General features: G+C 42.0%; 2 protein-coding genes across 5 annotated transcripts in view; one reads left to right on the top strand and one right to left on the bottom strand.

Annotated features, from left to right (window-relative positions):
• Positions 1-7,373, top strand: part of LOC133351663 (large ribosomal subunit protein eL20-like) — a 12,622-nt gene extending 5,249 nt beyond the window's left edge. For all 4 annotated transcript variants that reach the window (XM_061567041.1, XM_061567040.1, XM_061567039.1 and 1 more), the window contains 4 exons: positions 2,347-2,476; positions 4,266-4,375; positions 5,475-5,600; positions 7,186-7,373. In XM_061567041.1, the coding sequence (XP_061423025.1) occupies positions 2,347-2,476; positions 4,266-4,375; positions 5,475-5,567 (333 nt within the window). In that variant the 3' untranslated portion in view covers positions 5,568-5,600; positions 7,186-7,373. The remainder of the gene's footprint in view (positions 1-2,346; positions 2,477-4,265; positions 4,376-5,474; positions 5,601-7,185) is intronic.
• Positions 7,374-14,649: 7,276 nt separating this feature from the next.
• LOC133351721 (actin nucleation-promoting factor WASL-like) lies at positions 14,650-55,082 on the bottom strand. Its single transcript, XM_061567149.1, is given in 12 exon segments — positions 14,650-16,593; positions 17,035-17,125; positions 18,151-18,492; positions 18,494-18,843; positions 21,896-22,049; positions 22,613-22,655; positions 23,541-23,751; positions 28,025-28,075; positions 29,155-29,251; positions 31,625-31,714; positions 40,816-40,947; positions 54,874-55,082. Coding segments are annotated over 12 exon segments (1,746 nt in total). The 5' UTR covers positions 54,997-55,082; the 3' UTR covers positions 14,650-16,531.
• Positions 55,083-55,405: the final 323 nt, after the last annotated feature.

Genomic DNA, 55,405 nt, shown 5'->3' on the forward strand with positions numbered 1-55,405 from the left:
TATCTTTATCCCAATAGATGTTTAAACTATGTCCACTTGTATAAACGTGGTGGCACAGGGTCACCACATTGACATGTTGTGCCCATCCAAAAATCCAATTCGAAGCACCAATAACTTTAGAGAAATAACTGTTAAAAGTTTTCAAGCAAAATTATCTACAAAATCATCTGGAAAAATCTGGCGGTTTATAAATTGTGATCTACCGTGCTTGTGCTTGAGTTTGCATCTGCTGTGCAAACTATAATGATGAATCATCTTACTGTACTCTTTGGTTCTTTCGGTATAGTCACGTAGACAATAAATAAATAATAATAGAATACCGGACGTTTCGATTGCAACACAAGCAACCATCATCAGGTAAGAATGAATTAAACAAACATAGTAAACTTAGAAATATAATGCAATACAATACAGAGAGTCGGCTAACACTACAGTCAACACCCTACCTGGTTGATTACATTCTTCAAAAGATTGCTAAATTTAAGAGAGAGACAAAACACAGACACGGAGACACACAGACAGACACAAGCACAGAGATAGAGAGACACACACATATTACTGTAACCCCTGTCAGTCCCTTCTTTATCTAAAAATACACATTCTTGTGCATTGTCCGGCGGGTTAGCACTGTGGTTTGAGTGCTTGATCCAAGATCGGAACATTGCAAGTTCAAATCCCGGTCAGGGGCTCATCTGAACTGAGGATGTGGCCCTTTCCGCCAGTGGCTTGTTAATATGTAGAACTGCATTCGCAGCGTGTATAGCCAACTGTGATAATTGGAGGTGCGAGGGAAGGATTGGCCCCACAAGCAGGTCATGTGACGTGATTCAGAGATTATCTTCCACGCAGTGATAACAAATACAAAATTTAACCCGTGATGAATATTTTATGTTGTGGATCTGGTTTCTTTTGGAGTTCATGGTTACTTGGCCATGCGGTGAATGCTGTGCTTTTAATGAAAGGGTGACAGTGTGTACCGCACTGTATTTGTTCTTCAATTGACAACTTAAAGACAGAACAAAATGCACACTTTGATTACACAAAAACGGACTGGGATTAAAAGGTACATAGATGGGTCCAGGAAATGTTTTGTTCGTTTATTTTTACCAATACAAATGAGAACAATTAACTTAGTTTTAATTAAAACGGGTCATTCATGGGTTTCCTTGTGATACTCAGTGTCATTGAATCCGATTTTTTTTTCGCGCCATCTAAATGAACCATCAGTTTGAACAGGGCTTCGTTAAATAAAATTAATCAGAAACGCAAAAGCATAAACACGCTAATCAGCACGTAATTGCATTAGCACGCACGTGATATATTTAAATGTCAATCGCATCCAAGCGGTGCAAACCGACATCGCAGCAAGTGTCAACATACTCAGAATTAACGCAGGTAAGCCCCTATTAGTCACTGCTACTACATGACGATTATCTTGAGCCTCGCAATTAAAGCCTCCACCACATGAATTAAATGCGATGCAACATTATAATTGGACGTCCTGTTAAATAAATGATTTGCGTATCTTTATTATGCAGCCAGGCTATCAATTTATAATGAATCCTCGCCATGGTTGACTCAGCCCATCAACCCTCATGGACCTATAAAATACATACCACGTTGTGGGAAGTCAGTAGTCGTCATCCTGTGGAAAGACTGGCCCCGTAACATTCTAGCTCAAGGCCACCATCAGGCAGACACTTTGATCGATTGAATTTATCACAAGCAACAGCCCTTTGGCAATCTACTGCTGGATGAGGGCCTCTCTACAATGTGTGGGTTGTGAAAGTTATTTGACTGAATTCACTGGGCTGCTAAGTATGAGTAGGTTAACGCGGGAAGAATAGATGTGGGGGCATAGAAGTACAGTACAACAATGGATTTTGCTGCACTGATCTTTGCTGCCCACCACGTAGTCCTACAGCCTCTATCAACCTGTTATGCATGGTGGTTGCACACCCAAGCACCGTACAGGTTTTGCTCTGCTTAACTATCGTGACATGACGAGATCAGGAATATTCCATGGGGATGGGATTTGGTCATAGGACATAGCAATGTCGTTAGAGCAATATGTTCATAATCTGTGAAGTACTCGACATTAATGAACAAATAAATGGGCAAATGCGACGAGTTTTCTGGCGCTAATGCATGCTGTTCATCATGTCTGGCATTTCGCCCAAGGCGGTTGGGAGCTTCTTCAGAAACGGTGGACCTTGTGCCAAACAACTCCGGTTACAACTCGAAAACACATAGTGAGAGCTGTGCAGCCCAACCACAAACATCCACGCGAATCGACAAATGCTTGACCTCAGTCTCTGCCTCTTCCGCTTCCGTACCCCGAGCCAGGTCTCCGAGAAGTTCCCACAGAGGATCAAGAACTTTGGCATCTGGCTGCGTTACGAGTCCCGCAGCGGAACCCACAACATGTACCGCGAGTACAGAGACCTCACCACCGCTGGCGCCGTCACCGCTTGCTGTATGTACCACCCTCGCTTCTCATGACCACCAGTGCCCACTCCCTGGTCCAGTAGAAATAAACTCCCCACAATTCCCACACTTATGCTCCACTTTCCCAACTCCACTGGATTGCCATTTACTATCACCGCATGTTTACATTTCTCACTCTCGTCTGTAATTCCCTCCATGGTCTTGCTTCTCTCATCTCTTAGTACTCTGTCCCACCCCGTCTGCTACACTCCTAGTCTCTACCGTCCCTCTCTGTACCTCCCTCGCCCTACGGCCTAGTCATGCTCTCCTTCCTGCTCCCTTGTCGCTCTGCTCCACTGGAACCAATTCCCACTACACACAAAATAATCATCTTCACCAACCTGCTTCCGTTCCTCCAATAAAAAACCCCATCTCTTTTCCCGAGCCTATCATCCTGCTGCTGCTACTCCCTGCCCCCCAGCGATGACCAGGCCTACCCCAACCCCTATCACTACCCCAACCCCAATCAAGACCCAAACTCCTATCACTACCACCACCTCAATCAAGACCCCAACTCCTATCACTACCACCACCCCAATCAAGACCCCAACCCCTATCACTACCCCAACCCCTATCACTACCCCAACCCCAATCACTACCCCAACCCCTCTGTAACCACTTCCACCGGTCCTCCTAAATGTCAACATAACTACGCCTCCACTTTTAATAACTCCACTCTTTATTTTGACCACTATTATCTTATGTACAATTTATTGTTGTTGTAAATCGCCTTGGATTAATGCACTATATAAATCTATACAACATAAGATAAGACGAAACGAAAACATTTCCTTTTGGAAATCTCACAGCCCTTTTGTCAATCTACTGCTGACTGTGGGCATCCACACACCACGTGGGACATGCGGGGTGTTTGATCATCCTTCACGCAGGTTGGAGCAGGTTAGGGAAGGAGTGAAGCATATATGAACATAGAAGTACAGTACACCAACTGTAATTTTTCCCAAATATTATCTTGATTGTGCTATCGTCATGCAGATGTTTCACAGACCAGTGTATCCCTTTGTGTTGAAGGGCCCGCAGAAGTGGATATCACAGAGCTATTTCTAAGATTTATTCAAGTAACCTCTGGCTCACAGTAGAGCACAACGCTTTTAGGAGAGTAATATTGGTCCATTGCCAGAAAACCGATATTTAATTTGCAGAATTTAGCTAAATTAAGATCAGAAGCATATTTATGGTTCTAGATTTTTGCGTGCAGTCATTGGTATCTGGTCTGAGATCATTCACTATATCAAGCAGTTCCTTAATCAAAATGGTATACTGCTTGGATTCAAACCCCAGGTTCTTTGGGTTGGCAGCTCAGTGACCTCCAAGCCACCCGGTCACCTCAAGTGACTCACCCTTATGAACATTGCCCTTCGAATGGCAATCAAGATGGTTTTTAGCCCACAGATATTAAGTGATGAATAAAGTTTCATATGGTGGGTGTTGTGCAGTCGTTGGTAACTAAGCCCCCGCTCACTCACCGCGGGCTCATAACGCTCTCCTCCATATTGACCGATCTAACTTTTGTTGTACGTCGCATCCACACGTGACTCAACCCGCTCACTGCGTGTGACGTCAGCGGCACGACGCGGCTTCTGCAGTGGAAAAAAACCTGGGCTCCTCTTGATCCGCGCCGGGCTGGCTTGGCATGGCTTGGCTGTGCAGTGGAAGGGAGGTGAGGTACTTTGCCTCCTCTCCGCCGTGAAGTGGGCACGCACGACTGCAAATTCACCAGATCTCGCGTTCTCGCGTTCCCACTTTCTCCGCTTCAGACCGAGACATGGGAGCCCGGCACCGTGCACGGGCCCACTCCATCCAGATCATGAAGGTAGAGGTGATCACAGCCAACAAGTGTCGGCGCCCGGGCGTCAAGCAGTTCCACGTGAGTGCCCTCCACCCTTCCAGCTGCACGCCTCTCCCCAGCAATGCTGTGGTCGCATTCGTGGGTACTTTGTGTGCCGGAAGGTTAATAATGTACAAAACGCTCCAAGTTCAAATACTGACTGGGACTGACAACGGCTTTTCATACCTCCAGGAGTGATGCAATGAGTACCACGTTGTGGAAAGGCAGAAAGAGTTGTTTTGTGGAAAAGTTGGCCTCTGCAAGAGGAACGTGAAATTGTCAATTCTCATTTAGGGCCACCAATGGATACGAGAACCATCCCAAAACTAAATTAAACGTGGAGACACTTTTAAATATACTTGACACGAAAAAGGAAAATGGTACACCGTACCTGTAAACCCCTTATCATTGCCTACCTTATTACAGATCAATTTAAACCTTATTGGTCACCCAGTGCCCTTATAAATCTCAACGTTCATTCTACAAAGTCCCATTACACGGGAGAAACACAAACAAATAGACAAAAACACATTTCCCCCCCGTATTGAAACGGTCGTGTGCGATATGGACCCTGTACAAGAATACGGGTAAACCATATGGGTTAACAGGTATGGTACACTGTGTGCACGGACACAAGAACTTGAGCATCGTGTTCTAAGCAATGCCTTTGTGGGAAATTAGAAGGAAAGAGAGTAAAAGGGAGACAATCACTTGGTGCTGCAGAACATGAATCATTGAGCTCAGATGGCAAGGACGTATCTTTGGCCTCTCCTTTGGTCAAAGTAATGATGCTGTCACCATACTCAAGTACTCTGGCTCCCTTGGTGGCCCTGAGCCAGTGGTGGACATTCTTTCGATCGGGTGGGGGCTGCTGTTGACCAAGCATCCCGATACAGAAGCCTCAGGAAAGAGACTTGATACTGCGTGAGGTTTTCCTGAAGATGTTTTTTTAAAATCACAGACTTCCTAAAACAGTGATCTCTTTTAACACCTCAGGGATGATAGGCTGACTCGATCCTCATCAGAGACTTTAGCTCATGCCTTTGACCACAGTGCCACCTGCTGGGATAACACAGTGCTGTGTTGTGCTGATGGGAGGGATCGTCTCAAGGCCACCCGTGCGTGCGTGCGATTACAGAACTCCAAGATTCGCTTCCCGCTGCCCCACCGCGTCCTGCGCAAGCAGCACAGCCCGCGGTTCTCAACGCGCCGGCCCAACACCCTCTACTGAGCCGCCCTCCTCCTGCATGCTAACGGCACCGTTGTGAGTTCACGATTACCAAATTCTCCGGAATAGAATTCTGTTCCGAAGAGTAAGACGCAACACAAACATGCGCTTGGCGTCAATAAAGTTACACAATTATGGTTACACACACACATCTACCTACCTGCTGGGTTATGGGACGTACCCCCAAAGTCTGCTTCAACAATGCAGGGGAAAAAAAAGTATGTTTTTCGATCTGGAAAACATGGTAGCTCTCCCCTATCCGCACGTGTATCCTAACGGTCAACACGCGTCGTCTGAATTGACATGGGAAACCCTCTAGAAACCTAAAGTCGGTAAAACATTCAGGAAAGTCACAAAAGGGGTTTTCATTTCCATATTTGGCTATTCGATAAAAGAAGTATTGTTTTTACAATTGTGATGATAATAATTTACATGTATTTGTATGGCACCTTCCACAAATGTCTCAAGGCGCCTTGTAAGAATAAGGATAGGCCAAGAGAGAAGGAGAAGCTAAATAGAATAATCTGACTTAAGAAGATGTGTTTTATCCACATAATCGGATAAACGAATTTCCAACGGGAGGGAATTCCACAATATGTGCTTCGAGTCAAGAAACAAAGAACCTGTTCGGATCTCTTGCCGAGCAGTGCAACCCTTCGTGGTTGGGAAAGGGCCAAGAAAGCAGACACCACAGAGCTACCTCTGAGATCTCTTAAAGTGACCTCTGTTCTACACAGAATAGGGCCAAACGTTTCCACCTCCTCTGGCACTTTGAGTAATGTTTGTTGCATGTTGCATGACAGTCAAACTGATATATCTAATTCTCAGAGCTATCATTTAGCCAAATTACGAACCAACTGTCATGTGATTGTTGTTCGTGCTGTTTGCTAACTCGGCTGGGACGATCAACTCTCTGCACTACCAAAACGTCGTTTTAATCGCAGGCGGCTGCCTGAATTTAAACCCAAGATCTCAGCAGTGTCAGATCAGCACCGACCTCTTTTCCACTTGGCTATGGTTTTATTTCAGTGTTTTGCATGTGAGAAAAAATTCCAGTTATCCAGGGAAAAACCATGCTACATTTGCACCACAGGGTCACAGAATCAATTGCTGTACTGCCATCTCTTGATCACATTGCAGCACAGCTGGATTTTGAGGAACAGCGCCTGATGGATGAATCTGTGTAATCCATCAACTCCACATTCGAAGTGCTTGAATGCAGGCAATGTGTCACCACTCCAGGACTATTTATGGTGCATCACAGCACAATGTGGCCATGGACACATTGTGTATGTAGAACTTCTTTCACACCTGTACATAGCCTAAAATGGATTGATACCAATCCATTCTGATGCCAATCCATTCTGATGTCAATCCATTTTACAGAATGTTCCTGCTTGTTTACTGTTACAGCTTCTTGTTCGGTGCTTTCTGTATATTACAGCTCTTGAAAGAAGTGAGGCAGTCCTCCTGTGGTAGATCGGTTACTGTGTGGTCAAGAACGCAGTCGGCAGGAAGCAATCTGTGTAGATGGGAGCACTGAGACTCATTTATGATAAAGAGCGATGAAGCTACTACATCAGCCGTGTGTATACTTTCACCCTCCCATTTATCTTTGCAGAATGAACGCCACATCAAACACGGCCTCGAGGTTAATGTTGTGTTGTGGGCTCCGGTCCACATTTTATGAAACACATTGTGACTACAACTCTTGCACTCCCTGTTTAGTCGATTATCTATAACTTTTCCGATACTCGTAGCATTGTGCAATGCATCCTTGTCGTTGCGTAATAAAGTCTATTTAAATCATTCGAGTCAATTTGTTTATAATATAATAATAAAACTTGAATTTATATCTTGCTCATGATGGAACAAAACATCGTGGAGCGAACGTTTTTTGGTCGACGGGACTCCCGAATGGCAGCTGTCCCTGCTCAGCACGAGGCATTCACAGCACCGACCCACACTTGGGGGTTGGTTCACCAGTCGGGGTTACGTCGCTTTTGGTTATTCCAATTAAGTGATTTGCGAGTTCAAAGACTAACGCGGGTCATTAATCCTGATAAGCCTCAATGAGTCTGAAGACTTGATTTCCACCAGGGACCTGTATTGCAGTGTTCTTTTTATGCAGGAAGAGACAAGAATGTAAGGAGAAAATCCACACATACGAGGGGTAACACTTCAACGGCAGGTTCACGGACAAATTGTATATCATCGGTATCATCGCAGGACGCCCATGTAATAGAGCCGAACAGCTCATTGGGCCCTTCCTGTTGAAATGAATACTGCCATCTCATCGCCACACTGCAGAGCCCGGCATGGGTTACACCAACCCTTGCTGGCTTCCAGATACGAACCAAGCCCAAAGGGTTACACTGGGCGCTTAGGCTCCCAGCGCACGCGACCGTGGGACCGTGTGTAATTGGGAGCCATGATCAAACTAAAGCATATATTTAAAACCAATCTGTAATGATTAAACTCTTCAGAACAAATGGTGATCGTATTTACCTCGGCACCGGTTAGAGAGCTTAATTTGTAAATCAGAAAGTTAAAATCCTGGTTGGATGTCAACTCAGCCTATCATCCATTGAGGATAGTATATTATCTTATTTTATATATATAAAAGCAGGGGTATACAAGGGCCGAGGAATGAGTGACCGCGACAGAGGGCACGTGGGGTCAATGCAAGGGCTAGAGGGGAAGAACGGGATGGGACGCAGTGGAGGGGCGAGGGGAGGGAAGGGAATGGGCGACAGAGAAGAGGTGAGGCTTTAAGAGAGGGACGGAAGGAGGTCAAGGAGGGGGACTGCTTCATATTCCGAGGAAGTTTATTCCAGTGGAGGGGTGTGAGGGGGAGGATAGACAACGGGATTGGGCACGGGCAGGAGGAGGGGCAGACAGAGAGGATGGGGAACCAAGGGCACGAGGAGGGACAGAGAGATGAGAGAGGCGAGATATTCACTACCCCACTGGGAACGTCAGCAGTGGTGATTGTGTAGAAAGACTGCCCCCCCCCCCCCATAGGAACGTGGGATTTCTACCACCGACTCTGGGCCGCACACTTGTTTGAGTGTTGACACAATTATATTTTTGCAATTTCACGTAGAATAAATAACATAAACTAAAACAACAATAACAAAACGAATAGACGACTGTACACATCCGAAAGAAGTGCACATTAACCTTAAATGTAAACAATGCATAAATCAAGCAGCAACCTTGTTAAAATGCAGCGTTTTTTCTATGAGAACTGCCATTGCAACCAATTAATCTACACTAAACTATGGACATATGTAACGGTAAAGTACTGTATACATACCCGTAGTAGTAATATTCTTCAACTGTGATTGTGTAGCTTATTTGGTCTTGTTCTGACCACTCGGAGCTACCATTGGTAAACCAACACCGGCAGCTGCTGCTCTTCACACAATGTGAGCGTGCAGAACGCCTCTCCAATATCTTATCAGCTTCCATCTCAACTTGTGTATTCGGTCTGCTGGTCGGGGAAGGTCGTGGCGCTGCGATCCCATGATCTCATGGTCTGCCCTTCTCGCTTAATATTCCACCCAGCCCCTCCCGATGACGTGAATGACTCATTGCGGCTGGCCCAGTGAACCTGTTTTTGCGCCAATACATATTAAGCCAACTAAGGGGCACCGCAATGTGACCTGACCTGCGAGGGTCGGCCAATCCCCTGGCACAGGGAAACCGTGGGACTTTCCTCCTGGGGACCCTTGGGATTAAAACCCGTTGTGCCAGGCGATCCCCCGCCAGGACACTCCGTGCGTGTGCTCAGTGTGGGGGCCTGGGGGGGGGGGGTCGCGGCGCTTGTAGAGTTGCTGCGAGGCCGTTGACACCACAGGTACTCATATTATTGGGCCTGGAGGGATAAAATGCAGAGTTGAACCCCGATCATGGTGTGAGCTTCCATCTTTCTGATTGCGAATTGCGCCTTAACCACAGCAGCACTCGAAACTGAATTTGCTGGGTAGATCGTGAACACTCATTTTTAAGTGACAACACTTTTGATAACGTGCTCAAAGATGTCAATACAGCTCTAAAGCCAAATACTGTGAATGTTTTCCCTACTAACCACACGCCTCGGCGACAGATATAAGAGAATAATTAAGACTTCGAGCAGTGATGTTGGAGATATCCCAAATCATTTACGTGACGGTTAAGATATTATGTTGACAATTAGCATAAGATTATGCGAAACTAATCTCTAATTAGCTGTGCAAATACACCTCCGTTAGCCTAATTAGATAGCATAGTATTAAACTGAGAACTGAATTATCACGAGTCACACACAATGTCAAGACGCATCCCCGTGGTAAATTAGTGTGAATGAGAGGTCTCTTTGCCATGTTAATTGCGACCCTTGGGACCGAGCGCGGTGTGGATATCATCTCTCTATGGTAATATTCAGATGCAGGGAGTGGTGGCCAACACCTGTACAGCAGCCACGCAGGTATCACGCCCCACTGCATGGCATTGAGTGACACCTGTGGAGGGCAGTAGATGCCTGATTAGGTTCCGGTCCGATGCATTTGGGTCTTCTCGTGGAATAAAATGTCCTCCCACAGTAATGACACGATCCCAAACCATACACTGTATCTCAAATGTCGATACCACCTGAAGGCGAATTACTTTAGTGGTTCAAATTGTGACCAATAAAAAGGAATTGTGAAAATTTGAAACGAGTGGGTTTTATATTACCCGATACATGTAAAACATTGCTTTATAGATCATCAGATTCCTCCAGTATAAATATTCAGATTCTGAAATGCATCCACATGCCTGACAACTGCAAGCAAAGGTGGCACCAATTTCTATGCTGGCTCATGGACTATACGGAAAACTGCATACAGATCAAACAGGTTGCAGATTCTCGCAGCTCCAATGAATATATATCAGTGACGCTCACCTTTGTTGGTCGCCCCGAGCCAGATGTGGAACTTCCACTCGCCTATGGCGGGACAGTCTCTCCGTAGGAAAACCGATCTCGAGCAGGACTTCCAAAAATGAAATTGTATACCTAGGGAAGCGGTTACAATACATTCCTGCACATTTTCAAGTTTCTAATCAGCATTTTATTTCACGTTTAGCCACCAGCTGTCACTGCAGTGAAGAATTCCTGGGCAATGTGTGACAAGTTGGGATTGTGGTTTGGAATGGGGCTTCCTTTCTCTGTTGTGATAACTTTTTTGTTCGTGCCTTTTCTCTTGGTGAAATTTATTTGTTTGTCATTGAGGGTGTTCATTTTCTTGGTAGTCGCTATAAATTGAATTTGGCCCTCATATATAATTGATATACAGCGTCGTGGGAAGCAATTACCATGAATGACGCGATATAAAATGAAAGCTGACGACGGTGCAAAGGCAACTGAACACACGCGGCATGTAAGGAAATGAGGTTTATTATGTACTTATTAGCGATGTTATGTACTGTGCAGTGAGACTGGTGACAAGCTAAGGCACATTCGGGGGGGGGCAGGGAGGATTGCAGGGACCAGAATATAATTCCCTGGTTTAAGAATTTGCAATGCTTTCTGTGTGGACGCAACCATAGTGCAAACGTAACCACCAACACAAAGCACAAAGTTCACACGCCTATGAGATTGTGAGAATTCACACGGGAGTATAGTACACATACTTTTACATACATGGAGAGTATACTTGCATATGATGCCGATAAATCCCTAAATGCGTCATTATATTTAATCAGTTTACAAAGCGCACCTTGTTAATAGTTAAAGATTTGCACAATTCCTTTTTTGTGAGTTTTTTTAATATATATTTTAATATACAGTATTCTGTTCTACACCTTAATTAAATATATCTTATTGGGCAAACTGTAGCGCATTCATTTACAACAGTTCTTGTTATAAAAACAACAACCGTTAGGGATGTACGTTTATTGGAGTAGATTTTTTTTCCTGTATATTATTAAATTCATGGCTAGTCAAAAGTTTACTAGACATTACCCTTCACCTAAATAAGTTTGTGTACACCGTTTACAAATTAAGAAACCTAAAATTGATTATTGCAGTAAGTTATACAAAATCAGAGCAATAACAAACACCTAGAAACCAGCAGAAATTGCAACAGACAAAAAACTCCCAAAACCATTTTGATTCAAAAAGCCAATGCACACCTCTTCACATTTCATGCGAAACAGATTCTATGACATTGGTCTCGCCTGGCTCTCATTCTGGTGGTACAACTAACATCACACACAGCATCTTCCCTCGACATTTGTGTGGACGCTTGCAGTCACGATGCGGACGTTTTCATTTACGCTTTGGAAATCTCACCATTAGTCGGTAAAACGTGAAACCAAATTGGCGCAAGTTGGACACGATCATACCCAGGACTCCAGCATGAATATGAATGATTTCTCTCACACAGCACGAATGCATTTAAAAACGTTACATTCCCAGCACTTGTTACATTATACATAGTTTGCCGTTATAGGCCAAGGTCATATATATATTTTTTTAAACACATTAATTAAAAAAACACGTTATCAAAAACTTCACATGCATTGGTTTCACTAAAATTAAGCTCAATTAGATATTCGTGATCAAAATAAGCAGCTTAAGTTGATCTTAAAATACCCTTTGGTTTTCTCGGTAAAGTCACGACGTCTCGATCACAAGCAATCGTTCTCTCCCACCTGAGGACGATTGCTTGTGGCGATAGAAACGTCGTGATCTAATATTTTTTTACCTGCGTGACTTTACCGAAATAACCAGAGTATGGATTCCTGCAGTCACGAAAGCTTCAAATCAAGATTTTATCTTACAATGTATGTACTTATTTTGCACCCTATACCCATGAACCGATATTTCTCAAAGTCCCCTTGTCTACTTGAACAGAAACGGGGTTTTCCCCGATATTTGGTAGTGGCCAGAATGGTGCCACTTTATTCCCACTTGCCAGTTTATATGCCAGAAATTAATGACAAAACATGTTTTGCTATCACAATAATCTGACCACTTCTCTCAATGGGCTCTAAATCAAAATCTTCCTGCATACCAAAAAATGAAGTTTCCTTATCACCATGAATCGAACATTTTAATATATTAATAACAATCCACATCACGGGGTGGGGGGCTTTTTTCAACGTGTGTTGCATTTGGCAGACCTAAATAATGGATAAAAAGTGGCCAAGGGCTGATTGCAAATAATTAGTGTATGTCAAAGCCCCCATGCCTCTGTACCATGCTATCAGTCAAGGTATGTCTAATCAATCGCATAAGGAATACTTGCGGTGGCCATTTACCGTTAAGCCCTGAATGTCACCTGGTTGGTGGGGTGGCTGAGAATGACCTTAGTGGTGACTCAAAGGTTTAACAAAGACGCTGCACATCCATAAGTTCACAGCACTCATACCAAGCAGCCTTGCAATAAAAGCACTGCTGTACATAAGTATATATAATTACCTATGCTAGAGATTACACATTTGCCACACCCCCCTTGCCAAAGACAATCTCAAAGGGCTACCACACCTGGCTATATAAAGGGCACTGTAGTTTAAAAACTCGGCCAAATTTATCGGTTAAAATTTAGAACGCGTTTCTGTAGTTCCGAATGATTGTGTGTATATATGACGTGCCCACTTGGCCTTTTTGACAAGTGAAGCTGGATTTCCTGGAATCAGACGAAAACTATAAATTACATTACAATCCCGAATGTACACACGCGAGCATAACAATTAGTTCAGACAATCACATATTACGCCCGAATGCAGTTTCACAAGCGATAAAAAAAAGTTTGAGGAAAAAGTTGGGTTTCATTTTCCATTACATTGCAGTGATGATGTAGTGTCGTACTTGTCAAAATGAGAACGTTTTTGTCAAATGAGAAGAGTTGGCAGCAGCTAAGGTGGTGCAGACTCCATCCAATGCGACGATTGCTAAAGTTAAACACAACTCAAAGTGAAACCGGTTGAAGCGATTACCTTGCTTGTCATGCGAGGAGTGGAACGACTGTGGCTCAGGCGACGCCACGGTAAAAATTAGAACGCAACTTTAATCTCACGGGGCCCGGCGCGACAACTGCAGCGCGTTGCGCGTTAAAAGTGGCACGTGCTCATTTTGCGCAATTAAAATCTATTTACATACGACTCTTTAGGCTCAAATTGAACGCCACTATGGGAGATAAAATGCATAATTGCAAAACGTGCAGTCCTAATTAAATTGACCAACTTGGGAATTTTACCACCATTTCCATAGGTGGTATTTGTATTTGCAAGACTGGCCCAGCTCGGCCCATTTCAGGTCAACATCGCATACGAGTTTTAGGGGCTGAACTGACAGTGGTGCAGAAACACAAAAGCTGAAAATACTTTATAGACGTCATACTGCATTTTGACTATGCTTCATTCCAACCACAATGCTGACACGGTCCTGTGGTTGGAGCCTAAAGCTTACATTTGGGTGGGCTTCAGACTCAAACCTACACGACCACACCTTCAGGGTTAATGAAATGAGTACCACATTCTAGGTAGTCAGAGGTTGTTCTGTATAATAACCCCCCTTCCCCACCACAGGGATGTTGACGGTGGTTGAGGGCTGCCCAGAGCGACAAGCACTGCTCAACGCTCGCCAGAGCAGGCAGACCGTCTTTAGAACCCCGAGACGGGGGTCTCTGCATGTGCGTATTTACATCACGTGTAGGCTTTACATTTGGTCGTGAAACAACGAGTGTCATGAAACCAGCGAGACCAACAGTGCTGGGTCACAAGCAACACTTGCAAAACACAAAGTAATGAACCTATGAGAACCAGGTGAATATTGACACAAAAACAGCGAACTGCTTGTTGTTTAAAAATGTGCACTTGTAACTCGCATTCACAACCACTGACGTCTGCTTCTGCAAGACTCGTGCAAAGTTGCTGAGCTATAATCGCAAGGCTTTCTGTTCCTTTTCCAAGAGACAATGCATCTGATTAACGGTACAATGTAGTGTCAATGGGGGCGAGGGGTAAACCAATGAAAACTAGGTGGGGCATTAATCTTTGGTACAAGCGCGAGTGGAGCCGATGTGAATATATAAACTGCAAATGTGTAGGTGCTTTTATTCTGGTACAGAAGCATTAGTCATATCTCTGGGCATGGGTTTGATTTAATTTTAAATATTACATGCAGACCAGTGTCAAAAATAAACTCTCAAAAGTTTATGTCAATTACCCATCACCTGTTAATGGCTACAATATAACACATTTTTATCACGAATCTCCTGACCGCTCCGAGGTCATCTTTTCTGTGTTACCGTTGCATATGAACAACGTTCTACATCACGCGTGACTCGACAATGGAAAAACTTTTAGATAGTGATGCAATTGAAACAAAAAATATTAACCAATGCTATTCCTAACTCACCAAAGTATATTTCATTCAATATGTCAATCAGTTTTATTTTTTATCCAAATAGTTTTGTTTCCCCACTGTATTTCATAGTTAACATTGTGAGTGTCCATTCTGGGGAGGTGGTGAGGGGTGCAGCATGCAGAATACTCTCATGTTGGGGAAGGCTGCCACTATTACACATCAGTTTGTTGATTTTACCAACTGCTTAGTTTTAAGGCGAGTGGAAATTACTTTTTCCAATGAGTTATTCAGTTTTGTGGATGACCAGCACCTATCGATCAATGATTAAATCGGCTAATTCATCAGCCCTTTGCCAAACCAATGAACTTCAACCGTGGCTATTATCAAATGGTAAACTGCCATCCTCTCTTCACCAACCGGCACCATTTAGCATGAAGTATGTGTCAAACAACCCCCTATGAGGCCTTCATTTCCTGGTGGATTGTTAAAGGTCTATAATGCAGGTAACAATTTTTTTCACCACTCACGCTGTCATAATAATTATATGTTCATGATTGAGGGATAGAAACTATAGATTGATTAGTCGTAGATTTTTATGAAGTTATTGGTGATGAAAACGTCAGTGGTGAGATATATTGAATAGAGCGCGTGTAGTGTTGGCTGCAATAATGAGCAACGTGCAGTGGGACCAACACAACACCCGACTCCACCATATCTGGGCACCTCAAGACTCGGAACATTTCTATCTAAATACTGTAGTAGAACGGTATGAATGAACAACTGCCACAAACAAATATACCGTCCACGTGTGTATATTTGTGCAGAGAATTGCATGGTTAATAGAGATGCCCTGAGTGAATGACACGGTAGCACTGCGGTAAGAGATGGAGCCAGCATTGCCATGCTGTACAACCTTTTGGTAAAAACAGAGCCAAACAAATCAACATGGAGAGAAATGCAATGAAAAGAACAAGTTGAAAGAGCAGGTAACAGACACGTATGTAAGTAATATCTGCCTGGATAATGCGACAACAGATGTGTGTTGGTTAACATTACTTTGTCTTTCGCTACCGTGAACGACGAGCATGAAAGATTTTCATGAAGCACCCGGCAAATTCCTCCGACGCACAGCAGATCGAGGTGACAATGTCCTAGTTTTTGTGCAAGAGTGGGAGTTTCTTTTTACCCAATTGATGGTCAGCATTTACCTGAATAAGCATCTTTTGATAAAGAACCCCTCAACGAAAAACAGTTTTAAACACTTCAAAAGAAAACACAATGCTCATGTAGTGTGCGCAGCTGAAGGCTAAACCACACGTTGCGCTAAAACGCTTAACTTTGTAAAAACGTTGATCGATATTTTTCTCTCTCTCTCTCGGATTAGGGGGTCTGCAGTGGGCAAGTTTCTGATGCAGGTCTACAGGCCGTAGTGCTCGCGCCAATGGTGGCACACTCACGATGCCCATGCTGGTGTCACACGTGGAGGCGTGAGGGAAAAGAAAGGGTGAGCCGGTGAGAGACGAAGGCTGGTTTGAAGGTGAGAGGGGCACGGATAATATTGCACAATATCCTGGAACGTGGCGAGGTGGAGGGGTCCGGAGAGACATGGGAAGGTAGCAGCCTCGCCAGCTCAATCTTCCCACTCGTCCTCCTCATCAAAATCATCGTCGTCGTCGTCATCATCATCCTCGTCTGTTGGGACACAAGTTAACAGCAGTTGTAAGAGGCAGCCTCATCATGTCAAGGAATGGCCCCAAAGATTACATTTCATTGTCCTCACTTTAGCAGTGCTAGATGGCAACCGTTTATGCACGGTAAGCAGTGGTTTTTAATATCCAAACTTTTATAAATATTCAGTATATTTTGCATCTTATAGATTGCCTTGCTCACACTGACAAAAACGTATTCTTAATTTTACTGTTGCTAGTTACTGCAATGAAATTACCAATTGGTGTCACCGCAGGTGTTTTCTTGCATTTACAGTTGTAATTGTATCATTGATTACGAATTGAAATCACAACGCAATTGTCATTTTAACGTCGGCGAACAATGCTGCTGTAATTGTAGATAATCGACCACAGGCCCTGCTTTCGAGATATTTACCACCTCGGCAATGACTGTGATGTATCTCACCGGAGGAGTGGATGGCTTTGCTCCTCTTCTGCATGGCCTCCATAAGAGCTCCTACGATCCCCACTGTTGGGGTTGATGAGGCAGCTCCATCCTGATTCCGTCACCTGGCGAAACAAAGGCAATCGACAGGATAACCTTTGTTACATTTAATCAACTGACCTGTGGGACTACCAGACAAACTATTTAAATTATTTTTTTATTTTACCAGGTAAAGCCGACTGAGCTATATACATATTATTCAGAAGCGACCTGGTCACATATGATAGCTCAACAAAGTAACTTATCACGTGGAAATTTATAGCAGCTAAATACCCTAAACACAAGTTTCTAAATGTGGAGGGAAAATCTAGAGGACCTGGATAAAAATCCACGCGACCACGGGGAGAACATACAAACTCCACATATAGAGGAGTCAGGATCGAACTGACGACCTCCTGTATACCAGGCAAGGTAGTTAACATTGCAACAATGTAAAAGCGCCACGATTATATAAGCAGTGCGCATATTATATTTTTTCAGTAGCTTTAAACCCCAGATACGTGATAGAAGTTGTCGATAGGGCAACCAATGCCTATTACACCATGAAGTGAGATGTTCATTTTACTCCCCCCAGAGGAATGATGGGCTGTACGAACCCCTGTGCAGGATTTTAACGCAAGGGTACACAAAATGTAAAAACTTTATTTGTTTAGTGTTCAACAAGAGCGTATAATGATTAAATTAATATTAGAAATGTTAGTAATCATAGACGGAGCATGATTGAAAAAAGTGCTCTTTATCTATAAAAGCATCGTTGAGTCTGAAGAGTAATTTCACAAGGGGTTGTTTTGGGAAAATTTGCTAGTTTATATTATAGCAATCACATTCAAATCCTACTACCAACTAGCATGCACATTTCATAGGACAGCAAGTTGCTTACCAGGATATCCGAGTGCGGTTTTAGTGTCATCCCTTTTGCATGCGTTTGCGGCACACGTGAATTTTTTGATCCCAAATGCAAATAAATGTCTGACAACCCAACGCAGGACCTTCTTATTGGAAGTCCTGAGACATTCCGATGCTTCCCCATATGCGAAAAGCATAGACTCCTCCATTCCCTGTAACTCGGCCATCAGCACTCACCGTCTTGAGCGCGATGCCCTGGCGGATCTGGTCGAGCAGCGCGTCACGTCCCGACGTGGATACCGGCCTCGCCGCCGCCCCACCTCCCGCCGCCGCCGCCTCGTCCACCTTGCGCAGCTGTGCGCCCCCTCGGATCTGGTCCAGCAGGGCCCCCCGCGAGCCGGAGACGGGGCCAGGGCCGGAGCCAGGTCCTAGAGAGAGCGGTGGCGGCGGCGGCACCATGGGGCTCGGTGGAGGCGGTGGACCGGGGGGTGGGGGCGGCGGCGGAGGCGGCGGAGGTGGCGGAGGGCCGCATTGCGGGATTCCGCCGCCGCTGCCGCCGCCGTAGCTGTTGCTTGCTGTAACCGTGGGACTGCGGGGGCGGCGGAGGAGGCGGGGGGGGCGCGTGAGAAACCAGGGGTGGGGGAGGGGGCGGCCCCTCCGGGATGGAAGGAGGCGGCACGGGCGGTGGCGGCTGCCGTCCCATTGCAGACATGGGGGGCATGGTGGGCATTGGCGGTGGGTGGGGTCCGGAGGTCCCTCGGAAAGGCAGCTGGGGCGGCGGTGCGGGCCCCGCCGGGTGGGCAGGTCCTCGGCTGGGGGGTGGAGGGGGTGGGGCGCTCCGCCCGCGCACCGGAGGAGGGGGGGGAGCCGAGGACGGCGTCTGAGGGAAATTGCCGCGGCTCGGGGGAGGGGGTGGAGGGGGAGCTGTACACGCATGCACACACACAGGAGACAAAGCACACATTTAGGCGACATTTAAGATATTGCTTTATTATTTGGAGTGGAGTGTGCAATCTGTAGCTGGCTGTGCTCAACATGAACTAATGTAAAGCAGTGAGGTTGATTCATGATCCACCCCTCACCGATTCACGCCATGTCATTCGCTTACTGGCAGTCAGGTGACTCTTATCACGACTACCCTGTTATCTTTCGATTTAAAGCTTTCGGGACTGCAGGGATTGATCTTCTTGGTTCTTTTGGCAAAGTCACGTAGAAGGGAAATAATAAAATAAAATAAAATACACATGTTTTATTTTTATTATTTTATTATTTCCCTTCTACCCTGTTATCGTTTCCAAACTTCACTCCTTGATACCTTCAACTATGTGGATGAGATGAACGAGAATGACTCGTTCATCTCATCCACACTGTGTTCACCAACAACCACATTGCAGGTGAACACAAATCTCGGCTTCTTTCCTCACAATTTTCAGCAATGGAATTTCAAACAATTTATTTTCCAAAGCTCTTGTAACCTGGCCAAAGGCTCTCTCACACCATCACGAGATCATCGTTGCTGGCCGCTTGACGTTTTGGGCATGTGCCGAGCAACCGTGATTTTAAAAATAAATAAACAAGAGACACAAAGATCCCACGCGCAGAGTCCTTTAGAGGCTGTTGCGGCAAGTGCTAAGGATGGCACGACACATCACGAGGGTGGGGTGTTGTGGTCAGAGCCACAATCTGGCCACCAGGACAGGTTTTACAGATTTAAACTTTGGTCAGTAATTGTACGATGGTTACTGGAATCGAATGCTGGTCACCGTGAGCCACTAGAGACAAGGCTGCTCAAATGACATCCACACACGTTGGCAGACATTTCAGCTCCTTCTGTAATTTAGTTTATACTGCCATTTAACATCTATTATTTTGAAAGGAACAGAAACTGGCAAAGTAAATTGTATACGGAGTAAATTGTTTTTGAATTTGTTTTAACACGTCCATTTTAATGGCCCTACATTTTTACTACAATTTACGAGTATCTTTGTGTTGAAATATTGGGTAACACTTCATAATGGTTCATAATGCCGGTGTATTTACGATAGAATATGTGCTTTACAAGCAGACAATAAACATACTGTTGTGTAATTCGAAAAGAGTAGGACATTGTGTGCCAGAATCATGGTCCAAATTAGCAAATTTAAAACAAATACCTGAAAATTATTAAATTAGGATTACACAGCAACATCGCCCCCTATTATGAAACTACAACAAATTGTGCAAGTGCTCTCGAGACAGTCCTGCACTAGAAGATTGCCACGAATACCAAATGTTATTCTTTGTGTGGAATGTTAAGTTTGCTGCACAGAACACAGCTTTACGGAGTAAACTTTTAATTCCATTGAATAAACACTTCATGAGCCAGTGGGCTCTTCAAGCAATGCTGCATGCGTCGTCACAGCACACTAAGTAATACGAATCCTTAGGCACGGCAGGCAATGCACAAACGTATACTCACGTGACCACCTCCTCTGCCCTGTCAACAGAGTGTCATCATCACTTTTCGCTCAACACCAATGTGAAGGAATACTGTTTAATTTTACAGATAAAGATGCCTACTACGAAGTATCAAAAAATAACTGGACCAAAGAATAGTATATATGTAAGTCCTTTGATTATTCCACATTAGCCTCAGTGAACCTTGAAGACTATTTCAGGACAGCTCAAATTTTTTGGACCATTTGTAATAAAATATATATTTGCATGTAGGAGAAAACTGGAATGCGCCATGAAAACCCATGCATACATGAAGCACCTATCTATCTTTCTCTGCTTTGGAATTGCCTTCATGGAACTTTGATCTCAATCTTTTTTAACCTCGTATAACCGGACTCAATGAAAGCAGCCTTGTCAGCTCTTTAGTACCATAACTCCAGCTCTGTTGCTGAACACTTCCTTAGAATGGCATTAAATCATCAAGAAAAGCCTCAATGAGTTTCATTAACCTTTTTCAGGAGGATCTTTCTTTGGGAAGTTTTACTTTTTGAGGGAATGTTCTGCATTTTGGAGGAAATCAGAGTACCTGCATAAAACCACAACAAACAAGCAGATAAAATTCTAAGATCTGCAGAGCTAAATTCATGACCCACTGTGCAGCAACGTCATTGGCCACTGTGCAGCCCAGCAGGTTTAGAGGAGTGTCACAACCCTCAGTGAACCACCAAATATCACCACCAAAAAATTAACCCATAAAAACAAAGTTTTTCACTATAAATCCTTTATATGCGTGGCATCGGTTTCATTTTATTATTCATTTCTGTTTTCCTTGAGTAAGCAAGCAAGTGAAGTTAATATAAAGGATTTAAAATGAAAGATCACCTCTTGACATGCCCCGTATATTCCCGAGGGCACTAGCGTTGACCCGTTATACCACTTTCAAGAACCTGGCGGCTTCAATGTAACTGCTCTATAAATAGTCTCCAGTGTACAGCGTGGGGGCAGGGATTTCATGCCATGTGGTTAGTCAACATTTGCGTCATCATGAAACGGGCGACTACAGTCCTCTCGTCCTCTGGCTTGAGATAGCTTGCCACCTATGGGTCAGATGATTGTCTGCCACAATTAAGCAATTGATAATTAAATATTTAAAAAAATTTCCCTAAACAGTGTAAAATTTTGGAAAAAAAATTTCACGAAAATGGTCAAGCACAACGAGTTTGTGTGCAAAATGTCAGCTCGATTGGGTCACGGGAAGTGGGTTAAAAAACGACCGAAATATTTGCACGGTCCCAAGCAAGCAAGCAAGCACGCGAGCACGCGAGCACGCGAGCACGCGAGCACGCGAGCACGCGAGCACGCGAGCACGCGAGCACGCGAGCACGCGAACTTAGTATAAAGGATTTTAAAGAACCACCGCACTACAGGTGGGCACCACCATTCCTGGCTACACTTTACACTCTTAAGTTCTCTGCTCATCAGCTCCGATTTTAATGAATTGATATGTTCACATTTGCGTCCACCTGCTCGAACCACTCACCCTGGCGTCGCATCTCACTCTTGACAGCCTCCACGCCTCCGAAGTTCTCAATGAAGTCGTAGATGGTCTTGGAGGTCTCCTTGTCCTTGAGCTGCGACTCCGTGATGCCCGCCATGTCAAACAGACTCTTCAGCTCTGGGTCCAAGTTGTTCAGCTGCCCACCCCAAAGCAGTGGGTTAAGAGAATGGGATGGAACAACAGAGATATGCATGCACAACACAGCACTCTTTTAAAACGTGTCACTAGGTTCATAAAACCGTTGTCTTTGTTAAAGTAATGTTGCTAAGATATCAGTCTGTCAGTTTGTCTCGAGACCCAACCAAGAATTCAGTCTGTCAGTTAATTGTCTCAAGGCGACATTTCAGACTGGTGTGTCAGTCTGCTGTTTGCCTGAAATGTCAAGATCTTCCTTTCTTTTATGGACAATATAGAAAAAAAAACCTGTAATTATTTAACTTATAATAAATCCCATTAGAGATCAGTTTATCAGTCTAATGCAGACTATAAACGTCTGCTCTGTCAGTCTATTATTCAGACTGCACAAAATAATGGTGTATAGTCTATAACCTAAAGACATCATTAGCGAGTGGTTTATCAATCTACTTTTGAAAGTCAAGATCAGAGAACTGTCCGTATACTCTTTGGGTCTTTCGGTAATTACTACGTTGATAAAAGAACATAGGAGACCGAGTAATATTTACACTGACATATACTTACATCAAACCCAGTGTTGGGATCCCATCCAATATGACCAACATGCCTGGAATAAAAAGATGCATTTTATGAAACAATTTATATCAAAATGAAATAAATTTGCTTTAATATAATGACCATTTGTATGCCAATGATTTTGATCACATCATGTTTAAATGGCATTTCCATCAACATGTACATTAGGTTCCCATATGTACATTCTTTAGATTACATTCAATGATTCAGTAATACTCTATGGGGACCAGATGACGCCTTTTGGCGTCATCTGGTCCAACCCATATGAGACAAGGAAAGCTGTCTCGGGTGTGGACCAATCAACTTCAAGGACAGTGCACATTATCAGAGTTATGTCTTTTGTTTGTATTTATGACTGCAGGTATTGCGGTCTATGCAAACATGACTCCTTGCAAAAAGGTGTCAGTTTTGTTGCCAGATAGAAGGGTAAAGAACCAATTATCAGATTCAGTAATACTTCCAGTCTGTTGTTTTCCAGCCAATGAGCACTGTCGTGCAGAGAGTCTCACAACAGGAAAGTTGCGAGTTGAAAACCCGGTTTGGGATTGACTCAGAACATCATCCATCTAGGATCGATCACAAGAGCATCACTTAGAGGGAAGTCAACCACGGTTGTTCTACTGAGACAACGGTCCCCACCACTGGCTCAGAGCTGACAATGGACATATGCGCAAGCTCCATTTCTCTTCAGGGCATGGCGATACTTTTAACTTGACTCTTTGAGTGCAAATTAAGATGCATTCATTAAAATAACATTACTGGTACCATTACTAGGATTAAAACAGGATGATATATTTCCCTTTCTACGAGTGCAAAATGAAGCATGGTGACAACCGACATTGGTTTGTAAATGCACATCAATACAAAAGATGAATCGCTTCTTAAGACAATTCTTCCAACATTGGGAGGCACCCACTGGAAGTTGCTGGGCGCGCCAATGTCCGCCTTGGTCAGTTTTTTCTTCTTTCCCTTGCCCTTCTTGGTCCTGTCCATGATCATATTAAATGTCGAGTTTGTGCTGGTGCTGGTGGGGGTGGAGGAGGAGGAGTTGATGGGGTAGCGGTTTACGGTGATGTCCGGGTTCTTGATGTCCATTGCCTGCATCTTGAGGTTAGGCAGCATCGGGCCTGCATGCCCCATGTAGCACACCCCACCCCACCGCCACCACAAAGCACACACACACATTGAGTTCAGTCCTTCTTGTGCAACTGCCATAGCAAATGCTGCTGTTGAATGCAGATAATTATCTGTTTAGCATGAAAATAGTAGTTACTTTTAAAAGCAATGTTTTTGGTACAAATTTTGAACCCTCAATAAAGTTTGGGGGAAAAGTGTATTAGTAAAAGTGTGAAATCCTGATTTGTGGTAGAAATGTAATGTCTGCATGGCACAGCGGGTATAACCAACAATTAGAAGATTATGGGTTAAAATCCTTGTCAGAGCTGACATGTCACCTTCTTGGCAGTCAATAAAATGAGTTTTACTTTGTGGGAAGCCAATAATAATGGTTGTCCTTGGGAGAAGTGGTCCCTCGAAATCAGAATGCAGAGGTTGCATCACTGGCTCAGACTGCTGCTTTTACATAAAGGAGCACTGCCTCATGTTAGTTTGAGCAGGAATATATTCAGGTGATGGGGAAAGGCAAAACCAATTTTGGATGCGGTCTAAAGTGAACCAGTCAAGAACTGTTAAAATAAAATAATACCACACATTGCCTTGAATTGGAACCTATCCCAGCCTGGCAGTGAAATCTGTGGAGCCAACTACATGGTAGTAATTACGTGATTAGCAGCTCCAATTACTTGGTGCAATAATATAATGCATGTATCTCTATAGCCATCTATCTACATATTTGGCTATGGCAATCGATTAGAACTGGCTGATACGATAGCATTTAAATTAAACCGATAATAATTAGTTAGCATTTAAATTAAACCGATAATAATTAGTTTAACCGAGTGAGAATTGAAAGAGACCATGATAAGTCATTTGCAGGCGTTACTTGAATATTGCATTATATTCATCAAAGTATCTTGCGAAAAGATATATTTGCAAGACTCAGCGAGGAATAGTCACATTTGTATTCTGTACGAATGTGCATGTGATGGGATCCCTAATTTTAAGTGCTACAGCTGTGATGTTGATGATGGTGTTGGGTCATAACATATGCCCCCACTCACACTATCTCAAAACGAGGCCCATCAATCACCCTGGCAAAGCCAATGCTCTGTCACGTAACCAGATGGTCTCGGGCTGCAATACCTCGCCCCATTAAAGAGGTAGATTGCTGAAATTGGAAAGTGCTGCACAATCCCAGCTTCACCTTGGGGGGCAATGCAACTGTGTTCCACTAGGGGAGGCTACAAAGCAGGTATTATGGATAAAGCCATCGCCCAAATTTCAGTTGTTTGAGTAACAATGCATAACACTCTTCCAGTATTTGAAATTTCCAATTTTAGGACTGCTCTTAATGACCTAAAAACTGCACTTATGATTTAGAATTATGATGTAATAATGAAAGCTAGTGGACCTTTTAGAGTGTAAACTATTGCTGAAGTAAGTGAAATATTGTTCATGAATAGTTAGTATTTTACCAATACAAATTGGAATTACTTTAAATGTTAAACTTTCAAATTGAATATTAAAGGAAATTATTTAAAAAGTGATAAAATATATTTAATGATGTTAACAATGACTATTATTGCTTGTAAATATTACAAGCTCTGGTCAAAATGAACTAGCTTTACAAATAACTATTTACACACCGCAGCATTAGAAGTGTAAATTATTGCCATTCAGTTTTCACATTCTGGATATCATCTGCAAGTTGGCTTAATTGAAGAAAAAAAACCTCTTATAAAAATTGAGTTTCGTTCAAATGAAAAAAATACAAACATTTCAAGAATAAGAAGTACAGCATCCTTAACTTTTAGATTAGAAGACAAATCCATAAAGCCAGTGAAGATGCAACAACTTAAATTCTGTATACATAAAATCGAACAAATGTCCTTCATTTAACCATAACAGCCACGTGATGCAATGGGAACTAGGAAGATACCAACTCTGTGCAAACAAGACCAAGTTAATTCCTGCTCTAACGAGCATGGAGCTGTGCTCATCTCCAATGGTGGGTCGAAGCCACCCGTGAAAATGCCACAAACTGATGGCAAGGACCATGTGACTTTACCGAAAGAACTAAGAGTATGAATCCTTGCAGTCACGAAAGCTTCAAATCTAGAATAGGCAAGGACCAGCTTCTCAAAATGACCTTGTAGGGCAATGAGCCAATTCAACCCAAGACTAAGTAGGAAAAGCCATTGGAAAAAAAGAGTTATTATCATCATCTTGGTAAATATTGTCAATTGGTTGGATGTAATTTCTAAACAGAAGATATGTGCTATCTCAACACTGCACAAACGTCATGAGATCTTAGCCACATAACAGTAGATTGTATGGTTGTGCCAATTTCATGGCTCAAATGTAGATAAACTTCCCTGATAAAAAAAAGGACACGAGACTCGCACATTACACTGTGCACACAAGAAACATAATAACGCGAGTATTACAATTTCGTTGGAAGATTTTTCCCCACTGCACTGCATACTGACGTTGTTAAATAGAACAAGCAGTGAATAATTGCTGAAGGAATGGGTTAAGGCAACAGGACATACTGAGCTTCAGGACAAGAAAACAATAAAGCTTGACTTATAAATGTAATTAGTTCCTGGTTCTCAATTGGTTTCACATTTAGAACCAGCTAAGAAAAAATTAGCACAACAATCTTATTTTTGAATGTTTCAGTTAATTTCCACACGCAAAGTGTGGCCATACCTTAACTATTTGTAGGACACCTTTGCTTAAAATGTCACATCGTCAACAGTTTTAAAACCAAAAAAGCATGAAGGGGCTTGCTTTGATAATTATCAATAGAGCACATCGTGTGTCACTGATGGTACAGAATGCCATCATGTTCAATAATAAGATGTGGTAATGTTTAACATTAACTGGCCACTCGACTTCAAATACATAGTTGACCAAGTTCCACTTCATAGAAGCTCAATTGTGGTTGTGCTATAGACAGGATTGGCCCCACTAAAAGGAATATGGAGTTTCCATCACGAGCTCAGAGGTGCTAACAGAAATAAGGACCATCAAACCCAAATTTGAGCATCTGGGGACGCGTTGAATTTGGCGAAGAATACTCAATCAGCAAGATAACAAAATGTCAAGGGAACACATCAGCAGTTGTGTAGCATATGCCAATAAGTCCTGTTTACAAAACCCACTTGGTTACAGAAATTATAAACTATGTTATGATCCAAAGCAAGACCAAAATTAAGCTATAATGCAGGTGACCTTTTCAATAGCAAGGGAAAGTGTAGCTCTCATTCAGAACGCGGGTATGCTGGAGACATGCAGAAAGCATGCACAGGTGTCCAGTAACGGCAAGGCCTTGGGCAAGGGCACAAAGAGCCAGACTCGGAGCAAACGGCCAAGGAGCAGGGAAAGCCGATACGCTTAGACAATGCCATTTTTTTACGCAGAGATGGTTACAGTAAAAAAAAGTGCAGTTGCTCAATAATTTTTCCACGAGGAAAAAAACTGTTTTACCTTAGACTCCACCCTGATTAGCCAAATGTGTCTGAGCACATTTTTTATGTGCATGTATATTTTTATCTTACTATTTTTCTGGATGCACAACTAATAATGTTCTGAATTGTAATATCGAAGCTAATACACAAGGCAGGGAAATTCTTACTGGCAGCAGAGCAACGTCTTAATTAGGAAAGATGCCAGAAGAAACACCACGAGAATGTCTTCTGGCTTCTCTTCAAAAGGTCACACTTAACCAGCACATTCCTGTGTTCCATTAGAGCAGTTTAATGTGTGTCAGTCATCGGACATGTGCTACTTATATTTCACTCTCAGAGTTGGTCGAATCCAAATTAAGTGAAAAAAAAATTCAAGGTGGCTGTCTGATAGAGGTGGAACAATAATGTCACCATTCGTTCCACCTAGTGATTAGATGAATTACAGCAATTTAAAGCAACAATTAAATCAAATCATCTGTTTTTTATAACATTGTAGTGAATGTTGCAGTGGTCTTGAGCCCATTGCATTCACATTTAAATACATTTATTTAAATTTTATATTCTATTCAATGCATGCTTAATTACATGAGAAATCGATACTGATATCAATGGATCAATCTATCATTCCATTTTACTGTCTGGCATTAAAAACGGTGCTGGCTCATTCTAATGTGGGTATTAGCTACCCAAGTGATACAGCCAACTTCGAGGGATGGATGAGTAAAGAATCCACATGTTTGGCTAATCTTAGCAAAGATCAAGGCAATCGTAGAGAAGACGCACCACTTAAACCCATCACCAGGCTTACCTGTGGAGTCACGCCGTGAAATAGGTGGCGTTGGGTCATTACGTTTTCGTTCTATTTAAAACAATAACATGAAAGTAATATATACTGTACACAAGCAAATGAAAAAAAATCAATGCAAAAAATCTCAGCAATGATTATTTTCATTGTCTTTAGTCACAAAAAACAGTAATTTGATATGCACATTGAGTAATGGAAGGTCATTTAATAATTTGAGCAAGTAATTTTTTTCAACAGAATTTTTTTCATACAGTGAGCTTGCACATTTTTATTTTTAACTCATCTATATTCCCGCATTGTATTTTATTGCATTATTGTTTTGTGCCTTTGATATGGAATGAAGTAGCATTTGATTTACAATCAGGTACAGCACCTCCATTTAAGCTGCACAGGGCTTAGATTGAATAAGTAAGGTTGGCTACTGCGTCTATATTCATGCACTTAATATCAGGGCAATATTAACAAGTGTGAGACCATCATCAGCTCAGAAATATCCACTGCTGAATGAAAGCATTCCCAGGCCAATACCATTCCACATGGTCTTTCGATAATGCTACTACCATCCATCTCATGCCTGCGCATTATCGTTTCACATTACTCCATGTCCATGGTGATAATCCTTGAGGGAGTCATTTCTGCTTTGGCTACTATTCCATCAGCAGCCTTGACCATTGACCATCATCCCTTAAAGCGATGTGTTGTCTTTATTAAGCCCACTTATGTGGTCCATCATAAAAACGACTTTAGGCACGTAAAATGTAATGTACAAATGTGTGATTTTTTCCCCAGCCTCTTTGATCTGTATCTGCAGTTACATCATTGTAATTTTTATCAGTCTCTCATTTCCCCCCCATAGTGCTATTACAGATGCCAGCCATTTCACTCATTTACACCCCGTTACATCATTCAGAACACATTTAGCTTGCACTTGAGTCAACAAGTAGCTCACAAAATAATGAAAAGTGTTTCGCTTATAAAATGTTATATGGCAGCAATGACTATTTTTAAGAAGGCACGGTCTGCAATGTTTTATGTGCCACCTACTCTAATCTGCTCAGACCACGTAAACGTCCACCGCTGACTTGTCAACATGAGCACCTCCATCCCCAACTTGACAACAAAAGTGCACTCACCGCTCTTCTGGTGCCTGAGTCGAAGCTTATCCTCCACGGCATCACGGAAGGTCTTTGCCTCCTTCTCGTTGCAGAAGTTAAGCCCCACCTGGCATTTCTGATTGAGAAAATAGACAAGTGGTTTGGAGGTGTAATACTGCGCGAAATGATTGAGCCAGCACCGCCGAATCCTGGATTCAAACCCAGGCAACCGTGCACAGTTAAACTAGATTTTCAAGTGTATCAAGATGGAGATCTTAGCCGAATCACCAACAAGAGCTCAAACAATTCGTCTTGTAAAAATGCATTTCTGTATTTACATATATGGTAGTTTACCTTTGAGAGATTAAAATTAATTGCTGAAGTATTGAAATGTGGTGAAGAACTGTTTAACACGTAGGCTTTTGCGACCAATATCAACCATACAGGTTTTTTTTGGGCGAGATCGCATGAATATATAACCGTGTCGTTTTACCCGCCACCATCCGACACAGCCAATTTGTAAGGTTTGTCATGAGAAAACCCTGCATTATGATGAAGAACTGGCTGTTGGGTAAGAATGGCTCTTTCAAGCAACTCTCACTGACAAAGAAATGATCAGTCTATAATTTTAATGGTAGGTTTATTTGAACAGTGAGAGACAGAATAACAACAACAAAATCCAGAAAAACGCATGTCAAAATTTTTATAAATTGATTTGCATTTTTATGAGGGAAATAAGTACTTGACCCCTCTGCAAAACATGACTTAGTACTTGGTGGCAAAACCCTTGTTGGCAATCACAGAGGTCAGACGTTTCTTGTAGTTGGCCACCAGGTTTGCACACATCTCAGGAGGGATTTTGTCCCACTCCTCTTTGCAGATCTTCTCCAAGTCATTAAGGTTTCGAGGCTGACGTTTGGCAACTCGAACCTTCAGCTCCCTCCACAGATTTTCTATGGGATTAAGGTCTGGAGACTGGCTAGGCCACTCCAGGACGTTAATGTGCTTCTTCTTGAGCCACTCCTTTGTTGCCTTGGCCGTGTGTTTTGGGTCATTGTCATGCTGGAATACCCATCCATGACCCATTTTCAATGTCCTGACTGAGGGAAGGAGGTTCTCACCCAAGATTTGACGGTACATGGCCCCGTCCATCGTCCCTTTGATATGGTGAAGTTGTCCTGTCCCCTTAGCAGAAAACACCCCCAAACCATAATGTTTCCACCTCCATGTTTGACGGTGGGGATGGTGTTCTTGGGGTCATAGGCAGCATTCCTCCTCCTCCAAATACGGCGAGTTGAGTTGATGCTAAAGAGCTCCATTTTGGTCTCATCTGACCACAACACTTTCACCCAGTTGTCTTCTGAATCATTCAGATGTTCATTGGCAAACTTCAGACGGGCATGTACATGTGCTTTCTTGAGCAGGGGGACCTTGCAGGCGTGCAGGATTTCAGTCCTTCACGGCATAGTGTGTTACCAACTGTTTTCTTGGTGACTATGGTCCCAGCTGCCTTGAAATCATTGACAAGATCCTCCCGTGTAGTTCTGAGCCGATTCCTCACCGTTCTCATGATCATTGCAACACCACGAGGTGAGATCATGCATGGAGCCCCAGGCCGAGGGAGATTGACAGTTCTTTTGTGTTTCTTCCATTTGAGAATAATCGCACCAACTGTTGTCACCTTCTCACCAAGCTGCTTGGCGATGGTCTTGTAGCCCATTCCAGCCTTGTGAAGGTCTACAATCTTGTCCCTGACATCCTTGGAGAGCTCTTTGGTCTTGGCCATTGTGGAGAGTTTGGAATCTGATTGATTGATTGCTTCTGTGAACAGGGGTCTTTTGTACAGGTAACAAGCTGAGATTAGAAGCACTCCCTTTAAGAGTGTGCTCATAATCTCAGCTCATTACCTGTATAAAAGACACCTGGGAGCCAGAAATCTTTCTGATTGAGAGGGGGACAAATACTTATTTCCCTCATTAAAATGCAAATCAATTTATAAAAATTTTGACATGCGTTTTTCTGGATTTTGTTTTTGTTATTCTGTCTCTCACTGTTCAAATAAACCTACCATTAAAATTATAGACTGATAATTTCTTCGTCAGTGGGCAAACGTACAAAATCAGCAGGGGATCAAATACTTTTTTCCCTCACTGTAGCTGTGCAAGTATCCAACTTCCAGTCATGCCCTGGCATGATATGCAGCTCTGCTAACAATCAGTAATATGGAAGGCCTTTCTTTAATGTACCTCTTGACAGAACTATCCCCACAAGTACAGTTGGTAATAAAAACCAAATAGTTCAAGGAAAATATATATTCAGGCTCTGCAGCTATTTTATGTGTTTTTCAGTAAATAAGCCAACATGAATTGTCTAATATAAAAACGTGGAATTATGGCCACTAGCTCAGAGCTGTGCGGTTTCCCACATTTGCTTTAATGAGAACACATTTAAACTGTTTAACTTTATGGGTAAAGATGGCGCTCATTGACGGAGCAAGTTTTGCACCTACGTCGCCAAGAAAGGTGTGGAAGAAAGGGCGTGGTAGCTTGTACTCAAACTTATTGTAGAGTTCCTGCTCGTAGCACAGATGCCCTGTGTCCTGCAGAGACACGAAGCAGACAAGCAGTTTTTGCACAATGCGGAAAGTTCGTACATGTCACATATGTGCTACACAGTCTGGACAATCAAATGTGTTGGCAAAGGGTGCAAAATGCATTTCCCAGAGTGCATATTAAAAAAACTATTTTTATTTTACCAGGTAAGGACCAACGAGCTATTAAGCTCTTTTTAATAATCGACCTGGCCACAAATGATAGCTCAACAAAGTGGTTTATCATGTGGTAATGTATAGCAGCCAGAGAAAAATTCACACGACCACAGGGAGACATGCAAACTCCAATAATACGACCTCCTGTATACCAGGCGAGGTAGTTAACATCTCGCCACCGTGGCAGCCTATATGGATTGTATATGGAAGAGGCTATTGCCATTTACAGCCAACTTTTAGAGTACTAGACCCCTTGGGACTGCGATGAAAATGTTATCGACCTCCACAGCAACCAGTAATCTATTTGTAAATTTATAAATGCAGAAGTGTTGTAATCCAGATAACTAACCTGAAGTATAAGCGTAGATCTACCAGTGTAGACCCTATTTTATAAGCCCTCTCAATACAAAAATGTTAGCCTTTCATAGACCCTCTCAAGTTGATCCCTATTAACTCATGTATTCTACCTGCGTTCTTCCTTACTGCTTTGTATATAGGGTTGCAAGTTAGTGTAACTGTTAACCACTTATAAGCTGCAAGTACAACCAATGTCTGCACTGTTTAAAATGCATGCATAAATTAGGTGTTGTGACGTCCATAAGGGAGGAGAAACGTTGGCCCCAAGTAAACGAATATCAGTATGTGAACAAGAGATTATTAACTGGTCTCATGGTGGCATATACACTACGAACAGCTTCCTCTTAAAGCATGCAACACATTCTTGACACATTCTTTAGAAGCCGGTTTTGGAGACAGGACAGTTGTCTCAATGAGGTAGTTACATTCCGAGCATAGCTGGGCTGCTGAGCGTTCTTCTACATTCACAGCATTGCTAGAGACCTTTATGCATGCTGCCATTTACTGTGGGTCCTGCTGCCGCCTGGGGGCCACTATTTTTTAAGTGTGTATAATAAAAATGAAAGTCTAAATTTGCATCACCAAAGAGATTGTAAAATGCAAACAAGTGGGTTTTTTTGATGGGTGTGATTAGAACATGCCACACTGGTAGGCCTTCTAATAATGTATGAAAATTACAATAAAGTCACACAAGGCGAGACAGTATGTTGACACCGGTCCACAGCTTGCATTGTACCAATATTACTCAAATTATGCACTCTCAGAAGGCCACGTGGTTGATGGAAAGTGTAAAAAATAATTATATTCTTAATGTTGAGGGACAAATACATGGAGATATATTATCCACTTATTTATCATGGTAAAAACAACTTTTTGAAGGGTGTCTCTTCATTTATTAGGAGCGCTTTTTGAAATTACAGAACATGGCAAATACATATTGCTCAATCAAAAGGGGGGAAAATTACATCATTAACTATTTGTTAATAACAGGTATGTCACGACAGTTAAGAAATGTGTAAATATGTTGTACTTCTTTCACACCATATGTAGCCAACCGTGCTAAATGGGGAGTACAGGGAAATAAGAATAATTTAACTGGAGAAATTAGGAATGGAAGAAAAAATATTACTGAAAATCTAAATAAAGAGTTCATCATGGCCAATGAGTTGCAGCCACCAAACCTTACTCTTTGGTTTTTTCGGTAAAGTCCCGTAGGTAGAAAAATAATAGATCACAACTGCTGAAGTAGGCGATAGATCTGCCGTAGCACGAGGTTATATAGGCCTCGGCAGTAGGGGGGGGGGGGAGAGAGAGAAGGGGGGGGGAGGAGGCGGGGCAGAAAGTGGACCTTGCAGCAGCACCCGGGTCACCAAACCTCCCCAGCTCTCAACTCTACCAGGCCCTGCAGCTGTTGCAGTTCACATCCACCCTCCTAGGTCGGCCCTCACAGCACTGTTCCATGAATTCAGGTCTTCCCATTGCTCGCAGACCTTTTAGTGCGACTCCAATGCCTGTCTGGGTAAGTCACCCTCATCCATCCTGCACCCCTGCCCCCATCAACATCAAGCTCCTAATACAAACTTTAAAAAAATGCTTTTCTGTAACATTTTTTTATAAATTGTAATTCCTTACACTATCTTGCCATTAAGGTACCTACACTCAATCCCCAAATATTACAGAACACAATAGGATACGCATGACAAATGTAAATTTTGTAGAGACGTTTTCATTGGACCACTATGCAAATGTACCAAGCGGTAGGTGCAGACAGCTATACAAAAGCTTGATAAACGGACTGTTCAAGTCAAATATACGAGGCACACACAAGCACACAGGATGCATAACATTTTTGAAATCAATACACAATGGAGTTAAACACTACTGGACAAAGAGAAATTGCCCAATGTTTTGGAAAAAACGACCTTTAACTAGGTTACCTGAAATTGCTCAATAAGGTTTCTTAGAACATTAAAAAATACGGTTTCCATACAATTGACATAAGACATGCCATTGCTGCACAAAGCACACTGGTTAATTAAACATGCCATTGCTACAGAAAGCACACTGGTTAATTCTAGTTTGGTTTGAGAAACAAAAAAGACAGGGCTCTTGTTGTAAACTCCGTGGACCACGTGGTCGAAAGTGAGTTTGAAGTTTTCTTGTAAAGGAAAAAATCCTTTAAAATTACTGTGGGGTGACTGCCGTACTTTGTATTACAGCATCACTGCAGCGAGTCCGACAGTTACTTTAGTGTTTGGAGATGGAAAAATTGGCGATGGCGATTATTGCTACAAAATGTGTTGTGCTGTCGTGGTAGACTTCAGTTAATGAAATAATAAAAATAAAAATGTCCGTCAAGTAGGAATATAATAACATTCTAGATTTGAAGCTTTCGCGACTGCAAGGATTCATATTCTTAGGTTTTTCGGTAAAGTCACGTAGGTAAAAAATTAAAATTAATAAAAAAAAATCACAACGTTTCGGCGGCAACACAAGCTTCCGTCTTCAGGTGGAACCGTCACAGCACAATAGCTGTATCAAGTAAGAGAAATTCCAAGAAAACAGTCCTTGTATATATACTGGTTGAGGGTGGGAGGAGCCAAGATAGGCCCCTGGATATTATTATTGTGAGGTTCGGTGCGGCTGAAGCACGCTGCTAGGAATGAGCCTTTGTTGTGTAGACTGGTTGAACTCGGAGGTTCCAAGAGTTGTTAAGGTGCGGCTGATGTAAAGGTGCGTGTAAATGGGACTGAGCCTTTTGTTATGTAGAGGTGGTGTGGCTGAAACCACTGCTAGGAATGAGTCTTTGTTGTGTAGACTGGTTGAACTGGGAGGTTCTAAGAGTTGTTAAGGTGCGGCTGATGTAAAGGTGCAGCTGCTGTGAATGGGACTGAGCCTTTGTTATGTAGATGAAACAGCACTTTGCTACGTTGCTGGGATTAATTCTAGATTTGCCAAATGTGTGGTAAAACTTAAAGTAAGAAAACCAGTGTGTGCAAAAAGGAGAAACTATACGGTAAATGAAGAATAGTGCCTGTCAAATAAGATGGTCCACATATGTGTAGTTAAATCTTTTTTGCATGGTTAATAACATCTTTCCAATGATTACTAAGTTTGTGCCCATCATCACGGTTGAAATTATGTCTGTTTGTATATTTGGATGGCTTCGTGTACAAACCTTTGATGGTAGCCAGGAGGTTTGCAGAGCACCTTGGTCTCGGAAAAGACAATTTCATGTGAGCCCACGGCATTGTAGCAATGATCGGCAACGGCGGAAGAATCAGTTTTGCCGTGTTTCAGATCTGACTTGTGCTCACGGACACGCTCAGAGAGATGACGTTTCGTTTCATCCAATGTCGCAATCACCACAACTGCAACTGAGTTTGTAGACTCCAAGTCAGGAATGACATCTTTCACAGTTGGAATTAGATCACGGATTTTATGTACAGTACTGAATCGGACTTGGATCTTATGTTTGTTTAGAATTTTGGAGATCTTTTTGGTCACGCCTGCTATGTATGGCAACGTGATAGTTTTGATCGGAGTTTCATGTGGCTGTTTCTGTGTGGTGGGAGAAACAGCTTGGCGGATGGTGCGGTCAGAGTATCCGTTCATCCTGAGGGCCCGATGTACATGTCTTAATTCACTGGCCAGGTGGTGTTGGTCAGAAATGCCATGAGCTCTGTGGTATAGCGTTTTGATGAGATAATTATTTTGAGATGGGTGGTGGTGGGAATCAGGTTTCAAATAGGAATCTTTATTAATTTAATTTAAAAAAATTTACCTACGTGACTTTACCGAAAAAACCTAAGAATAAAAATATAATAACATGTTGGCCCATCAGCAAATTCCGTTTCTATATTTTTCAACAGCACTTTACACACTGCACAAGTGCTGGCCCTCAATCTCATCAGCAGAAAAATGTTTTTATGTTGCCTCGTATTTATGAGCAAGAGCTCTCCAACTACCCAGGGGCACAGAGTTTTACGATTTTAAATTCTTCCAATGGGAGAAATTATATTAGAGCTACATATAATATAACATTAAAGCAACTTTATTGTACTACTAGATTACAAATGATCGGATGTGCACCAGTATAGTAGGGGAGTGGAATGAAGTGGAAAATCACAAGCGGCAAGACATTTTAGCAGAATAGTCCTAATCATGGATGTTGCAGTCTCAGTTGCGCAATGCAGTCTCCACTGACTGACAGCAGAGCTTATCAAAAGCTACTACTTAAGGCTCAAAAGAAAAAAACCACAAAGGCATAGAAATATCCATGGCTAATTAGACACCCGTAAAGTGCAGTTGGCTAAACCTCAGGGCATGCGGATAAATATGCAGTTGCAGAACAAGTCTGGTATTGCTTTGTGGGTATGAATGGTTGAATGCTACAAGCATGTACCGACACTTATAGCACTCTGGACGCCCATAAGTTAGGGTGTGTTAGTTTTCTCTTCCTTGTCAGGCTGAAAGCCACATTCCTGAATGGCCTATGAGTTCTTATTTAGCCTTTTGCAATCATTGTTTCAATCCAACCCATTTACTCAAGTAGGTGAGAGCATGTTTTAAGTACTAGACTTATATAACATAAGACTTTTTACATCATGATTTTAAGGTTGGGTAACCATTACTTGGTTTCCAATTAACTATTTTGGTGCCATTTTTTACGTTTGAAAATCCAGAAGCAAATACATATTTCCTTCCAAGGAAATGTGACCTACTGGACATACAAAAATGTATATGCCAATTTTATGTAAAAATGCATGCATTTAGAAGGCAGCGATGCATTTATAAGATTAAATAATCTGCATGGGATGATCTCTATACAATTAAAGACAGCTCTAATGATTACCAATATAAATAAAAATGGCACAGAGTAAGGAATGACAGTCGTGGCTGTGAATTATAAGTCACTTCTGGAATAAGGTAAGCCACACAACTTATGGGAATGAACCAATTGATTTTCTTGCTCCTTCAAAGAACCAAGTACATATATTTAACTTTTTCCAAATGGAACGTTTAATATGGTCTGGGACTAACAACGTGATCCACATAATATTTAAATAAACAGATATCAAATGTCATCTTCAGTGCTGGTCCAGAACAGTGCCACAACTCGGTTGAGTTCTCAAAACGTGGTACTGATTTTATAAACTTGCTGGGTTGACTCTAAACCAGGTTTTGCATTTGAAACATTGAAATCTAACCAAAGCACCACTTGGATATAAGTATTTACATTGGGGAAGTAAACAATTTTACTGTGTAAAATTCACACCTGAAAATGTCATCTTTGATGCAGGCAAACAACAGAACACAGTGCTATGCCAGTGCAACTGCTTTATGTTAAGTGTGATGTTTAATTATGGAGTCATTAATTCAGACTTTGAGCTCTGCTCGTTTTATAAAATGATGCTCATACCATATACAAACCAGACAAATAACAAGCAATTGGAGGCTAAGACTAAATAATCAAAGACTCTGCATGAATGCCTGAAATGAATGTTATGAATAGCTAGTTTTAACGAGCTACACATCAATATGCATAAAATGTCACCCCATATTCCAGAAGCAGGTTCAGATGAAAGAGCAAGATGTGCAGGAAGGGAATTTCCTGCAGTGAATAAAAAGAAATGGGTTCTTGGAAAGAGTTAAATGTATTAAATGAAATAATAGAATACGACGTTTCGATTGCAACACAAGCATTTGTCATGAGGTAGAAAACAAACCTAGTAAACTTAGAATTGTAATGCAATACAACATAGAGAGTCGGCTAACACAACAGTCAACACCCTACCTGGTTGATTACGTTCTTCCAAAGATTGCTAAATTTGAGAGAGACAAAACACAGACATGGAGACACACAAGCAGAGAGAGAAAACACGGACACACAGAGAGACACACATATAGACTGTGTTGTATTGCATTATTTGGAGGCGTCTTGAACGTATCGCATCCCGCAGTGGTCTACCTGCTGATCGACTTGCTTACAGAGTCGCCTGCAGGAAAACTAACAAACTGATCCTTGTCTCACGTTCCTCCCACATTGAGGAACGCATCAAAAAAGCAACCGGAAACCCGCGCATTCTATGGAAAACTCTCAAAGATCTTCTCCATCCTGGTAGCACCATGGTCCCTCACCATAGCGATCCCCTTGCCTCACTGAAACTTGCCACCTCTTTTAATACTTACTTCAACAACAAGCTAATCGCCGTCGCAAACTCGTGCACGTCTACTGACACATTGCACCATTGTACCCCGCTCATGGTACCTAAAATTGTAAGCACTAACCCAGACACTCTTCTAACTATGCTAAAGCCTGTGTCTACAAAAGACGTTTTCGCTTTAATTGAATCACTTCCTTTGAAGTCATCTCCACTCGACGTGCTCCCAGGTTCCTTGTTCAAGCAATGTGCTCCGGAACTCGCCATCATGATCAGGAACATCGCAAATGCCTCCTTCTCTTCGGGGTGTTTTCCGTCCAACCTCAAATCTGGCCTGGTTTCTCCCTTGTTAAAGAAACCAAATCTAGATCCGGATGACCCATCTAGTTATCGTCCCATCACTAACCTCTCGAACCTCTCTAAACTCCTTGAACGACTAGCCCTCGCCCAGCTACAACCACACGTCACCTCCTCCGCAAACTACTGCAACTTCCAGTCAGCTTACCGTCAAAACTATTCCACAGAAACAGCACTCACCAGGGTGCTCGATGACATTTTAACGATCGTTGATTCCGGCTCAACTGTTGCACTTGTAAGTCTGGACATTTCGTCAGCCTTCGACACCATCAACCATTCGCTCCTTACTTCCCTCCTGAAATCCGACTTCGGTATATGCGGCTCAGCACTCAAGTGGATAGCTTCGTACCTTTCTGACCGGCAATCCTCAGTCAGGGTGGGCATGTCCACATCGCCTGAAACAAGAGCATTATGCGGGGTTCCCCAGGGCTCTGTTCTAGGTCCCCTGCTCTTCACAGCCTACACTTCCCCGATCGGCCGACTCATTGCAAGCTTCGGTGTTAAGCATCACTCATACGCGGATGACACGATTCTATTCACCGCCATCGATTCTAGCAATGCATCTGGATTCGAGAGGCTCTCGGAATGTACCACCGCCGTGCAACAATGGTTCACTGCACACAACCTAGCCCTTAATCCGAAAAAGTCAGTGGCCATCATGTTAGGTACCAAGCAACGTCTCAATTCAGCAGCACTCCCCACACACATACACATCTTCGGTCATAGCATCAAGTTCACCAACCACTTCAGCTACCTCGGTGTCATCCTAGATTCAACTTTATCCTTCGACCGTCAAACCAACCATATCATCAGCTCATGTAACTTTCACCTGAAGGCTCTTAGACACATACGTCCTCTCATCTCTACTGAAATTGCCAACACTTTGGCATGTTGCATAGTTGGGTCTCGCCTTGACTATTGTAACTCCGTCCTTGTCCGGACCTCCGCTGGCAACCTAAGGAAGCTTCAAAGACTACAAAATAACCTAGCACGCATCGTCATTGCCCACACTCATCCCCGCCTCGACTCACTAGCTCGTCTCCGCGCTCTCAACTGGCTCCCCATTGCCAGTAGGGTCACATACAAGACCGCCTGCCTCTGCCACAATGCCTTCATATCCGCCTGCCCGCCGTATCTTTCTTCATTACTGACAACTTGCAGCTCAGCACACGGCAGATGCCTGCGCAGCGCGACTCACGACCTCCTCTTGATACCAAGATCCAGGATGGTCATGTCTACGCGCCGCTTCTCGGTGGCAGCCCCAACAGTCTGGAACGATATCCCTCTGCACATTCGCAGCATCACCTCAATCGCCTCCTTCAAGAGACACTTAAAAACTCACCTCTACAATCATGCTTTTGAGCGACTCTGAGCTTGGCTCCGCGCCTCTGAGTTGCGGCCACTACGTCTGCAAATTTGCGCGCGTTACAAATTGTACTATTATTATTATTATATTTCTAAGTTTACTAGGTTTGTTTTCTACCTGATGACAATTGCTTGTGTTGCAATTGAAACATTGTATTCTATTATTTAATTTATTTTCTTTCTACGTAACTTTACCGAAAGAACCAAAGAGTAATTCCTGCAGTCACGAAAGCTTCAAATCAAGTTAAATTTAAATCAGATTTTTTTAAAGCAAATTTAACACGTAAGTTTTCACGACCAATGTTATCATTCATAATACATATTTGGGGAACATTGCGCAAGCACAATGCCAATGTACTGTACACTCTTCTCCACCCGACACAGCCAAATAAATCAAGTTGCCACGTGTACAAACATGGACATTTGTATTGCTTCAACACACCGGTATGTTGAAGAGCTATCGACAAAATTTTATAATTAGGCACGATATTCCCCTGGTACTTACAAACATCAATAAACTATTTGTAGCATTAAACTCCTGTAGTGAAAGTTACTTCCAATCCTGGGCCTTAAATAGGTGTTCACTTGTGGGGGGTGTGCTAATTTCATCACATCACATACAGAACTCAAGAGACCAGAATAGTTTAATTTGCAAGAGACACCTAGACCACCAAAATGACAAGTACTCACCCTCATTTCATACACACGGATGAAATAGGACCTCCTGGGGTTGTCCTTGACAAAGCAGGCCACCCCGCAGTGCCTCTTCTGCCACACCCCATTCTCCGAAAAGAAGACCTGCACCACCGCCGTCGCCATGCTCTGCAGATGCACACGGACACAACGCACACACACACATACACAGGGAAAGGTGATGCAAAAGTACACTGCACTGCATGCAAGACCTAAAATTATTTATATACTTAGTATTTTTACCATGTTTAGAAGGCAATGCTATCACAAAGGCGCAGTAAAACACTTGAAAGGATGGCAGCCAATGGTCAAGGATTGGAAAGCATTCTAGAGATGTTTAGAGATGGAGCGTTGAAATGAGCTCGCGTACAGGTGCTCGGTGGATTTGTACGACGCGGGACCATGAGCGATTGCAATGGTTTGGTGAGGCCCTCAGCAGTGTTTGTATTAAATTTGAGCATATCCACAATTAGTCGAGACTACAATGCAGTCGAGTAAAAACAAAGCATTATTATATTTTGAAATATCGTTGGCTAGTGGCCTTGGATTCTGAAAGTTTCAGAATAATTACTCTAACCATGTACCACCATTATAACACATTAAATGTAGGCCATTAAGCCACAGCTGTAGACATTTGAACGTCGTGTGACCATGTCAGACATTTTGCATGCAGTACTAGGATAGATCACAAGTTAAATAGAAAATGCAAATTTCACAGCTGAAATTTCCATTTGACTGTTGAAACATTGTGGTTGGAAAACACGTGGAGCAGAATAAAGTACACACTTTACTTTCCATTTGCAATGTGGATAGCTGCAAGTCTAAAAGGTGAAATGTATAAGCCACTAAATAGCATTTGCAGCAATAGAAAAGTACCCAGTGGAAAGGCCGAGATGGAAGAATGTCTTTACCACAAGCCTCCACTTCGGGTCGGTCCCGCACAGGGGACCTCAACAAAGGGTACCGCTCACGGCACTTACAAAGATGCTGGCTCTGGAGCATGCGACCATCAGGGCTCATGCCTTGGTTCTGCTGTTGGCCCTCCTCCCCATAGCAGGATTCAGAGTCAATTGCCAGGGTTATCCCAGAGTAGCCATCTCATGTATGAGACCAGGCATCTGATTTCCTGGGTGGAAGCCAATGTGGCCTACAATTCAGACAGGCACATTTATATATTTATATATCCTGAGGGTCCTAAACACCAGGGCAGAATGGCTGAACAGAGCAGGAGTGGGCACTCCACTAGGACATGTTTCTACACATTACCAAGGATTTGGGGTCCTGGCTCAGGATTCATTCACATGCAGTGTCAACAGGTTGAGGCTTTTCAGCTCATGAGATCCAGACCAAGTTGTGGAGGAGTCAGTGGATATATTTGGCCAAAATATCACAAATGAACCCTAAAAACAAATTAAATTGAGAATGTCCTGTCGTGTAAAACTCGATCCCAGCCATTTTTCATCGCATAAACACATCATCAAATTGTAGTGACAATGTTCAACTGTCAAACCAACCTATAGTATTACAGATGACAATTTTTTCACACGTAGTAACATACAGGGAGTCTCCAACATACGTCATCTCGATGTACATTGTTTCACACTCATGTAGCCGATTTTTTGAGGAACACAACATAACATTTCCCTGCATATACGGTCGCTTTTGACTTGGTTCCGCTGAGGCGAGTTAAAAAACATTGTGCGTGAGTGCGTAGCTACGAGCCCACTCACGGCCAACACCAGTGACGATTATTATTTTCGACTCAGCTCAGTTGAACTCGGTTGAAAGCGGGGAGGGGGGGTGTAGTGTACAACTCGGACATGCACCACCATCTTCTCAGTCCCATCGTATTCTCTTGTGTATATACTAACTCATCCACTCCTCAAGGTAAGATCATACAAATCATAGGTTAAGGTACAATCTTTAAAAAATGCTGTTAAAAATGACGTGCTTTTTTTACACCTAAAATAGTTTTTGTTTGAGCCATTGCTTAAAAAATGTCCCAAATACGTTTTCTATTTAAAAAAAGAAAACTTTTCAAGTGCACAGGGGCTGCTTCGAAATGCACGTAAAAATGGCTTTCAATTAAGCGTTTGAGAAATATAAATGTTGTTTAAATGTTCTTGAACTCGGAATTAGTTATATGTGTACATTGTGTTGTACAGTATAGTACAGTACCTGTTTTATGTACATGTAAAGTACATATTTTGGTTGCCAGGTATGAAACACAAATTTCCCTAAGTTACAATCCCCATCCCTACCTTATTCCATTGTTCCTTTAGGAGAAATTGGCCCGCTTTGCGTCGCTGAGGCAAAGTTTACACTCTTACGGTGGCCTCGTCTCCCCCATTAACATGTATTCATATGGGGGGAAGTCCCCGTTACACATCGTTTCGTTATAACTCGCAACTTTCCGGTCCCTAACGTATATCGGGTACCCCCTTGTACTCTATTTCATTTTCATGACGCAACAAGCCCTTTATAATGTATTTAAAAATATATATTACAAATTTTACTGGTAAACATGTCATGTTGGATTACACTATTTAAAAGTTTAAAGTATATATACAAATCTGTAAATATCTATGCAAATGCATGAAGGCACACAAAGGTACAAACACGTACACAATTCATTTAATTGGGTACCACGGCTAACACGTTACACTACTAAACGTGCCCAACACGATTTCATTCCAGGATTGTGGCAGATGGCAGTCTGCACATTACGTTTTCGCCTTTAATGCTTTCTTGAACAATTCAAGAGACACCACTGCAACTCAAAGAATAATTACACAGTACAATTCATCCACTTAGGGGAAAGCATACCACTATAAGCTGGGCACATATGCAATGGAGCAATGGCTTCTCATTACATATACTGTACAGATAACAATATACCCTATCTAAATGACATGCATTTTTATGCCTCATCGATTAAAATCAATATCAAATGGTCCAGATACCTGCATAGAATTATAAATGTAAAAATCTATTTATGATATAAAATAAACAAATATAACTTAAGTTGATAGAACTAGACAGAACCAGACCACATGAAACTAAGACCAAAATAACAAATTATTTAATCAAATGACCATGACTCCAGGTCATTAATTGAATCAAGAGGGTGCATTGTTTCGCGTGCAATATTTAAATATTAATTTGTCCCATGTGTATAAAATCAAAATAAGATAATTTTCTTTACCTTCAACTCCCATGTTAAATAAAAGCAATGACGTCTAGTATAATAATAATACAATCTACTGAAGTGTACAAAGCATGGTGTTTGCCACCTGGGCGGCACTTCCCGCAAATCCACATGTTCACGTTCCTCCTTGTACAGTCTACACAATGAAACAACTTGTGTGGGTTATTAAAAACAACAGGAAAGCAGCTTCCACAATTGTATATATCGCACAGGAGGCATGGGCAGCCTTTTTAACTTTAAATGCATAAACATGAATTTCGTAACACCTTGAATTTCGCAGGTGCCACAATTTTATACCGTTTTTGTTTACATTTATAAGTGTTATTGTTTGCAATAGTTTCAAAGAACAATTACTCTGGCTCAATTGCTGTAAGAGAATATATGCATAGTGTCTTGCTGAAATTCTCAAAGAAATTAAGTTTTGGCAGAATTTGATAATGAATGATTGAATATGATTGGCAAATAATCCAATTTGAGATCACGGACGTAAGGTAAATTATATTTAGGACGTTAGTATATGGATAACAAAATCCGATAGGATACACTTTAAAAGGTATACAGTACTGCACAGCACAGGCAGGATGGTAAGTACTGTACATGTCTCTCAACCACCAAACCTCAGTGCAGAGTGAGAAATCGTAATTCAAACCAGGTGTGCTTGTTACACACAACATGCTTGAGGTTAGCTTCAGGTTATGTCAAGTGCAGCCACAAGTGAAGCTAGACCGGCCAAGGATGATTAGTATTCATCATCACAGTACGCGTAGTAAATTATTATGAAACTGCTCTATTCGGACATAATTAACATTTTGCCTCATCTTCTTTTGCATCCACCCTCTGTAATGAAGGTTCTATAGGCAATGGTAAATCTGCACTCTTAGTGGGAAAACTGTGCATTAACTTACAAGCAACACCAGAGCAAAGAGAATGACAAATTCCACTCTTATGTAAAGAAAAAAGGGCACACGAAATTGTAAATTGGTCCAAACACATCGTTTGGATGATTGGCTCCATTCTTGGCAACTGGAAACAGGAAACATTGGTAAGTTAACTTATTATCGGACGAAAATCAATATTTGACAATAGGTGAATGGGGGTTCAAAGCAAGTTGCTCAAGGGTGAAAGTGTACGGACTAAGAGAGGCCGCTCTCTCTACTCAGTGTTCACTCAAGTGGTACTCGTGTTATTATTTTATTGATCCCAGGGGGATGATAAGCTGAGTCCAGCGCCAACTGTAAAATTAAGTCATGACTTTACAATTTTGAGTTGAGTGACCTATCACACAGTACCCTCCTCACCGGCTGGATGGTCCATTATTAGGTATCATTACTGAGCACCCATGCCTGTTCTTAATTGGAAACAGTAAATTGCAGCTCTAATGCTAAATGACAAACATGATGATAGCAGCAAGGCTTTTATATGCCAAGTAGGAAGGATTGCCCCTCCCTGGTAACGTTGTTGATCATGGATTCAACCTGTCAGGTTTTATTTAAAACTGCTGCAGTTTAAAGTCATTGTAATTCCAATTTTAAACCCCTAGTATTCCTCATGCCTTTCCTACATGTAAGGGTCTCCAAGAAAAAATAAATATCAATTGGATGTTGTAACTTCTGATGCTATTTCATTAATACGTTTTAACATAACAAGTTATAGCTATTGTAATACAGCAATGTGTTGCCATAATCCAACATGATCGATAAATTCAATCATGACACTGTAACAAAAACATCTTTTTTTCCTGGGTAGTAAGTGTTATTTCCTAATTGCTTATGCCTCAAAAGTACAGAAAATGGCTATTATTCCCCAAAAACTTTACTTTTGTGACCAGGACAGTGATATATTTACCTACAGTGAGGGAAAAAAGTATTTGATCCCCTGCTGATTTTGTACGTTTGCCCACTGACAAAGAAATGATCAGTCTATAATTTTAATGGTAGGTTTATTTGAACAGTGAGAGACAGAATAACAAAACATTTCAGAAAAACACATGTCAAAAATGTTATAAATTGATTTACAATGTAATGAGGGAAGTAAGTATTTGACCCCTCTCAATCAGAAAGATTTCTGGCTCCCAGGTGTCTTTTTTATACAGGTAACAAGCTGAGATTAGGAGCACTCCCTTTAAGAGTGTGCTCCTAGTATCAGCTCGCTACCTGTATAAAAGGCACCTGTTCACAGAATCAATCAATCAATCAGATTCCAAACTCTCCACCATGGCCAACACCAAAGAGCTCTCCAAAGATGTCAGGGACAAGATTGTAGACCTGCACAAGGCCGGAATACGCTATAAGACCATCGCCAAGCAGCTTGGTGAGAAGGTGACAACAGTTGGTGCGATTATTCGCAAATGGAAGAAACACAAAAGAACTGTCAATCTCCCTCGGCCTGGGGCTCCATGCAAGATCTCACCTCGTGGAGTTGCAATGATCATGAGAACGGTGAGGAATCAGCCCAGAACTACACGGGAGGATCTTGTCAATGATCTCAAGGCAGCTGGGACTATAGTCACCAAGAAAACAGTTGGTAACACACTACGCTGTGAAGGACTGAAATCCTGCAGCGCCCGCAAGGTCCCCCTGCTCAAAAAAGCACATATACATGCCCGTCTGAAGTTAGCCAATGAACATCTGAATGATTCAGAGGACAACTGGGTGAAAGTGTTGTGGTCAGATGAGACCAAAATGGAGCTCTTTGGCATCAACTCAACTCGCCGTGTTTGGAGGAGGAATGCTGCCTATGACCCCAAGAACACCATCCCCACCGTCAAACATGGAGGTGGAAACATTATGCTTTGGGGGTGTTTTTCTGCTAAGGGGACAGGACAACTTCACCGCATCAAAGGGACGATGGACGGGGCCATGTACCGTCAAATCTTGGGTGAAAACCTCCTTCCCTCAGCCAGGGCATTGAAAATGGGTCGTGGATGGGTATTCCAGCATGACAATGACCCAAAACACACGGCCAAGGCAACAAAGGAGTGGACTCAAGAAGAAGCACATTAAGGTCCTGGAGTGGCCTAGCCAGTCTCCAGACCTTAATCCCATAGAAGATCTGTGGAGGGAGCTGAAGGTTTGAGTTGCCAAACGTCAGCCTCGAAACCTTAATGACTTGGAGAAGATCTGCAAAGAGGAGTGGGACAAAATCCCTCCTGAGATGTGTGCAAACCTGGTGGCCAACTACAAGAAACATCTGACCTCTGTGATTGCCAACAAGGGTTTTTCCACCAAGTATTAAGTCGTGTTTTGCAGAGGGGTCAAATACTTATTTCCCTCATTAAAATGCAAATCAATTTATAACATTTTTCACATGCGTTTTTCTGGATTTTGTTGTTATTCTGTCTCTCGCTGTTCAAATAAACCTACCATTCAAATTATAGACTGATCATTTGTTTGTCAGTGGGCAAACATACAAATCAGCAGGGGATCAAATACTTTTTTCTCTCACTGTATTTTCAATGAGAAAACGTGTGTATAAGGGTACATGCATTATCATTGTAATTGCTATATAATGCACCTAAACTGACTTTACAATGTATTTGCGTGAAATTTTGCAAAGGAGCAAAACATTTCTACACCATATATTTAGTTTAGTACAGGTATTACAAACCGAAAAGGCTCGGTAATAACTAAAAACGCAATATATTGTATACACTGAAATATAGCTGTATAATACTAAGTGAAATACTGGTAGAATGGTGCTAGGGAAATTATAATGGTACATAATCAATAACAGGGATCTGCAAGTGTAAATGTAAAAAATTAACCCGTAAAAACAAAGTTTTCCACTAAATCCTTTATATGCGTGGCGGCTAGAGTCCTCTGGCTTGAGATGGCTGCCACCTATAGGTCAGATGATTGCCTGCCACCATTAAACAATTGGTAATTAAATATAATTTATTTTTTCCTAAAAAGTGCAAAATTTTGGAAAAAAAAATTCACGAAAATAAATTGTCACACACAACGAGTGTGTGCAAAATGTCAGCTCGATTGGATCACGGGAAGTGGGTTAAAAAACGACCGAAAGATTTGCACGGTCGTAAGCGCGCAAGCAAGTGAACTTAATATAAAGGATTTAAAAATAAAGCTATAGAAACAATTGCTATTAGCTTATTAACTATCTAAATTATCTGTCATTCTGTAATAACATTAATGTTTTTTTGTTACAGGCAGTGTAGAAAATTATGAAAATCTGGTTGCATGCAGGATCCCTTGATGTGAATGACAATAACTTAGAGAAAGTATAACAATAGTGGATAATAAAAATATGCATTGATAATGAGATTTTGAATTTGAATCCCTCACGAGACAAAGGGCCAATTAACCAAAATACCAAGAGACATTGTGTTTCATTAAATATCTACTCACTTCAACGATATTCGCATGCTCTCCTGTAAATGATAAAAATTGTGCCCATGTCTCATAATATTCAGAAAATCTACAGTTAGCCATTGTGCACTGGTAAAAACGATGAGATTCTCCCTTTCATTACTGTCATCACGACCTTTAAAACAAACAAGGTGCATTATAGTCAGTTAGAACGGCAACAAACAGCCTTTTCAAACTCGTGCTGCTATTTACTATTTTAAATTGCCTGCCATTGAGAAACAAAAAATGCTGCATCAGAAACTGTATGTAGGTGATAACCACTCAGTCGAAGTTCTGAATCAGAAGAGGAAAAAGGAACAAACACCTGAGAAACAACTCCTGTGCTCTAGACGCACACTGCTATACCCATTTCACAAGTACGCGGAAAGTTTGCACAATCACCAAGGTTACATGCACCACGTATGCGGAAACACGTAAAAGTTTAGTTCAACAAATTTGTCTTTAAACAATGGAATATTCAAAGGTTACCTGTCCTATGCCCCCCCCCCCCCAAGCCAGTGACCAGATGAACATCTGAATTCATGTTCCTGACAGTATATTGTGTACCTGACAGGCCTCAACAAGCAGACGCTATGGCAAGTCAACTGTCAATACCATCATGAACCATCCACGCTCCCACACACCTGTGGACATGTTAAAGATGTTCTCCATGCTCTAGCAATCTGTAGGCAGTGCTCATCTCCATTGGCAGCACAGACCCTGAAGTATAAATGCCATAATTTCAAAGGTTGGGTCCAACTGACACTGTGCCATCACATTGCTATTTTATGCTAATGAAAGGGGCCAGTCTCAAATGGATGACCCTTCTTAATTACCACAAAGATGTACTAATTTTATCAGCATAAAAGTGATGATGGCCTGAGAAGACAGAGCATTTCAACTCGCAACCTTGTGACGTAAAGTGTCTAGCTATATTATTTACACATACCATGATCAAGGCAATGCTTATAATTGGAAAGTATGTATTAACAAAAATCAAACCTAACAAAAATAGCCATACCAAAAAACATGCAGAATTGTTTGTGATATTGGCACAAAGTGTTCAATTAAAAACATTCCTTAACAGCTACTGCAAACCGTGACATATTTGAGGTTACACAGTGCAAACCGGACACCATTTTTATCTGGAATGCGAACTGGTAATGACATGAATCGCCACATAATCTAAACAACCTGAAAGGGATTGAAGCCACTTTACACCACGGTTTAACTTATATTAAGTGTTATCTGAACAATTAAATATTATTGGCTACAGCTGAGTGCAAGACTTCTGGTGAAATTGTCCATCACTTCATAGAAAGTTACCAAAAGGTTGACCTATGGTAAGACTGGGCCCCACCAAAGTAATGGGGAATTTTCACCACTGGTTCAGAAACACCAATTGAGATGAGCATAGCCCTATGCTTGATGGGAAGATCCTTATTTTGTTCTATTAAACAAAGCCTTGGGTCTACAGGAAACAGATAAACCCGGATAGAAGAATACTGCAAAAGCAGACCTTGAAGCTTGGGTCCCAATTGTGCAACAACTACTGGATCTATCAGAATAATGGAATCGATGGGAGAGGCATGGTGGAATCAACAGCATTGGTCGTGATATTTTTTTAACCTAACTTTCAGTTATTAAAGATCTTCGGTGTAGCTTGTGACATAATTCACAAAATTAGGCCATTATATAAGTGCAGCGCCAAACTTGAACATTATAATCATCTAAATGGCAATATTTTCCATTGTCACTAGCCAACTATGGGAACTGAGGTCTGCCTTTCAAATAAATAATGCATATAAATTGACCCTGACATGGTCAATTCAACTGCAGCTGAAGACATTGTGGGTTCCAAAAGTATTCATCCAGTGAGTCCACAAAGAGCAAAGGGGTTGGAAAAGGCGTAAGAGGAATACGATCTCCTGAAAAAAGACACTCCACTCAGCCGAGTGAAGGTTGACAGTCACAAAATTTCACAATTGAATAAGCAGTCAACAAAGTGCGAAGTTACCTTTCTGCAATATCTTGACAAACTTACAACTCCATATTTTTGAAATGTTTACTTTTTATGTGCAATAGAATTAAGTTACTATTTTTTGTAAGTCACTTGGTTATTTTATTTCAGTTCTACATGCATACTGTTGAGTTGGAGTTTCTATCTCTTATCGAAGAAAACCATATGGCATGTGTGGATTTACATTTCGCCAATGGAAGATGTTTCGGTCACAGCTATATGAAGACTTTCATAATAGTTCACCTGAGCAGCTCTGAGAAAACTGCACCTTGCAGGAACTTACTCTCTGGTGGACACATTCACACATACAAACATTCTATGTTGTTGGTATTTCTCGTGGAGGTGTAATGCTAAAACTGCAGGGCTGGAACCGTCAGATATGTGAAAACTTTACAGAAAAAGGCAGCCACCATATGAGACACTGTACGTAATTCAATTCCAAAGTGGCTGTGAATTAAGACTTATGCAATCAGGTGGATTGGAAATGTAGTTAGACACAATGTAGTTAAACACAATTGGAAGGTTTTAGCGTTCAACACCTGGCTAGGGGGTTGACTTTACTCATCCAACTGGATTAAATGAAATATGTACCAATGTGAGAATTAAAAAGTGCGTGTCATTTGCAGTAACTGGCCCCTGGCGTTTGCATTGCTTAGCACCAAACGATTTGAACATTGCCACCCCAAGGTTATTCGAGAAAGAAGGCTCTATTTGACCTGACTTGAATAAGGATTTTACAATTATTCCAAGGCCTGAATCAACTGTACTATATATATATTCCTTAGAACCAGTGCGGTACTCACAAATTGATGATTGTTTCACAATGTGGTGAATCATCTTTCCACAATGTTTTATTTAATTAGTTGTAAAAAATGATTAAATGAAATGTTAAAACAAAAGCTGTTACATGACGCAGATACCGCACATTTCGCCTAACGCTGGGCAAGTTTACAGGTGACTGTGAACTTGTCCAGCTTGTTATTCCTGCCCTAAAGCAACACAGATAGTGCACTCATGTGAGCAATGGTGTCACGCTGGCAAAACGCGGTCAGCCACAGCAAAGGAGTCGATGAACGAGTACACCCGATAGTCAGAGGAATTACTCACGGCTAAGTTGCCATGTTTTCTGAGATTACAAAGTTTTATTTTGCACTTGATAGCAATAGGATTCAATTGACATTTGACACTTTACATAAACGCAAGCCCTACTCATGAGCATAAGTGAGATAAGTGTGGCAGATAAGTTTGTGATGATTGTATAAGTGAACTAATAAATAATTCCATCTAAAATGTCAAAAATTATAATATGGTGCCTTTATGAATACATAGATTAAAATTTTACTTTATTAAATCCCTCCTCTTGCTTAGTCACCCAATTTCACATGCTTATGATGACGAATTATTTCCCTCCCAGACAGAAGATCACGTGAAAGGGCTTCAAAAATCAGCTAAGAGTATATTCATCGTTATGGGCACCTTGACATAAGAACAGCAATTCAAATCAACTCAATACTCTTCTAGTTTTTGCCATTCATTGCAGTAAAGAAATTACGCAGATGCAATAGTAGCATCAGAGTGTTAGTTTAAACCAACACGCTTATTGATATTCTTGGCACCTAGGCATGTCGATAAAAAAATATTGGTGCAAGCCATTATATTAACTTAGCCATTGAAACATTACATGCTCGTGTAAGCATAGCCTTGTGGTAATCATGCTGTCAATTGTGGAGGCAGATGGAATCTTAACAAAGGGCTAATCATGGAATTTTCTCAACGACGACCATTCTGTTTGTGTGAAATGTGGTGCTTAAACGTGTATCTGATTGGCCTACCTTGCCACCCAGAGATATGTGCAATCCAGTGGTACCAGCCCGATCCTCATCATATCAGAAACCAAAGTAAATGCTCATGAGTTCCATTTTCACTGGCAATGAGTGCACACTATGTCTTAAGTGTGGCAAGCTGGGGTGGATCTTATGTGGTATGTTATGGAAAGAATATAGGTGTTTGTAGTATAGAATTTGAAAGACCCAGTTGTTACTTGCCTAAATATGTACAACCGATGAAATTAACTAAATCACGAGCATGCGACCGATTTCGTCAGATCTCTGAAGCTAAGCAAATTGAGCCTGGGCAGTCTTTCCCTGTTCTAACAAGATGCCTCACATATTGTTATATGCTGCAGTAACTACGGGTGGGCAGCAGTTAACAGTTTTGGCAAAACCCAATGTTGTAATGTTCTTCTATGCTCTTCCATCTTTGCTCCATGCTTCCACCAACCGACACTGACCAACAAGGTGAATGGTTAAAAAAACTTTATGACCGCAGTTTCAGGAGAATTAGGGCTGTGCACGTATATCCTGCCATTACATAACAGCCTTTACCTGTCCTACTGTATTTTCATCTTGACATTTCATCATAAGAATGGGACTTGGTTACATCATCACAATACTAGCCTAAATATGTATTGCGTGTTTAAAAGTTAATCCAGTACCTTCTGACACCTGCATTTATGGTGCCTCTAGGCGAGTTTAATTTAAAGCAAACAATGTTGTTATTTTAGTTACCGTTCAGGCATATGGCTCCTCTGATCAACAACAAATGAGTCAACACCGATATAAACAGGAATGCAATACCTGTTTACTGTATCCTGGAATAGAGATTATGTGGCTGGTATTTTTACATCACCTACAAAGCTATTATAACAATTTTGTAGAGTGGTTATTTGCATGCAAAGCTACTGTGCCTCATATTTAAATATTGACGATTAAAGTTACATCAGGAATAAAAAAAAAACTACATAGTATCTTGGACAACAAGCATGTCAACGTTGTAGTATCAAAAACAATTATCAGAGAAAGCTTATAGTTAGACAATTAGTATTCACATTTGAAATAAAATAAAGCATTAACAAGACACTTTTCAATCAAATTACATAAAAAAAATTCATTATTCACCTAGTAGTGAACAGAAGGAAAAGTTACGACTTAAACCCATTAAACATACCACAGGGTGACCATATTAACTTGAGCTATAATTCCAGGTCCTGGAAATGTTTAAAACTTGGGAGGAGAGCTTATGGCACTGCAATGGCTTACGACAGTATTGAGAACATGTATCGGTTGGCTGTCAATGTGATCATTTGACTGGGAATCAAACAAACACGCAAATTGGTTCAGTAGCAATATAGTATCCTCACGCTCTGGACTTGGAACGAGATGTTTTAATTGGTCATTGTTTATTTTGGCGGCATGTTTGTCACATTTGGTAAAAATAAAACTATACAGTACAGAAGACTCTCAACCCACATTGACTGCAGTGCACAGCCTACTTAGTCCAATGAGACGGGTTCTAAAAGCCGAAATCAATCAGTCTGGTGTGTTGATAACAATGCCATAATGCCTGACTCAGCACTTATCTGGTAATGGACTTGCGCTAGGTCTATCAAATTAGTTAATTGTCCAAGCCTATGTTGAACGAGCTTTACCAATTTAACTCAATCACCATCACAATTTCCACTAGAATTGTATTCAGTTATTGAGTTAGAATGTCATGGTAAGCTAATTTAAAAGCCCACATCCTATATTAAAGTAACAAAAATGATGTTACGAAATATATTTAGGTATGGTTCACTGGCCCTTTATTATAAGGTAACCCATCTCAACACCATGAGCTCTTATCTCGTTAAGTCTTTGACAATTGCGCCCATTGTAATACTGTACACATGAAGAATATATCAACGTTATAAATATACGTTTCTTAATGACATAAACTGTAGACAATTTAAATGCATTGACGCCGAGAAAACGCCCATGTGCAGAATGTTCGTCCCGCAATTACACCATCCACGCAAAGTGGTTTACACCGATAGATTTACGACTGATACCATGCAAGTGTCAACAGAAACGTAATTTTCTCCATTAACTGCGAAATACACCCCACATTATGAAAATAGATTAAAACACTGGAACAGAAGCTTGTTAACGGGAAAAACAACTCCTTGTATCCAGTTATGGTAAGTAGTCTTCAATATGTGATAGTTTACAATATGTTGAGGTACATTAACATTTGAAAAAAATCTACCTTTAAAAACGAGTTAAAAACAGTGTTATGGAGTGAAATGTTGCGAGTTTAAAATCCGCACCGGTACTTGGCAAAGAGAACCAGTGCACGTTTTGAATGAGCCACAACCAACGCCGAATGTAAAGAATAACAATTATTAAATACACAAGCCGCCTTGCAGCTAAAATCAAACATCGCTCGACAACAAAGTACGACCAGCGCTGCCCGAGTGGGGCTCGTTCCAGGGTGGCCGCTTGGGGCGAGGAAAGCAGAAAAAAGCCTTCAGCCGATCCCGCACCACCCACTGGTGGCCCACGGACGCGGCGGGCGCCTTCTCGTCCCAAGGCTGCCGACGGGGCTAGGAAAGAGGGGAAAAGCCTCGGGCCTAATCACCAACTCACCAGACACTTGCGGCCCAGCATGTTGAAGATGATCTCATTCTCGTGCGGGGTGAGCACGGCCGACCTGGCACTCGGCGGCTGCTGTTGCTGCCTTTTCGGCTGCGTAGACATGGTTAAGAACATGTACGTGTCGCCGTGCCCGTGCTCTCCGCGGAGTCTAGAGCCGCATGCCCCAAGGCCGCCGCTGCCGCCGCGCCACTCAAAATGGCGGCGCCGTGACTCCTCCCCCTCGACAAACCGCGGCCCCGCCCCCTCCGCCTCCTGCTGCTGCCTTCACTACTTCTTCTTTTATTCATAACTCCTGACAACACGCAACGCACAGTAGAATACCTGACCACGGTACTTTACTCCTTGGTTCTTTCGGTAAAGTCACGTAGAAATAAAATAACAATTAAATATAGCATACGACTTTCGATTGCAACACAAGCAACCATCATCAGGTACAAATGAAAGAGAAAACAAACCTAGTAAACTTAAAAATATAATGCGATACAGCACAGAGAGTCGGCTAACACAACAGTCAACACCCCAC

The sequence above is a fragment of the Lethenteron reissneri genome, chromosome 38 (assembly GCF_015708825.2).
Source record: "Lethenteron reissneri isolate LAM-NWPU_2019-01 chromosome 38, ASM1570882v1, whole genome shotgun sequence".
Lineage (NCBI taxonomy): Eukaryota > Metazoa > Chordata > Hyperoartia > Petromyzontiformes > Petromyzontidae > Lethenteron > Lethenteron reissneri.